At 28.9% G+C, this 72,089-nt stretch overlaps 6 protein-coding genes and 1 non-coding gene across 11 annotated transcripts; 6 read left to right on the top strand and 1 right to left on the bottom strand.

Annotated features, from left to right (window-relative positions):
- The first annotated feature begins 6,854 nt into the window (after positions 1-6,854).
- Positions 6,855-13,158, top strand: LOC129314479 (probable pectinesterase 8). The gene is made up of 5 exons (XM_054957922.1): positions 6,855-7,314; positions 8,023-8,194; positions 9,731-9,937; positions 10,792-11,051; positions 12,898-13,158. Exons 1-5 carry the CDS (start codon positions 6,923-6,925, stop codon positions 13,052-13,054), a joined length of 1,188 nt encoding a protein of 395 aa, XP_054813897.1. The 5' UTR covers positions 6,855-6,922; the 3' UTR covers positions 13,055-13,158.
- Positions 13,159-17,225: 4,067 nt separating this feature from the next.
- LOC129313621 (cytochrome c) lies at positions 17,226-19,692 on the top strand. The gene is made up of 3 exons (XM_054956888.1): positions 17,226-17,531; positions 18,857-18,990; positions 19,282-19,692. Exons 1-3 carry the CDS (start codon positions 17,420-17,422, stop codon positions 19,375-19,377), a joined length of 342 nt encoding a protein of 113 aa, XP_054812863.1. The 5' UTR covers positions 17,226-17,419; the 3' UTR covers positions 19,378-19,692.
- An 11,327-nt stretch (positions 19,693-31,019) lies between these two features.
- LOC129313912 (ethylene-responsive transcription factor ERF022-like) lies at positions 31,020-31,614 on the top strand. Its single transcript, XM_054957304.1, has one exon. The coding sequence runs from the start codon at positions 31,027-31,029 to the stop codon at positions 31,612-31,614; it is 588 nt and encodes a 195-aa protein (XP_054813279.1). The 5' UTR covers positions 31,020-31,026.
- A 3,335-nt stretch (positions 31,615-34,949) lies between these two features.
- On the top strand, positions 34,950-35,626 carry LOC129312546 (ethylene-responsive transcription factor ERF022-like). The gene has a single exon (XM_054955199.1). It carries the CDS (start codon positions 34,963-34,965, stop codon positions 35,545-35,547), a length of 585 nt encoding a protein of 194 aa, XP_054811174.1. The 5' UTR covers positions 34,950-34,962; the 3' UTR covers positions 35,548-35,626.
- A 20,575-nt stretch (positions 35,627-56,201) lies between these two features.
- Positions 56,202-56,305, bottom strand: LOC129314712 (U6 spliceosomal RNA). Its single transcript, XR_008594222.1, has one exon. It is a non-coding gene; the product is annotated as a U6 spliceosomal RNA (small nuclear RNA).
- A 1,504-nt stretch (positions 56,306-57,809) lies between these two features.
- Positions 57,810-59,097, top strand: LOC129314460 (ethylene-responsive transcription factor ERF021-like). Its single transcript, XM_054957902.1, has one exon. The coding sequence runs from the start codon at positions 57,862-57,864 to the stop codon at positions 58,387-58,389; it is 528 nt and encodes a 175-aa protein (XP_054813877.1). The 5' UTR covers positions 57,810-57,861; the 3' UTR covers positions 58,390-59,097.
- A 4,207-nt stretch (positions 59,098-63,304) lies between these two features.
- On the top strand, positions 63,305-68,191 carry LOC129312871 (uncharacterized). Of its 5 annotated transcripts, none has more exons than XM_054955643.1 (7): positions 63,305-63,756; positions 64,843-64,957; positions 65,180-65,261; positions 65,402-65,484; positions 66,947-66,998; positions 67,825-67,893; positions 67,980-68,191. In XM_054955643.1, the coding sequence occupies exons 1-6, from the start codon at positions 63,394-63,396 to the stop codon at positions 67,841-67,843; spliced, it is 714 nt and encodes a 237-aa protein (XP_054811618.1). In that variant the 5' UTR covers positions 63,305-63,393; the 3' UTR covers positions 67,844-67,893; positions 67,980-68,191. The 5 variants fall into 5 exon arrangements, with proteins under 5 accessions (XP_054811618.1, XP_054811617.1, XP_054811620.1 ...); XM_054955642.1 differs by having other exon boundaries at positions 67,976-68,191; XM_054955645.1 differs by having other exon boundaries at positions 65,402-65,574; positions 67,976-68,191.
- Positions 68,192-72,089: the final 3,898 nt, after the last annotated feature.

Genomic DNA, 72,089 nt, shown 5'->3' with positions numbered 1-72,089 from the left:
ATTACAGTGACAATAAAGTGCTTTAATCTATGAAATGAGAAATATGATGACCGTTTTTACCTCTTTGACAAAATTCATACACAAGAATCCTACATTTGAAACTTTCTAGACTTAGATTTACGAACATAAAGGACCTTAAATTACTCTTACTACTCATTTGTTAGAAACTAGAGTTGTAGCCTGATAGACTTTATGGGTCCACCATATTTGTCCATTTCCTAATTATTTTATAATAAAAAATCATGATATGTTTGGAGATTAAGGAATCTTGTTTTAGAATATCAAATTTTTTTTAATCGAAGAGGACTTTTGTGCATGACTTTATATCAAAATCTCATCTATTGTAAAATATAATCATTCACCGAGAGAATTGCAATTTATATTAGATAAAGTTACATAGATCTATTGGACCAAAACCTTATGAATATAGCCTTTACTATCATCAAAACAATTTCAAGGCACAAGGGCCTCTGAATTCATGACAATTTAAAACAAAGACACGTCCTTGGAAAACAAAAGGCACCTAATTACTTCAGCTCTTGCTAGTTATTTTGGCAACTTAGAATGATCTTCAAGAAAGAAAGGCAAAATGGAGAGAAAATACCATTTAGTGTGGAAAATTGGAAGTCATAAAACTTGGCCTTAGCTTGGAAGTCACAAACAGCACACAAGAAAAGCCATGCTTGGGCTCGAGTATCGAAGGGGTTGGACTCTCGAGCACCATCATGCTCCCCGTAAGCAATCAATAAGGGCAAGGGTAAGGAGACGGTGGATTGGGGATGCCAGAGAAGGGGTAGCTTGGGTTATGACTTATGAATGATCGTCTTCTCAAACGATGTTGCTTCATTAAGTGGGGATTGCTTTTAGCTGCAGATGAAATTAATAGCCATGATTAGAGAAGAGGATAGGAAAGAAGAGGAGAGGTTTTGTTCTCCTTTCAACCATTTTACGCATCTTAAGAAAAGTTAATTTTATATCATAAAAAAGTGACATGCATTTTCATTTTTACTCTCAACTTTAAATAATAACACAACTAAATTAAATATCTTGACACTAATCAAGAATAGAAAAAATTTTAAAAAAATGATGTAATTATTATAAGGTGTCCTACATTTTGAACTAAAAATTACTTCTAAAAAATGTCTCACAAATAGGATCAGAGGGAGTATTAATTAACCTTTTAAATAGTAGCTCGTTTTATACTAAGAAACCATATGTTTGAATACATTATTATATTGGCCAAAAAAAAGTACATTACTATAGATATTTTAAAAACAATTAAAATATTAATATTGTTTTATTTTTATTATTTTAAATCTATAGAATATTTTAAAATAATATTTAAAATATATTTTAATATTTATTTTTAAACTTGAAGTCCCATAATTGCTTTTTTTTTTTAAATTGAGTCTTCTAATTCTTTAAGTATTCCAAAATGTATATTTTATATTTTTATAATAATAAAATAATTAATTTAAACATAAACATTGCAGTTTGTTTTAAGAAAAATAAGAAATTAGCAATTTGAATATTCAAGTCAGCTTAAATAAGTTCAAAACTTAATAATGTTAGGGTCAAGTTTAATTATATCAACTTTTTTATATGTTTAGGTATTTTAATCCTAACTCAAATTAACCTTGCCCGTCGAATTACCAACTCTAGTGTATATTTGTCCAAATGTGAGGAAACTTGAGCCAATATAAAAAGCCTTGAATTGAACAAAATTAAGCTTAATCAATAATATATAATGAAGGAGAATGACCCATAAATATAAATCTTAAAATTTTAAGTTAAAATATGATATACTTCTATTGTTCGTGACCATTTGTTTTCCTTCCATTTCCAAATGATCGCTCCTCATTCCCTACACAACATAATAAAACAAAACCTCATCTCATTAACAAGGATATAACTGGAAAGGAGAAATTTTTTCAAACAGGTGAAGCAATATACTAATTTAAAAAACAACACGTGAAATATATGGCAAACACATAAATTATAAGATTGGGATTATATAATAAGAAAAATATCATTTAAGGATCTTTTTAGAGTTTTAATATAAAAGAATGACTCTAAAAATCTAAATTCTAAAATATCATTGCACCCCTAGGTCCTACCCCATCTAGTTTTATTTATAAAACACTTTCTAAAAGTAATTTTTGATCCAAAATATAGGACACTTTATAATAATTATGCCACTTTTTTTTTAATTTTGCCTCTTTTTGATTAGCGTGAAGGTATATAATGTAGGTGCATTATTATTCAAAGTCAAGGATAAAAATAAAAAAATATCTCACTTTTTTATGATATCAAGAAAAAAAACTAACTTTTTTTAATATGCGTGAAACGGTTAAAAATGTCTTATAATAAGGACCAAAAGGAGTATCTAAAAATAATATTTTGAGAGAAAAGATACAATTATCCTTGTAATGTTTTACTCCCTCTAGTTCAAAATATAAGCAGCTTTAAAGAAAAGCTCGCATACCAATAAGGTCTCTATTCCTAAAATATATATATATTGTTTTTCTTTTTTACCCCTAGTTCAAATTACCAAAGTACCTTATGATAAGTGTGAGATATACTCATACAAATATCTAGATTAATAAATAAAAGGGATAAAATGATAAAAAAATTCACATGTATTAGGTTACTTATATTTTGAACTAAAATTAGCTAAAGATGAATGTTTATATTTTGAATTGGAGAAAGTACAAGTTTGGCTCCAATATAAATAACAAAGCATTCAGTTATTGATAAGTTATCATACATAATTAACAAACAGATATTCATTCACGAACAAGTTATAAAAATGATAAGCTTGATCTAATTTTACAAGTTTTGCTCTAGCATAAATAATAAAACATTTGATTATTAACAATTATTATATATAACTAATAAGCGAACATTCATTTATGAACAAATTATAAAAACTAATATGCCTAATTAAATTTTACAAGTCTTACATCAATATAAACAACAGCCAATGTAACACTTTGTTCAATCTATCATGAACATGGACAATAGACGTTATAATGTTAATACTAGGTCGTTGCTCGTAAGTAACGCGCTGCATGGCTCGAGTACAGTGATAAGTGAGTTAGAGCCGCTGCATCGGCGCCCGAATGTAGTGTTAAATGAGCAAGGGCTACCGCATCATTTTGGACGCACGCGGCTAAAGAAGTTAGTCCATAAGAGCAAAATTAGATTTGGTACTTGGAATGTTGGGACATTAAATTGTAAATCTGTAGAGGTTGTAGGGGTTATGATTCAAAGGAAAATCAATATCCTTTGCCTACAAGAAACAAAATGGCGTGGAGAAGAAACTAAAGATATTTAAGGTTTTAAACTTTGGTATACAGGAAAAGTAAGTGCACGCAATGGAGTAGGCATCATTATAGATAAGGAGTGGAAGAAGAACGTTGTAGAAGTTAGCAGAATTGGAGACAGAATTATTTTCTTAAAAATGATAATTGGACGTGAGACTGTTAATATTGTTAGCGCTTATACGCCGCAAGTCGGGACAGAAGCCAGTCTTAAGAAATTATTTTGGGAGGATCTGGAGGGGTTGATTCGACACATATCACAGAGTGAAAAGATTTTTATTGGAGGAGACTTTAATAGGCATGTTGAGAGGGAAGCTGGTCAGTATACGAGGGTGCATGGTGGTTTTGGTTTTGGAGAGCTAAACAATGAAGGACAAACTCTTCTTGATTTCTCATTGGCGTATGATTTTAAGATTGCCAACACTTGTTCCAAGAAGAGAGATGAGCATCTCATCACTTAAAAAAGTGGAACCTCAAGGTCACAGATTGATTTTCTTTTGAATAGGAACACAGATAGAAGACTTTGTAAAAATTATAAGGTGATCCCCGGAGATGCTGTAACGACACAACATAAGGTCCTAGTCCTTGATGTGTGTATTATGAGTAAAATTCAAAAACATCGATACGTAGTAGCACCAAGGATGAGGTGGTGGCAATTAAAAGGTGAGAAGTAAGATATTTTCAAGCCAAATCTTTTGGATAAAGGAATTTAGGAATCTCAGGGAAGTGCTAACATCATATGGAAGGATATGGTTAAAAAGATATGGGAGGTTGCAAAAGTAGTTTTGGGAGAATCAAAAGGTTCTGGTCCGAGAGATAAGGAGTCTTGGTGGTAGAATAATAGTGTACAGGACAAAATCAAGTATAAGAAGAACGGTTTTAAAGCCATATATTTGTGTAACAATGAGGAAAATTAGGAGAGGTACCGTATGGCTAAGAAGAAAATTAAGAGAGCTGTGGGTGAAGCTTGTTCTAAAGCTTTTAAAGAATTTTATAAGAGCCTTGAGACGAAGAAAGGAGAGCGAAATATTTATAAGATTGCCAAGAGTAGGGAAAGAAAATCAAGAGATCTAGAACAGGTAAGGTGTATTAAGGATGAAGAGGGAAGAATTTTAGTTACAGATGATGAAATTAAAAATAGATGGGAGACTTACTTTTCTAAACTTTTCAATGATGGAGAGGATTCATCTAATAACTTGGAGGATTTAGTAACTGGTGAAGGAGAACAAAATTTGTCATTCTATCGAATAATACGTGATAAGGAGGTAAAGGAAGCTCTTAAGAAAATGGCAAATGGTAGAGCTAATGGACCTGATTGTATATCTATCGAAGCGTGGAAATATTTAGGTGAAGAAGGGGTGAGATGGTTAACTAAGTTATTTAATGTGATTTTACGGTTCAAGAAAATACCTGATGAGTGGAGGAGAAGTACATTAATTCCTATTTATAAAAATAAAGGAGATATTCAGAATTGTACTAACTATAAAGGGATTAAACTCATGAGCCACACAATGAAATTGTGGGAGAAAGTAATTGAGCACAAGTTGAGATTGGAGACAAGTATTTCTGAGAATCAATTTGGTTTTATGCCAGGTAGATCAACTACAGAGGCGATTTATCTACTAAGGGGATTAATGGAAAAATATTGTTGTAAAGATAAAGATCTACACATGGTTTTTATTGATTTGGAAAAAGCTTATGACCGTATACCAAAAGAAGTGCTTTGGAAAGCATTGGAAAAAAAGAGAGTACGGATTGCTTATATTAAAGCCATACAAGATATGTATGAGGGGGTAAAAACTAGTATAAGAACGCCTAGTGGTCAAACAAAGGATTTTCTTATAAAGATTGGACTACATCAGGGATCATCTCTGAGTCCTTATTTGTTCAACTTGATCTTAAATATTTTGACGGAACATATTCAAGAGGAAATTCCGAAATGTATGCTCTTCGTGGATGATATAGTTCTTATAGCAGAGATAAGAGAAGAAGTTAATTGCAAACTTAAGTTATGGAGGAGGACATTGGAGTCGAAAGGTTTTCATCTCAGTAAAAGTAAGACAGAATATTTATATTGTAAATTTGGTAAAGAACTATTCGACAATAATTTGGAAGTGAAATTGGGAGATCAAATTATACCTCAAGTGAAAAAGTTTAGATATTTGAGAGCCATTATTCAAAATGATGGCGAAATCAGTGGAGATATTTCACATAGAATTCAAGCTGGGTGGTTTAATTGGAGAAAAGCTAAAGGAGTTATTTGCGACCGTAAGGTGCCTAATAAACTTAAAGGAAAGTTTTATCGCACTGCTATCAGACCGGCAATGTTATATAGTAGTGAATGCTGGGCTCTAACGGGACAGCAAGAGCATAAAGTTAGAGTAGCAGAGATGAGAATGTTACGATTGATGTGCGGACATACACGTGAAGATAAAATTTGAAATGAGCAAGTACGCGAAAAAGTGAGGGTAGCACCTATTGAGGAAAAAATGGTAGAAAATCGGTTGAGATGGTTTGGGCATGTACAAAGAAGACCAAGGGAGGCACCAGTGAGAAGAGTGAAACATATAACTTTGAGTCCGATTAAGAGAGGTAGAGGAAGGTCTAAGAAAACACTCTTGGAAGTTGTTGAACGCGATCTCTTAATTAATAATATTTCTAAAAGCTTGATAAATGATAGAACATAATGGCGTCTTGCAATCCATGTAGCTGACCCCACTTAGTGAGATAAAGGCTTGTTGTTGTTGTTGTTGTTGTTGTTGTACATCAATATAAACAACAAAGCATTCAACTATTAAAAAGTTATTATTTGGCTATAAACAATAAATTATGCCTATAAATTTTTGTAACTTGTTTATGAATGAATGCTCACTATTTAATTACATATGGTAACTTGTTGATAGCCTAATGCTTTATTGTTTATATCGAAATAAGATTTCAAAAATGCTATAAGGGTAATTAGATCTTTCTTCTCAAAATCTTATGTTTAGATATGTGCTAAGGGATGCAGTGATATTTTATATTTCTAAGGTCATTCTTTGATACTAAAAAGCTACAGGGTCCTTAGGTGACATTTTCCCTCTAATATAACTCAATCAGATATATTACGCTATGGTTATGATTGTTTAGACAAATACCAACTGCTTTTTTGTAGGAAAAAGAACATATATAATATTGTTTTCTTATTGGAAATGGTCAAGTTAGATACAGATAACTTTAAAGTATGGTAACTAGCTACCAACCGCTTATTATACTATATATGATAACATTTCATAGTTTAAAACACAAGGTACATGCTAAGTACTTCATATGTAACAAACTCAGATTTTTTTTTAAATTATTTATATGTTTGTGTGTGTATATATTGGAGAAAGTAACAAAAGCAAAGGAACAAACGTATATAAATGCTTACAAGTAACAATCCTAGTCATGTCCTTTGCAAGACATGCCATCAACCCTTTCACTTCAAGTTCATCACTTGATAATCTCTCTCAGACTCGTATAAGTATGTGGACAAATATATATACACATACATAATCTTCAACTTCATTCACCATAGTCTTCATCTTCATCTTCTTCATCTATATGATACCCAGAAAATGTTTCTGCAGAGAAACTCCATAGCTTTGCTGGTGATTCCCATTATTGCAGTTCTTGCATATTTCATTGTCATTGATGATAGTAATCCAAACAAGCAGTCGTTTATGTGCGATTTATTGTCGTCGTTCTCTTCGAGTCATCGTCGTCCTCATCACCACCACCACCACCACAAGAAACGACGACCTGATGATAGCAGCAGCGGTGATATTATTAGCAATTTATGCGATGATTTCCCGCCGGGGATTCCGCCGGAGAATACCAATACGACGACGTATCTGTGTGTGGATCGACGAGGGTGCTGCAATTTCACCACCGTGCAAGCAGCCGTAAATGCTGTCCCAGACAACAGCAATAAACGAAACATCATTTGGATTAATAGTGGCCTTTATTAGTAAGTTTTTTTTTTTTTATATTGAGTTTATATATTCACGCAAGTATTTTTATATATAAAACATAAAAATTAAAACCTATATCCTACGAAATAACAAAATAAAAAAATGTAATAAGTTACAATCGACAAAAATTTCAAATGATTGACTTATCATATACTGACGGAGATTGGAGACTCATAGTTTGAAAAGATAACATTAACAATTTTTTTTAAAAAAAAGAGCATTTTACTTCTGAATAATATTGTTTCTTGTAGATTTTATATTTAAATATCGGTATTAATGTTAAAATATCATTAAATAATTTATATTACATTTTACCGAGTATGTTATATAGATGATAAAAAATTAAAATATAAAAAAATAGCAAAATTTAAACTCTCTTAAATCAAATTTGAATGATGGAAATTTGATATCGCAAAAAAATTCAGAATATGAGGTAATTATAAATATGGGGCTATCATTTAATATTTCATATAAAATATAAAATTTATAATACATTATACTGCTTACTAATAATTATCAATAGTGTGGTTTGATTTTATTTTTTTACAATGTAAAAATAACGTGTCTTAATTTGAAAAATAATGCTTAGATTAAATTTATGAGTTTGGAGTCTTCCAAAAACTATGAGGCATAATCATAAAATATATAAATTTTAGTAAGACCATGACATGATTAAAATTTCTCATGTAGTTTATTTTGAATAGTGAGAAAGTGATGGTGCCTATAACCAAACCAAACATCACATTTCAAGGGCAAGGCTACACTTCAACGGCGATTGCATGGAACGACACTGCCAAGTCAGCAAACGGCACATTCTATAGCGGCTCCGTCCAAGTCTTCGCCTCCAATTTCATTGCCAAAAACATAAGCTTTATGGTACTTTACATCGCACATCCATCCGAAGTTAATTTTCACAATTTCTGCTTTAATTAATTTTTTAACCACTAATTTTGTAGAAATTGGTATTTGGATGATTTAGTACTACTCATGTTAGGTGGTTTAATTTGAAATAGTTAAAGCTGAGTACATTTTTGCATGAATACTCTTAAAAGAGTTGTGAAGATCCTGAAAAAAATATGAATCGAATATTTAAAACTAATACAATATTATCTTTTTTAACCATTAATATTAAGTTAATTAATAATCAAAGTCAACAGGCCTTTTGACTCATGTTGACTTAATTCTCATGAATTTTTTTCAAACGAACTTTAATTTTAAGACTTTTTTGAATGCGTTTTTTTTTTTAATACAGAAAACGAAACATGCACAAAAGATTTTTTAACGAATAAACAATTTTTAACTTTCTAAATTCAGAAAAGTTGTTTTCAAAGGCTGAAAGTAAATCATTGTCCATACAATCCTATAAGATAACTTTCTCTCAATATGAATAAGATGGAGGTGGGGCATTCTATATTTGAAAAAAAAAAAAAATACTCCCTCCATTTAAAAATATAAAATATTTTTTAAAGAGTTGGGTGTTTAAAAATGTAAGGTATTTTTAATATTTTAAAGTGTAATCATTACTTTAAAAAAAAAGTATCCCTATTGATGAATAATTTTATATTTATTGTAGGGTATTTAATAAGAGTAAATATGGTAAGATAAGATTAATTTAAAAATAAATAACTACTTTATTAAAAGGTAAAATTTGATTAAAAATACCTTATATTTTTTAATGAAAGTAGTATATTCAAAAAAACTTTTTAAGAATAATTTTAAAAAGATGTATTTAAAGACAAATTTCATTACAAAAGATGATTGTTACCAAATTGATTTTAGTCAAATCAACTTTGACAAACGAACTTTTTAATAAAACTGAAAATCAAACTCATATTTAATATTAACTATTAAGAAAAGATAATATCTGCACTAAAATTCTTGTTGGAACCATCATGGTTTCCAAAACATTTCCAAATAAAAAATTACTCTTTAACAAGGGGGAAAAAGAAATTAAGCTACATGCTATACTCAACATCACGTCAATCACAATCTTAACTTCAACAACATGTACTTTACTTTGATTAATTTAATTAACCTCTAACTTTGTATGTGTAAATAGATACCTCATTATTAAAAAAATATAAAGTAATTTTTAAAAAGTTAAATTATAGATACTAAAAACTATAAGACGTTTATAATGTTTTAAAATGCAATTAATATTTTTTTCAATAGTGCCCCTTTAATAAATAAATAAATAATTTTATATTTATTTTTAAGTAAAACACCCTATTAAACAAGGATATATATGAAAAGATAGTGTTAATTGAAATATAATTAATTAATTTATTAAGGGTAAAGTTTAGTTAAAAATATCTTACATTTTTTTATGGAGAGAGTATTTTCAACTATTTAAATACCACTAATGTTAGGCAGTTCAGCAATTAATCAATGTTTGGTTGAAAAAACATGCAGAATGTGGCACCAATTCCAGGTCCAGGAGTGGAAGGAGCACAAGCAGTGGCAATAAGAGTTGGAGGAGATGAAGCTCAGTTCTGGGGATGTGGCTTTTTTGGAGCTCAAGATACTCTTCACGATGATAAAGGTCGCCATTACTTCAGAGATTGCTATATCCAGGGCTCTATTGATTTCATCTTTGGCAATGCAAGGTCTCTCTATGAGGTATTCACATTTCACCTTCAACTAATTCAATCAATCAATCTCACTTGATGATATATATATATATATATATATGATATATATATATATATATATATATATAGAGAGAGAGAGAGAGAGAGAGAGAGAGCAATGTTAAGAAAACAATACTAGTCATTAAACTCACATAAAGTATTGATTCATGATTCAATAGTTTGACTATAATTTGAACCATGATTCAACTAAGTTGTGAATGAATTAATATATTTTAAATAATACATATTTAAAATAAAAGGATATAATTACATATAATAATACAAATGAATTTTTTAATTTCAATCAAAATAATATAAAATAAAAAAATGATATCTATCATTATTTCATGATTTTAATCCAAAATATGTACGCTTATTTCATAATTTATAATTTTAAAATATATACAAATATGCATATTCAATACTTATTTCTTGCATGTTTGTTCATTTTTTTCATTTATTAATGCTTATTAGGCATAAACATGTGTAAATTGTAGTTTATAAATATAAATTAAATATTAAAAAAATAACAGGATTGGCTCAACCAGTTTATCTATCAGTTTTGACAGATTTAATTGATTTTTGATCGATTCTTTGGCTAGAAGATTTTAAGATATAACCGAACTAGATTTATCACCTGTTGAACCGACTGGTATGATTTTTATAACACTAATATTGAGTCAATTTAAATTAAACAAAAAGTCAACTTGACTTGTACGTATAAGATACAAGTGCTCAATGACTCCTCCATGACATTATCTTAATTACAAGAGTATGAAAACAACAGTATCAATTTTGAAGTTGACATGTATATTTTGATATAAATAAAATTAAAATGCACAGAATTGTCAAATAGTGTCAATGGCGAACCCAGTACCGGCAGGACAAAAGTTCATAAACGGCGCCGTTACAGCGCATGGGAGAACAACAAACGACGAAAACACGGGCTTTGCTTTTGTGAACTGTAGCATAGGAGGCTACGGAAGAATATTGTTGGGTCGGGCTTGGCGTCCTTATTCTCGTGTCGTTTTTGCTTTTACGACGATGTCTGATATCATCGCCCCCGAAGGTTGGAACGACTTCAATGACCCTGCAAGAGATCAGTAAGTTCTATTATGCCCAAAACTAGAGGAGGGAAAAAAGATTTGGACCTGTTTGATTTTTATTCTCATTTTTTTATTTTTAAAAATTATTTTATAATATAGTTTTTAAAATTATTTTTAAAACAAAATAAAATAAAAGTTTATTTGGTTATATCAATTAAAAAATAATTTTAAAATTAAAAAATAGACTGATAATGATAACTATAGGCAGTTAATGATAGTGATTAATAATAGAAATTAGTCAAGATAACTATAATTTATAATACTCAAATGTACTATATTTTAAAAATAAGAAAAATAAAATGAGAACAATTTAAAGTTATTTCTATTTTTTGTTTTTAAAAACAAAAGATTAAAATAGTTTTGGAAACAATTAAATGAAAAACAGTTATCTAAATAAAATTTTAAAATTTTTTATTTTTAAAAATAAAAAAATTTAAAAAAATAGAAAAAAACCAGCCCTTAGTATTCATCATAATGTTTACCTCTCTCATTTCTCATAATCATCTATACCATTCATATGAAAATTGGACTTTTTATATTTAATATTATTTTATGATTATATTTTTATTAAGCTTGATATATATATATATATATATATATGAAAATGAAATTGATACTATGAAGTTACGGTGAATTTTATGAAGTATGCCTTTCTAAGAATAAGAGATAAAATTTTTATTTGTTATAAAAAATAATAAAATAAACAAAAATATCATAAAAAGGTAAACCTTAAAGAAATTCATGAATATCAATTTTAGAGAATTTAAGTTCTTTTATAAAAAAAAAAAAGAGAGAACTTAAGTCCTCAAGATAATATTATGATTATTATTTTTTAAAAAAAAAAAATTTTTAAATATGGATGATCTAAATGTTATCTCTGCAATAAGTATGTAATGCTCATGAATCATGATAGTGGTTAACACTAAATTTAATTTGAAATTCATAACTGAATCATTTTATTGTATGTAGAAAGATATATTTAATCTCTAACTTTATATAAGATTTTAATTTAATCTCTTAATTTTATAAATTATTTTTTCAGTCCATTAATCTTAATATAATTAATTTTAAATACACACATCACCTACCTACCTTACACACAGAATTTTAATCTCCTTTTCGAGCTATTTGAAGTTGGAGATTGATCTCAGAGCCCCCTTGTATCAAGGGAGGCTTGATGTGAGTTGCATTCATATTTTATAAGTCGTATAATTTGTTATTGACTTTGTATTTTATATTGATTCTTTGTTACCCTTTCATTACATCCAAAAAAGAATTTTCCCGTATTAATGGATAAATTGGCTCATTGATAGAAAAAAAATCTTGTACCCAAAAAATACGAACCAAAGTTGTGAAAATTTGAGAATTTAACCGATTTGCATTAATATACAAAGAGTTTATTATTAAAAAATTTAAAATTTATAAAGATTTTTTTATTAATATGCAATAGTATATTATTGACAAATATAATAAATTGATCACAATACAAAATATAATAAATGTTGTGCTATTTTCTTGGTTTAGTCCTGTAATAGAATATATCTGCAAAAGCCTCAATATTAATTTACTTCATATTAATCATTCTATTTAATCTCTTATCATACTTTTATTTTTTATTTTCTTAAATAAGCACACCCTTAAATACAATAAATTAATTGACATTGCAATTGCAATATGGTAGCAAGCCTCAATCTTTATGCTCTTTTTTAAAGTAGAACAAGCAATAACTAGTGTAATTAGACATGTTTGATCTAATTGATGATGTATAAATTATATTATTTTGTAAAAGTCACATTTGATATAAAAGTGACATATAATGATATATAATTTAAATTTCACGCAGGACAATATTCTATGGAGAATACAACTGTACAGGAGCAGGGGCTAATATGAGTTTGAGGGCACCATATGTGCGGAGATTAAATGATACAGTTGCTTCTAATTTCCTTAACACATCCTTTATTGATGGAGACCAATGGTTGTTTTTCACTCCCAATTAATATTGATGTTGATATTAATATTAATTCTCTTCCTCTGTATAGTGCTAAATCTGTAATAGCATGTAAACATTAATAAAAAAAATTGCACATAATTATTCTTTTAATCCCTTTGTGTGCGTAAAGAGACATATACTAATGATCTTTTTTTTTTTTGCCAAAAAAATATACTAATAATATTTTTTAGGATAAAGGTGCAAATCTACCCTCAAAGCATCGCACGAGGGGCATCAATTATCCTAAAGTAATGAAAGGTATAATGTTACTCTCAATCTATTAAAAGGAGAGCAATGTTGCCCTATTTTAATAGACCTCAAATGTTGACTGTTAGTTTAATTAATTAATGCTTAGTTGGCGATCCATATGGCATTTTTTTTTTAAAAAAATACATGTTCATAGCTAAAAAGATGAGTTCTTAGCTTTTGTAGAAAATCTAGAACAAAGATGGAGAGAAGGGAAGAATGCACGCTTGAGTTCATATTTGGAATGAAGCTTGCAACATGGACACCATCAATAGATATGGGTATTTGATTTCTAGCTTTCCATAAAGGTGTTGTATGTGTGTCAAAAGTGTGTGTGTGTCAAAGTCCCACATTGACTAAAGGAAGACATCTCCTAGTGAATATATACTAAGGAATGAAATGGGCTAGTAAAATGGGCTTGAAGGAGAAGTGGCCTCGCGCACATGAGACAGGCCAACTCAGGGCAATCGCAGTTGAAATCAGCCGATTCGCCCTCCTTGCGCGCGAATTCAAGAGGCACTGGGTTCCTTTTACCGGGTTATTTTTACAAAAAATGGTTAAATAAATAATTATTTTTGCTTACCCGAAAAACCTCTGATTTAGCTGTTTTCAAATTGAACTTGAGGCGTTGGGCAGTTTTCTGGAAATCGAAATCCTGTGCGTTAATATTTTGCCTACCAAACGTCTCCAGATTGAACGCTGAACGTTTTCGGATTAATGGACGTGCACGTTTCTGCTGTTTAAGGCGTGTAACTGAAGCATTAATCCATGAACGTTTGTTGTTTAATGTGTGTATAACCGAAGCATTAACCGGTAATTATAGCCTAACGTTTGTGTCTCATTCCTCAGCCTATAAATGGACATTGGTGCGGACAGAACAGATAGAAAGGTTCTCGTCTTCTCCTCTGGTCTTCTGTTCGTCTGTTTTCCCTCGTAGCCTCCGCTGTTCTGTTTCCTTGCTCCGCCGTAGGAAGTGCTCGCTTAATCCTGAGGGACTGCCGGTCTACCATCCAGGTGTACCGGAATAGTTCTTAAGGACAGTATTCATCCGGACACGACTCGAGCAATTTAGTAGCTCACTGTTCTCCTCTGCATTTGCCGTTTTACCAATAAACCAGGTGTCGCTGTACACATCTGTCGCCGGTGTAGCCAACAAAAGGGTCAAAAATACGGTTCATTGAAAAAAAAAACCGTTGCCTCCTTCCTTCACCACCATCACCTCACTCCTTCATTTGTTCCCTTATTCCTCATTACTATTCTTAGACACATTTGAAATAACAATGAATTGAACAGATCATTATCAAAAACCATTATAAGAAAATAATCTTTGCAACTCCAAGAAGGGGACTAAAATTGGCTAAATATTCAACAAACAAATATGGTAGTGAGAAGTCACAAAGCAAATCTAGGACCAAATTGGAATCAAATCAAAAGTAGAAAAGCACAAATGGCAAGAACTCGACGATCTTGAATGATCAACAAGAAATTGACAAGGATGAGCGGCGAACTTGGATGGATCTAAACAACAACTCGGTGAGCTTGAATGTAACAAAGCTAAATAGCAAGAAATCAATGAGGTGGACAAAGGTAGCAAGAAATCAACAAGCTTAGACAGAGCTAAATGGCAAGAAATTGGTGAGGACAAGCGGCGACTTGAACGTGCAAGCGAGGACGATGGTTGGAACCCTGCTTGTTCCAATAAATGCCAATGAAGTCGATGAGGAAAACGATAAGGATGAGGAGGCCAATGACAATGACGAGGATAAGGGCGAGGAAGGTGATCAAGCTAAGGGTAGTCGTGATAATGTTGATGATAAGATTTTTCCTTGGTTAGTTTTAGAGGTTGGAATAAAGAATTAGGTAGGTGCACAGTCTTGATTTGAAGTGGTGGATGCCACATGTGTATGCCACTTTGGCATAATAAGTCAACTTAATTGTCAATGTTTAGAGTCTATTAAAATTAGGTAACATTACTATCTTTTTAATAAATTGGGACCAACATTGCACTTTTTTTTACTTTAAGATACATGATGCTTCTCACGTGATATTTCAAAGAAAGATTTATACTTTTACCTTTTTTTTTATTACCACCTTACTTTGATAATCGACTAGATCTTATAAAATTAACAATCGATAAATTTTATGAAGTTTGTCTTTTTAAAGAAGAAAGAATTCATTAACTTCAACTTTAAAAGATTGTTATGATTGAAATGAAAATAAGTATTTTTAATCACGTAAAATTAAAAAAAATATAATTACTGGTCGCTATAATTTTTGTGTGTTTTGATATTACTCTCTATATTTTTTTCATTATTCTAAATGTCTTAAGTTTTATCAATATGTAACATAAGTTCCTATATTTTTAAATATGACCATTAAGACTTGATGACACCTATCGTGTGTAGAAACTCTATTATTTATTGTGTTAACTTGTTAAAATTGTGATGGGTTGCATAAAAAATGAGTAAAAAGTAAAAAAAAATCAAAACATTAAATAAAAATATTTAAATGGGTAATCAATGAAATTTCAAAAAAAAGAAGATACAATTGCTAGGATAAACATACAAAAAGAGAGGAAAGAAAATGAAAGGAAGAGAAGATTGAGAAAAAAAAAATATTATCTTTCCTTTTATTTGGATGAGCAGGAAAAAACAAAAAGAAAAGGAAATGAGCAAATAGTATAATAATTATAATACCCTTATATCCAAATATGTCATCTTTTATATACTTATTTTTATAAAAACAAGTTAAAGGAAACATTATATTAAAATGAACTTCATAAAAAAATTAAAATTAATTTGTTTATTAAAATATATTATTGAGTATTTTAAATCAAACAATTTAATAAAAATAAATTATTATCTTATTTAAAATATTAAAAATGGATAATTTATTAAAATTAAATATAAATTATTTATACAATACAGTAAAGCACCGTACCTTTTGGCAAAGAAAAAAAAAAGAGTAGGAGAGAGAATTGACAAAGTGTAAAAAAAAACAAGAGAGAGAAAGGAACATATGGAAGAATAAATTCTTTTCCAAAATCTCTTTATATGTGGGAGAAAACTAGAGTTAGTAATTCGGGCCGAGTTTGATAGGCTAGTCTGAACCCACCCAAAAAAAGTTAGGGCCGAGCCTAAAAAAATATAAGTTTTTTATGTTCGGGCCTATTTGGACTAAAACATTCGGGCCAAGCCCGATCCCGAATAAGAGAATAAAAATATTTTATTTTTATAAAATATATTAAATATGATAAATGTTAATTAATTAATTTTTAGGTTATTTTATATTAAAATACCATATATTTGAATCTTATACATCATTTAAGTATCAAAAAATATATTTTATATTTTTTATAAAATAAAATAATTAATTTTAAAGTGAAAAAATTAATTAAAAATAATTTTAAAAATATAAATTTGGGTATTCAGGCCGCCCGAAGCAGAAAGAAATTCAGGTCAAGCTTGGCTATTCGAGCTTATTCAGGTCGAGTTTATTCAGGCTCAATCCAAATAATCCCAGCCTGTTTGAATTCCTAACTTTAGAGAAAACTTAGGAAAAAAATTTCGTAAATTTCACTTTCTATTTTTTTTTTTACTTTTGCTTCCAATACCTTTCCTTCATCAACCTAATAGAGGATAATTTATTTTCTTTTTAATTTTCTCCCATATTTTTTTTTTCCATACAAACAAAGCATTAGTGATAATCAAGACTAATGTTACATGCAAATAAAAATAAAATTTAAGAGACGTGCACGGATCAAAAAATATATGAAAACTATACTTTCCCTAAAATTAAATACTTAAGTTTTGCCAAATTAAAAAAAAAAACAAGTTTGATTTTGAATATTGATCATTTTTTGGGGGTCACTTCCATGTTTGAAGAAAGTTCTTCCTGTTCTAAGCCCAAAAAGGAGGCACGTGAATGAATGGCAGAAAATTTTAGGGCTGGCTTTGAAGGAGCGTGGCATCGTCCTCTCTAGTTCCTTCCACTCCCACCCCACCATCCCCAGATCCTCTCTCTCGCATATTCTCTCTTATTCTTCGTCCCTCCTCTTCTTTTCATTCTCCAACCTTTCGCTTCTCTCTCCAATCACCGCCAAACTCACCGCCGCACACCTCCAGCAATGGCTTCTTTCGATGAGGCACCTCCCGGCAATCCCCAGACTGGCGAGAAAATCTTCAAAACCAAGTGCGCTCAGTGCCACACCGTCGACAAAGGTGCCGGCCACAAGCAAGGTAATCAATTGTTTTTCCCTCTTCACTTGCTCTGATTGAGTCAGGTTTTGTTGCAATCTCTGGTTTATTCATATTTTTTTGGGTTTATGTATTGATTGAGACCTAGATCTAGAAATAATCCAATGCTAGATCGGTATTCTGGCTTCTGGTTCTGTTGGTGTTTGATTTGCGGACAAATCGAGGTAGAATTGAAGATCTAGTGTCCGGCTGTGACACATCTTGAAGTTAAAGAAAGGAATATAGTGGCATTTTTAGAACTACTATGTATTCTAACATTCTCTCTACGGGAAGTTGATTGTAAAATGTGTCATGGTATGTGTGAGGCCTGTCCTCTTCTTGTCTGTTGTTTGTTTCTGCAATCTGGTTCGTTATTTTGGATAACCAGATTCGCTTGTTGTCCAGATTTTTGAGGAGTTTATTCATCTTCCACTCTAAAAAATAAAGACAAAGGCAAAGAAAGTGTCATGGCATGTTAACTTGTTTTCGGTTATAATTCTATTTGGTCATGTGAGGTTGCTAAATGTTCTTGGTTGATGGGAATTTTCTGCAATTAATTTAAGTTGGTTGATTGATTTTTATGTTTATGTAATTATGATCATCGGAATATGTTCTTCTATGCATGACGCTTAAGAACCTGGTTCTTTGCCTTTCCAACGGAGAAAATTCTTCTGGTCTTCTGAAAAAGCTTTCGAAAGATGACTTTTGTTCTTTTCTTCCAATCCTTCTGGGTGTACACCGTCAAGGCATCTGTCCTTCTATTAAATGATAACTGGTTCAAATGGACAATTTAATTAACCTGTCGGGTTTAGCAGTTTTTGAGTGATTTGGTTGCTAATCTAGTTGAATTAAATGTCTGTATTGATTAGGGGCTGGATTACCGGGTTACTGGTTGAATTTAATATCATTGCTTTTTAATTCATTCTCCTGCATCGAACTTTTTTAAGCCGGATTCTCTATTCCTCACCTCTCTGCTTTTCCTCTGCATTTCAACTTCTTTATTTTCCAGATATTCAGATCTAATAAGTTTTCTTTTTGAATACTGAGTTATCGACATGTCTATTATAATTTTTCCAAGTATTAAATTTAGATCATCTAAATATGATTTAGACGGTTAAGAGCCTGATAAATAGAGAGGAGAAAAACTGGACCAAGAACTATTTCTTTATTGCCCTGAAAAAAACCTTCCAACCCCCCCCCCGGGGGCGGGTGTTCGTGTTCTTTTCTCCTTTTATGCAGACCAAAAGAGAAAACAGTATTGCTCCGTATTATATCTTCATGAACTATTGTAATGTAAAAGCTTGCTGTCTTAATCTTGATAATTTCAGGGCCCAATCTAAATGGTTTATTCGGAAGGCAATCTGGCACTACTCCTGGATATTCCTATTCTGCTGCAAACAAGAACATGGCTGTGATCTGGGAGGAAAAGGCTTTATATGATTACTTGCTTAACCCCAAAAAGGTACAAATTGAATTGGCATTTTTTTTTCTCAAAAAGAAAAAGAAAACTGAATAAATTATCAATTGCATGTCCGAGTATGAGTTCTTTTTGGGCTCTTCTCTTTTGCATAAAATTAATCATTTAAACTTTAGCCTGGAGTCTACGATTTTCATTTGTTGGATTTTGAATTTTCTAGGGTCTTGTGCTTTATCAAATCATGTGGTACCATGCAAAGGGATTACATTGGACTAATTTTGCCCCCATTGCGGCATTAAACTGATTTATCTTTTTCTCAATTCTTGAAATGTGCAGTATATTCCAGGGACAAAGATGGTGTTTCCAGGTTTAAAGAAGCCACAGGATCGTGCAGACCTTATTGCATACTTGAAACAAGCCACTTCACAATGATTTAAAAAAAAAAAAAAACTGATAACATATGCCTTGTGTTTTTGAAGTTCCAGAGATTGAATTTTCAAACGTTTAGGTCTGCGACAAGTACTATGTCTTGGCAAATAAAGTATAGATTAGATAGATTCACAATGGTATTTTGTCCGTTTAGCATAGCTGCTCATTTGTGTCCCAATGGGGTTGCCCTGTCATGGCCGATGTAATGCTGCATTGAATCAGCTATTGACTCAATTTTATCAAATATTTGAACTGCGAAGCAAGCTTCTGGTCGGTTTTTGGCTTGGTAAGGGAATTCATTTCAGTACTTGCATTATATATCTTTCTTTCAACCTTTGGTTTGTTTAAATGAATGCTGGATGGATCATGCTCTTTCGCTTTATGGCATGAATATATATTTTTGAACCTTGAAAAGCACTGGATTTTATTGTGGTTGGCTGGCAGCTTCTAGGATTCTCGGCATTAGTTGTAGAACGCATTATTAATTTTGTCTTTGAAAGATTTTTCTGACATTTATTAAATTAATTATTTTATGTTAGTTTTAATTGCTATGAATATTGAGTGGAAAGATATGTAATCAATAATTTTTTCGGCTTGATTGAAACACTATTCTCTTAAAATGAATAGCAATAAACTGTGTTATTCCACGTAGCAGTTTGTTTCTAGTTCGGAATTTTTATTAAGCCAAGTAATGTATCTTATGCGGGTAAAGTTTTTACTTATTTTAGTATTTATTTTGAAAATTTTTATAGCTTCATTTAATTAAAATTAGGTTCTTGTAATTTATTTTATTTTAATTGAGCCATTATAGTTTTAACATGTTAAATTTGTTAATTTTTGAAGGTTAAAATTTTTATTTTAAAAAATGAAATGAAAAACTTTCTACTTTTACTGAAGGTTTTATAGCTTTAAAATTAATTATATAATTTTTATGACTCGAAATTCATATTGTTAGATTATGATTTATAAATAATATATATATATATATATATGTAATTTTCAAAAAAAATTTAATAAACACTGTATTAAATAAATTTTTATTTTTTTAAGTCATACTTCCTCTATTTAAAAATTTAAAGTATTTTTAAATGAATTTTACTTTTCAATAAAGTAGTTACTTATTTTTCAACTAACTTTATATTTTTATATTTATCTCTATTAAATACCTTGTAATAAATATAAAGTTATTATCAATAGAAATATTTTTTAAAAAAAGATAATAATTATACTTCAAAAGATTAAAAATATTTTACATTGTTTAATATTTAACTTTTTAAAAAATGCCTTACATTTTTGAACGAAGGAAATAAATATTAAATCAAAGTATTTTTGTTTTGAAAATGTTAATGATTCATTAATAATTTTAAAGATACCAATATATTTAATCAATTTAATAAATTAAATTATAAGGGTTTGAGTAAACAAAATAAATTACAAGAACTTGGTTTAAAATTGAGAAAAATTATAAGAATATGTTAATTAATTTTTTTTCTTTCATTTGTTTATTTATTTGGATAGAAAGACAAATGCAGTAAAGCATGAAAGTCACATGCATACTAAGATACATATCAAAGACCGGAGGGGAAAAGAAGTCAACGAGATTTCACCCAAAAAAAATTAAAAAGGAAATCAACAAGAAATTAAAAATAAAAAAGAAATGAGAACATAAATGGGCCTCATAAGTCCACACCAAATGGTCTCTGATAGCCCAGTCACATAATGGATTGCGCCGAGGAAAGTTGAAAAATAAACTTTACCATTCAGAAGTTGCAGAACAAAACGTTGTGTTGTCCTTCACGACACGTGTATGGAGATCATTGAATTAAACTTTCATCTTATGATGAAAATTTAGATAATCTGAAATTAAAAATTTAAAATGTCTTGAAGTACCGCATGAGGAGATATGTCCCCCTCCATTCAGATGTACGAGGCAAACAAGTTTCGTCATATATAACTCATTATTATGAAAATAGGCTTTCTTAATGCCCAAGTGAACTAGTTGCCAAACATTTTTATTTGGGATAATGGAATTTTTTTTATCCCTTAAATTAGTCTCATTTATCAATTTGATAACTTAGATTTAATTTTTATTAATTTAATTTCTTTTGGCTTTCTTAAGTTATCATGTTTTTTTTTTGTCAAAATTAAGTTATCACGTTTGTCCTTTAAGTTTTGAATAATGAGTTGGCTCTCAAATTAATCTAATATATAAAATATATTGATGACTTAATATGCATGCGTGGTGGAATGAGAATAAATTGGTCCTCAAATTAATTCAGTTTTTATCAATATATAGTTCCTTGAGATGCTTTTTATTCTTTTGTTTTTTAAAATTTATTACTCTTTTCATTTTTTCCTCTTTAACTAATTAAGTTTCTTTTCATACATCTACACGGTTGTCAACTCAATATTTTGTTAACCATGTCACCGAATTTTAATATTTTACCTTCTCTTCAAACAATAAAAACTAAATCAACAACTAAAATAAATATAAGAAATCAAATCAATAAAAATTTAATATAAGAGATTAAATTGATAGCGTAAATAAATTTATAAGATTAAATATTTCATTATCTCTTTTTATTTTCATCTTTTCATTGCTACTCTTAAAACTTTTGAAAGTGTTTAAAACATGAAGAGGAGATAACATTTTAAGGTACGTATCCTTCCTCTTTATAAGTTTTTTAAGCCTTTAGATGATTTATTTGCCACGTTGTTGGAGTTGCAATTATTGTGACTTTTTATTTTGGGTGGATTTAGGTTCAGACAAAATTTTAGAATTGCCATGTAAAAAGACATACTTCTCCCCTTCTCACATGACTTGCAATGTTTGCTTAAGAAACTTATCCATACTTGAGTCTTTCTTATGGTTTCAGGTATTGTAATAGTTGATTTTGTTTTGAAATTTAATTTTATCAATAAATTCCATAAAATTTTATAATCATACACAGTTACTTTTTATAATGTTATTTTTATTTTAAACCAAAAGGATATGGTTATGAAACTTAAGGGACTTAATTAATTAAAATTAAATTTCAAGGACTAAACCGATGGCTTGGGTGTGCGTGTATATATATATATCTCTCTCTCTCTGTTTCTCACCAAAAAATCTTATGGGAATTAGTTAATAACTCATCTTCTAATGTTGAATAACCAAATAGTATATTGAGATGCGCTTGGTTTGACTGATTGAGGGAATCAAATTAGTTTATCTTAGAATTCTAAGTTTGAGTTTTGGGACATGCATTGTATTAAAAAAAAAGTTAAATTATATAAAACTCTCTTAAACTTTAGATCATGTATAAATAACCTCTTTAATGTTTAAAACTTAATAATGAATCTCCCTGAATTTTTAGGTTTATACAAACAACTGATAACCATTAATTATATACCCCCTTAAACTTTATTTTTGTGTGCATTTAATGCTCCCTAACTTTGATTGATATATGGCTAACCTCCCTAAATTTTAAGTTATGTGTAGATAATTAATGTATAAAATTAATCATGTATAGTTATTTGCATAAATATAAAAGTTGAGAAGAGTTCATCGTAAAGTTTCAAAAATTAAGGAGATTATATGTACATAATTCAAAGTTCAAGGGAAAAATGTATAACTTAGCCAATAAAAAATATCAAAGACATCTCTAAAGTAGGCATGAGGCCATCATTAATAATAACGATTTTACATAATGGGCATCCAAATTAGTCTAAATGAGTATCCTAAATTGAAAAATTTAAGGGTGTTCTTGGGACAGGATAGGATCAGGACACCCTTGTCTTATGTCCCATATCAAAAAATGATTAGGATTAAACTTTTGCCTTGTGTTTTATCCCATCCTATCCTGTTAAGAATCGAACAGCACCAGGGCAAGATCAAAACATCCTATCATCTCAATGAAGTTGATAACACAAGAAAAAATCCTGAATAACAACATTAATTAAAATGTTAAATTACAAAACTTATTAAGTTTAAAACTAAAATAACATGAGCACATAAATCACAATTATTGAATTATATCAATCACAACTATAATTGTACAACTTAAAGTCAAGTATACATAAGACATAACACATTATAATTGAAATTACAAATGATCTATAGACTATACTATAAGAGCAACGATAACAAATAAATCAGGTATAACATCAAGTCATTATTCTTCTTCTTTAGTTAAGATATATTAAGCTAGTGATTCTTCTGAAAATAAAGTAAGAAATATAATATAAATAAAAATTATTAAATAGATATATATATATATATATATATAGCAATGTCTTTAGAAACGGATTGAATATTGTACCGAAAAAGTCAGCGGTTCACAGTTTACATGATTTAATCGGGTTGAACCAACGGTCAAACCCGTAACGTAATAATTAAATTAAAAAAAATTATATATATATATAATAATAATCTAAATATAAGAAATAAATATGAAATTGTTACTTAACTTAAAAAATTAAATATTTTAAGTTTATCATGACTTAACAAGCCACATGATACAACATAACATCAAATGATTAAAAAAATTGGTCATTTCCTAAAAAAAATCAATAAAAAAGTTTTTTTAACAGTTTAATCCTTGAAAACCAGATTCAATTCTCGATCCGAAACGGCCCAATTCGATTCAATCTCCAAAACAATTTTCATGTATTGACCAAATTGGAATCTAGACAGGTTGACAGTCAGATTGATTCGACTGTTCGATTCTATCCAGTTGTAAAATCACTAATGTATAAAAATAAATTATATTAATATAATTAATATATCATAAAGAAAGAGATTACCCTATACTACTTACTTTGTATCATTAAAATTATCAATATAAAAAAATTTAATTTTAAATAAAAATTACACGTATTAAAATTATAGGGACGGGATGGGACATTTCGAGGACAATCTTGTGTGATCATTAGACAAGTAATGAGATACTAACACATAAATAATCAATTATCCATCAAATATATATATATATATATATATATATATATATGTTGGCATATAACTCAACGAGAATTTGAAGTCTCGTTTTAAGGGACTAGCCCATTATGCTATACTTAACTCTTGTATTTGTAAATGTCTTCTATAGAAAAAGTTAGAGATAATTATTCCAAAAAAAAGTTAGAGACAATGAAAAACTATGTTGTTATGTTGGTATTTGGCGCAAAAATTTAAAATTAAATTGGCAATTTTTTATGATATTTTTTAATTAAACTTGTTTTGATTTTTGGGGTTTTTCCTTCTTCAATTTGATTGTGTTAATTAATTGAATATTGTGTGTGTGTGTATGAGCTTTTTTTTTTTTTGCGTGGGGGGTGGGGATTTTGTTGTCTTCCTTTCTCATTTTCTTCTAATCATTTTGCTCCTCATGAATCCATAGTTTTTAACGCGTGAATTATACCATAACATTTATAAATAGATTAATAAACATCTTAGATCTTAAACCATTACGTGAATAGCATCTTGTATCTTGAAATCCTGAAATGGATATGGACAAAGATTAAGAAAAAGATTCTCTAGAATATCTGTTTCTAGTTTTTAAAGACACCACAAGAATTGATCCAACTTTTGATCACATCTTTATTCACTACATAATATCAAAACAAGTACTAAGGCTAACAAAAATTATAAACTCTGTCAATAAGAACAATTTTTATTATTAAAATCTAACTTTGGTTACAATGAAAGGAGGCATGCCTATATGGAAGCAAATACAAGACTCAAAACCCTAATAAGAATCCTAAATTCAAAATTAATAAGCCACATAAATCAAGGAATTGTATTTCTTAAAATTATAGGATTGCAAGAATTGAAAACACCTAATTACAAGACAATCTTTGACTTGACTAGAAATAGAAAACTAAGACTCAATCTACCTAATTAATGAAAACAAAATAGTTTTGACTCAAAAGATAAGGAAACAAATTAGATCTTGAAATAATTATGAGATCACATAAAAAGTCAAACCCTAATCAATCAAGAAAATCTTCAATTTCAACAAGGGATCATGCCATTAATGCTTCAAATCTTGTAAAAATTGTCCTCTTCATCTAACATCACATTTATCACATGGTGAATTAGAAATCTCTTTTATTTTGTTGGAGGCATGGACTTGAGTCCTCACTTGACTGGTACTCTTCAAACATATTTTGCATAACTAATGGACTTAAAATGGGTTTGGTTTTATGATCCATCATGGCTTGGAGTCGAATCAACTCATACTCCACAATCAAGCCTCTATTTGATTGTTTTTTGAATTCCTTTTCAAAGTACATGACTTATTCATTGGGTTGAGCTTGTAACACGTGGATTATCATCAAAGAACCTTCCTTAAACACCTCTATAATGGATTGGGCTATCATCACTTGGCTTCCATAGCTTGATAGTGAATCTTTAAACACAACAGGCTTGTATCCTTAGACTTTGACTCCTCAAAGCATGTTGCTTTTGCTCCTCGAGCTGTGCTCCTCATGGTCTAACTACTCTACGTTAGTTAGGTTATACAAAGTTTTCTATTCGCCCACTAGACTTTGTCTCAAGTTTGTTATTTTATTTGGGTCATTGTAAGAGTTATGTGCATTTATATGTACTATCAGATGAATGTTTTTTTTTTTTTTTTTTGCCTATCTTGTTTGTGACGGTATTTTGTATGGTACTATGTTTACGTATTAACTTTTTTCCACATAATTTAATTGGCAACTTTACCCAAAAAAATAGATGCTAACTTATTCAAATTTCAACAATAAATTAATCATGTCATTTATTGGCACTAGTTTTTTAATTTTAATAAATAAAATTGGATGCATAAATTTTAAAATATTTTAATTTTATTACAGTTAATTTGATCACAGTGACACTAGTGAATTGGTTTTTTTTTTTAAAGAAAATTTTAGGTGTTATTTTAAAAACTGGAAGATGACAAATCGAAAAAGCCAATGAGTCACAATTTCTTGTGATTAAATTGGCTAGGCTAACAATCAAATTAATAACATAATAATTAAATAAAAATAATATTTATATGTGTATATAACATTACAACTATCAACAATGTCACTTTTAGTTTAGAATTGTCTAGTCATAACATATTGAGTTTTCTTTTATTGTTATGTATTTTTCATTTATCTTATTAGTCTTCTTAAGACAAATGAGTTTTCAATTTTCTCCGCAGTTTAATTTATGTAATGTTAATAAATAAATCATGCACTTAAAATTTTACTATAAAAACTTAGAATGAAGTTGAGATTACTGGGATAAAAAGAAAAAATTGAGAATAATCTTTTTAAATTGAATAAAAAATTTTATTATTAAAGCAAGAGTGCAAATAAAAAACCTGGTTAAAATCCATCCAACCGTTTCAAATTTTGGGTCTATCCAACCCGCCCGATTCAAAACAAATCAATCCCCAAAATATATTAAGAAGTCAAACTGAACCTTTTTTTTATCCTAGTGGCAGTCCTACAAGTCCAAGCGTCTGTTGTCCATATGAGTTTTAAAATGCAAATCCCAACTCAAGGGCTCTAATTACTAATACCATGACATACTTTTATATCAAAAGAATAATTATAAACTTACTTGCAGGTTGCATATCAATACAATACTCATGTACTTGGTAATGAAATTTAATGCCATGATTTTATGAATTTTGAACTAAATTCTTAGCAAATGAATTAACATTTATGGCCAAAAACCAGTAAATTTATTTTTAAAAATGATAATAAAATCTCTTTAAATTATATAAATGACAATCTGATCTCTTAAAATGTCATAATTTCACTGAAGTTTTTAAGAACTTTTTTATTATTAATAAATTTATATAAATAACTAAATTGTCCTTGTAGCAATATTAGAATTTTGACATGTGAAGTTGTAATTTGCTGTTAAATTATTGTGAATATAAGAAGTAAAGTTGTGATTATTTAAACAAAATTTATTATCATTACTTGCTATTTTCAATACTTCTAGCAATATCAGGAATTTCACATGCGAACTAGTGATTTGTTATTGCTTTATTGCAAATATAAAAAGTAAAATTGTGATAATTTATGCAAAACTTGTAATCATTAATTTTTATTTCTAACATTTGTAGCAATATCAGCAATTTTTCATACAAGTTTGTAATTTATTGTTGCATTTTTGTTAATATAAGGAGGAAAGCTGTCATTATTTAAACAAAACTTATAATCATTTTATTCTCAATAAGACCAATTTAGTCATTTATATGAATTTATTAATGATAAAAAAGTATCTAAATACTTCAATAATATCATGGCATTTTAAAAGATCAACATTTATATAATTCAAATAGATTTTATTGTATTTTTTCCTTTATTTCAAAGCATTGCAGTAAACTTATTTATATGACATCACTATATGAAGTGGTAAATAATTTGTGATTTCATTTATTTAATTTAATTGAAGTTAACGACGTTGTGAATATTACAGCTGATCAATTTGTTATTATAGGAAACAACAGCTGGATCAAACCCTACACGCCTGCGCCTACCCCCAGCCTCACTTTTCATATTTATTTCGTACTTTCTCGTACGGTTCACGCACACACCGTCAAAATTGAAAATTTAAATTTTCATTCTTCAAAAATTAAATTTTTTTTATTTTTAGGGATATAAATAATAGATTTGTGTGCAAAATTTTTAGACTTAATTTGATTAATTTAAATTCTTTTATTTTTTAAATAAAATAATCACTTACTAGATATGAATTATGATAGTAACACATTTTATGTTTATTTTTAAATTTGACATTAAATAACCAAATGTCAAGAAGTAGTTTCACATAATATTCATGAATTAAACACTAATGCAACTTATGGGATATAATTGTTAAATTTATGAATATCAATGTCAAAATTTAGAATGCTAGTATCAAATTTTGAAACGTCAATATCAAAAAAAATGGTAAAGAATTTTTCTTATCCAAAAATCAAATTAAATTCATCTTTTGCAAAACGGGAATTTGAAAGTAAAGAATTTTTTACTCTCAAACTATTGTCATTATCCTTATCTATGATTAAAACTTAGGGATTGAAGACTTGATAGTAAAAATATTTTTTAAAAAGGACTTAAATGTCCGGCAAACGACGCAGGAAAAAAAAGGTGAATATAGGGGCTAACATACATAACATTTAAAATATGTGAAGATTAAATGTTGATGTTATCAACAAAAAGGAGAAAATGTCGATTTTTAACTAGGTCCTTTTTTGAGTAAACGAAAAAAAAAATCATTTTATGTTTCAGATTCTACATTTTTTTAGGAAAAATAATAATAAAATATTTTTAAATTATATAAATAATAATTTAATCTCTTAAAATGTTATAATTTCACTAAAGTATTTAAAAAATTTCCTGTTATTAATAAATTTATGTAAATAATCAAATTGTACTTGTTGAAAATAAAATGATCATGAGTTTTAGTTAAGTAATTATAACTTTTTTTTATATTCACAATAATATAATAGCATATCACAACTTCACATGTCAAATTTCTGATATTATTACAAGAAAAATTTGATCATTTATATAAATTTATGAAAAATAACTCAGTCCCTCAACTATGACTCGACGTGGCTCAGTCTCTCAACTATGACTCACCTATAACTCAGTCCCTTAACTTTTGAATCACTCACAAATTAGTCTTTTAACTTTTGTTAATTTTTTTATGTTAGCTTATATCTCATATTAATGAGCAAGAGGAGAGTATTTTAAAATAATATATGAACATTTTTTTATCTCTCTTATTTGATAAGAATTTTAAAAAAATTAAAAAATAAGGACCGAGTTATAGATGAATCAAAAGTTGAGGAATTGAGTCACAACGAGTTATAGTTAAAAGACTGAGTTGCAGCGAGTCATTGTTAAGGGACTCAGTTATAAGTGAGTTAAAAGTTGAAGGATTAAAAAATTAATTTTCTCTAAATTCATTAATGACAAAAAAAATTTCAAAAACTTTAATAAAATTATGACATTTAACATTTTTCCTTTTTTAAAACATAAGGAGTGGACTCGATAGAAAATTAAAGAATATCTCCCCTGAAGGTGTTAAATATCAACTAAATTGGATAAGTAACAGGAGTCTTTACTATTTACACTAATTTTGTTAGTTCATATTACATAATAAATTTCATACTCTAAACTTTTTCTTCTGTGTTATAATTTGGCTAGAGAAGTTTAGATCTTTTTTCTAACTAAATTTCTGAATGGGCCCTTTCCCCAATTTCCTAAAACTTAGTTTACTTAAATAATTTAGATTGATTAGCTGGTATAGTCCATAGTCGTAGTACTAGCTAAATGTCTATTGTTTCTCTGTTTTCTTTTTTTTTTTAATAAAAAAAAAGTGTAAGCGTTTGACAATGCCATGCATGCACGTGTATGTGTATTTTTTTATTAAATAATATAAGATATCGTTAGACTGTCTAATTTCTCACAAGTTTTCCATTTGAATTAATTAATGATTATCTCAAAGTTAACAACAACACGTTTTGAGGAAAAATTATTTTCAACAATATTGACCAACTCATTGTGAATAGATTAGTCTGAAAGTTGAGTTAAATCTTCGGACTATTCTAGAAAGAACCAATAAGTGAAATGACTTCGATGTGTTATGTGGTAGGTAAGTACAGCACCGCCCTTATTATAGCTTGTTTTTGAAAATGGTGAACATTTTGATTTACTATTTAGTATTTGCCAACAGGATTAGAGGATTAATGTAACTCATTGAATTGATCTAAAAGTTTATTATTTTTATTTCAAAATTTTCAGCAGTAACATTAACAAGTCTTATTCTATTAGGTAAGTTCAGTTATATAGATTGCATGATTTGCAAGCTTTCAAAAGAAAATTTACAAGTGAAATTAATAAAAAATATGCACCAGTTATAAATAAACGACAAAGTTTGAAAGCCCCACTTGATTCCAAATATAGGGCAAACATATGGTAGTTAAATTATTTTCAATTTTTTTTATTTAGATGGAATGGCACTTACAGTGTGAGATTTCAAGTCCATTTGCCATCTTTCACTTATAAAGGAGCTTACATGCTATTAGATTACAAAGCCATTAACAATTTTTTTACCAATTTTACCCCTCCTTTTTTACAAGTTATTAACATGCATTTTTTGCTACAAATTTGAACCCGTGAATTTAATTAACTGATCATCTGCCTTATAATTAGAATGGGAAAGTATATATATATATCACTAGATATTTTAGTATCAGATATTTTTCACTGGGAATTGTTATTCTTCCCCCTAACTGACTGGGATCATATTAAATTAAATATTAATCACGTGGCTATTTAATTGCATGGAACTATTTCAGTCTTAAAAGGTTGTTTTCAAATGCCGTCAACGTACGTACGTATCACAATTATTCAAATTAATAATAGAAAAATACAAATTTTGGCTTCCCCGTTCATTGCCAGCAGTCTTCCACTTTCGTAACTACTGCGAAGCTCACTTCTTCTTTCTCATAACGTACTCATCATTTCATGGCAAACAACACTGCCAACACAACAATATACTGTACATGGACTAACACCACATTTACCCACATTAGCGTGTGTGGGTGTGTATATATATATTGTCACTTCTACGTTCATACACCTTCACTCTTTTCTTACCGAACACTTTTTCATCTGAGCATGGAAGAAGAAACCAACACCAGCACACAAGGATGTGTCATGGATTCTCCAGCTCCGACATCGTCATCGTCTTCGTCGCCTTCTTACCGGGGAGTTCGCAAGCGAAAATGGGGCAAATGGGTGTCGGAAATTCGTGAGCCTGGCAAGAAAACTCGGATATGGTTAGGAAGCTACGAGACGCCGGAAATGGCTGCGGCGGCTTTTGATGTTGCGGCTTCACACTTCCGGGGACCGTCAGCCCGGCTTAACTTTCCGGAGTTCAGCGGGGTTTTCCCTCGGCCGGCAAGCTCCGAGGCGGAGGACGTCCGGTTCGCGGCTCAACAAGCAGCGTTGATGATCAGGAGACCGTCGAGATCAACGAGGGAGGCCGAGGGCGTTGGTGCAGCTCCGGCGACGGTGGGGCTGTCGCCGAGCCAGATTCAGGCGATCAATGAATGGCCATTGGATTCGCCGAAGATGTGGATGCAAATGGCTGAACCTCTCACGTCAGCGTTTGATGAGTCTATGGCATTACATAATAAAGATGAGGATGAATCGGAGTTTACAAGTTGGGAAGAAATACAGGATGATTCTTTATGGGACTTTTAATTGAATTAATGTTCGTGAAGATATCTAATAAAGTTGTAGGTGATGATTTATTTGGAAGCAGAAGAATTCATCAATTATGGCAAATTTTAAAGTCCTATTCATGAGTTTTCCTCTGCTTCTGTAAGTTTACATTGCTGTACCACAATGTAAGAATTTAATATAAGCAAAATTTTTGTTATGTACTTTCAAGACTATTAAAATATAGTCTTTTATTATATATATATATAGATGCACGTGATTATATATAGTCACTGTTTAAGTTCATTTATGTGCATGAGAGCTCAGAGATTGTTTAGAAAATATTAACATGTTGTTCAATGCGATAGGACTTATTCCAAATTTCCCATGACTAAAGTGACAAGTCTACACAGAGATTAATATGCAAGCATAAGTCAATTTTAAGGTTTAAGGGTCTAGAAAGTATAAATACTGTTTATAGCAGATTGATCAAAGGAAAATTAATTTGTCGGGCCAAAAGAAATTGAATTGGAAAAATTGGAATATAAAAATTTAAAAAGACCAAGCTAATATACTCGCTTTAATTAATTAAAGCTTTCAAAGAAATTAAATTCAGCGAGAATTGTCAGATATATAATTGTGTGAGAAGAGGAAAGAAAAAAATGCTTCACCAATAATAATCATTCACTTATAGTCAAAGCTTTGGTTTATTGGCCCAAAAAAAAAAAAAAACAAACTTCAGTTACAAATATTGCTCCCCTCTTCAAGTGGTTTAACAATTTTTATTTATTTTTCCTACTAAAGAGAGGGTAGTGGGAGAGAAATTTATCTATCTTTTCTCTGAGTTTTCTCAAGATTTTTCTCTTTTGATTGTTGTAATAGCTTTATCTCAGGGATTACATGAAGTCGGACAATTACTCTTGGTTAACAAGATGAATATGACAAGAAATTAAAAGAGCTCATATAATTATTCACGTTAATCTTTACCCACACCCTATTCCGAGCCAAGTTACATCCTGGACCAGCAACGTGTTGTGCAAATTTGAAGCCTAACATGGGATTAGCCTTAACTGCCGCAAGGACGTGCCACATCGTTTTGAAGTCCAAAGATTAGACTAACTCAAGAGCTTGTGGACTTATACTCAATGAGATATTGTTACTTTGTCCAAGTATAGATAAATTTTAGTTGATGTACGTAAATACCATATCAGATAAAGTTGGGTTTTATGAATAAAATATATAGAGAAAAAAGATTCAAAAACTTAAGTCATGAGATTTTAAATTAAGATATGATATTCTTTCACTACTCTTCACTCGTTTGTTGTCTCCCCCATTTTCAAACATTTTCTCTCCATTCCTAACATATCCCAAACAAGTTTCGCTTGGGACTTGAAAGCCTATATTGTGCACAGGTTCAAACCAAAAAAAAAAAAAAAAGATTAGCCTTGGATGCAGCAAGGACTTGTGTGTGCGCGCCATGTTGTTTGAGTCTTAAAAATGAGATTGGCCCTAATTGCAAGAGCAAGGACTCTTGTATGGCATTATTCAATAAGGAGAGCTTGTGCACCCACATTTAAAAGCGTAAGTGAACTTGAATTGTTGTGTAGAGTCTCACATCAAATAAAATTAAATTTAATAACTAATACTCCTTCCATCCTTATATATAAGATGTTTTAAGGTGAATCATGCAAACTAATAAAAGTTAGTTATTTAATTAAAAGCATAACAACATTTCAATTTTGCCCCTAATTATTGTAAATAAAAAATAAATTTTTTTCAAAGTAAATTAATGAGAGTATTTATATTTTTTCTTTTCAATTTAACAAGAGTATAATGGTCCATTCATTTAAAAAATATGCCAATAATCCCTTATATTTAGGGACAAAAAAAGGTTCTAGAAGGCCTCTTATATATAACAAGAGAGGGAGTATATAATAAAAGAAGAGTATCCATAAACTTGATTATTATGGTTTTGAATTAATAAGATGTGGTGTTCTTCCATCACTCTTGCCCTAGGATTATTTTGCACAATATTTACCTAACATTTCATTTGAAAAATTAACTAAACAGTTTTTGGGATTACTCTAAAACAAGTCAAAGTCCTTCTACAGACACCAAAAGGCATGTAGTAGGTATGTTTAGCACTGCACAAAAGGAAGTACGTCTTCTTTAATTTCTGTGTAATTAAATTAGATACTAAATATGTGTCCTTAATGAGAGACATCAATATCAAGAAGAATTTACTTAATGATTTAAAAATGTTAAAAAATGACCCTAAAAGATGAAAAAAAATATAAAACTTCTTTTGAAGAATCAAAATTAATATTTATATCCTCTTTAAAGTTATTAAATATAGCTATACTTTTTTAAAATTATTAAGATAATAATAAAATATTAAATTTAGGGTGTAAAGATAATAACTTAATAAAAAGATATAAAACAATTTTGAAAGGACTCGTGAAAACATTATTTTTCAAAGAAAAGATCTTACAATTTTTCAGGGGAAAATAAATATTATTATTGTGCATTGTACAAAATATGTGAAAATAGAAAATTCACCTAAATATTATTTTCCCTTAATTTTACTGAAATTACACAAATATCTATATCTATTTTAAAAACAAAAGATCAAATTGGAAGTTAGAGTTTTAATTTAATCTAGGGTGCACATGCAATTGCACTAAAAATTAACTGAGAAAGTTTTGTGGCCCTTAAAATTTACCCGACTTAACTTGTATTAGTCGAAGTTTAATGCCCTCCCTTGGGTAAAAAGAAAAAAAATAAGAAAAATTACAATTAGATCTCACATAAAAAAATTAATTATTAGTTAAGAGATTCATTGACAATTAATTATGTTATCAATAGTGTTGAGTTTAGCAATTAATAGACTTTATAGTAATTAATTTTTTTGTGTAAAATTTTAATGTAATTCTTCAAAAAAAATATGAACCAAACAAGATATCAGATATCATTTTCATGGAGTTCAATCCTAAGTAGAACTTCTCCTTCATATAATAATCCATAATATATGATAATGATGATGATTGATGAGATCACACATATCACGTGGAACTATTTTAATTATCAGTCTTCAGGTCTTTAATTTCACGCAGCACAATTTTCAATCAGTCTTCTGCTTCGATTCATTGCCAGCAATTTCCCACTTGCCTTGAGCAACTACGGCGAAGCTTACCTCTTCTTTATCAAAGCTATCATGTCATTTCATGGCCAACAATATTGCCAACACAACCTCATACTGTATCTGTGGACCCCACCACTGTGTGTGACTGTGTGTCTATATATTGGCGTATGCATATGATCGACATCGTCACTTGACCACTTCTACGTCCTTACACATTCTTGTCTCATCACTAAAACCCTATTTCTCTGATGAAGATGGAACAAGTAGCCAGCACCAACGCACAAGGATGTCTCATGGATTCTCCGGTTCCGTCGTCGTCTTACCGGGGAGCTCGCAAGCGAAAATGGGGCAAATGGGTGTCGGAAATCCGTGAGCCCGGCAAGAAAACTCGGATATGGTTAGGAAGCTATGAGACACCGGAAATGGCAGCCGCCGCATACGACGTTGCAGCTTCACACTTCCGAGGACGGTCGGCTCGACTTAACTTCCCGGACTTATCTGGAGATCTTCCACGGCCGGTGAGCTCCCGAGCAGAGGACATCCGAGTGGCAGCTCAACAAGCTGCATTAATGTTCAGGAGACCGTCGAGATGTCAATCCACGAGTGACGCCGCCAGAGGCGGCATGGTTCCGGCCACGGCAGGGCTGTCGCCGAGCCTGCAGATTCAAGCCATAAATGAGTCGCCGCCGTTGAATTCGCCGATGATGTGGATGCAAATGGCTGAAGCACTCATGTTAGGGCTTGATGATCAGTCTATAGCATTATATAACGACGACGACGACGGCTTAGAACTGAGAAGATGGGAAGAAATCCTATATGGAATTTCTAATTGAATTAAGTGAGGTTCTTAAATATTAAATAGTGATGATTATTTTTTTTTTTAAAGCAGAAGTAATTCTTCAATGGCAAATTTTAGAGTCCTATTTGTGGGTTTCGCTCTGCTTCTGTTTATATGAGTGTGCTCAATCTGGAAAATATTACTGTTATGTGTATTTTATTGTTGTGTATTTTAATAAGTTAAAGGGAGTTTTGTATATTTTAACTTTTTATTTATATGTATATGCATGAATCACTTATTAACTCTTTTTTTTTTCATAATTTATTTATATGTACCTGCATAAGATATCGTAATGTAGTTTATAATTCAGCATGTTGAACATGATGAGAGGAGAATTATCGACTATCGAGGATTTGAGTGAAAAGTCATCATGACTAAATTCAGGGACGGATGAACCAACTTAATGAAGGGCCAAATATAAAATTACATTATAGTGGGGAGACTAAAGTAAATTTTATCATTTTGACAAACAAACGAAAAGTAATTTTAACAATTTTTTTGCATCATGTGCTTGACCCCCTGAATCCATCTCTGACTAAATTGCAAGCATTTTGAAACTTTTAGGGGCAAACTTACAATGTTCGAATAGGTTCAAGGGTTAAAAGTGTAAATATGATTTTTAACTCGTCAATTTAGCCAATTGTATCTTTAGAGCATCAGTCGAGTAGTTAGTTGATCAAATGCAAAATTTTTAGGGAGGGAAAAAGGTAAGAATTTGAATTTTAAATTTTAAATTTTACATTTATAATTAAAAGATTTAAAATTATGTGTTTGGATAACGTAAAAGATTTCAAAAAATAAATAGAAACAAACTGAGACTCAGAATAAAAACGAAAAAATTACAAGAGTATAAATGGATTAATGTGAATGGGATATGTTCACAAGTAGTATTAATGTGGTTTTTTTTTCCTGATTTTTAGAGATCATTTAGATTTTCAATTCAAATGTCTTTCATTCAAGCTAAGTTCATTGTGTTGGTTAATTTTTCGATTATATAGTGTGAAAATACCTATTTTTATGAATCTTTTAGTAAAACAATACAATTTTGATCTTGCTCTAAAGTTTTCATATATATATATATATATATATATAGAGAAATTATATACGTTTAGCAAGTTTGTTTTTGAAATTTTCCGTTTATTTAGTGATATTTTAAGAATGCTTCTTGAGGAGTTTTCGCCTGAATTTCAAAGTAAGGCAAGTTCTCAATCGATAAATTTTTATGGGTATTTTCAACTAGCAGGACTGATGTTTTAAATGGAAGTCTCTAATTTTAAAATTGGAATAATAAAATTTCAGTTTTTTTAAATTTGTCTTAATTATGACTTTCAACCACGGTCCTTCTTACTTCCCTCAATTTTCTGACATAAAAAAATTCAAAATAGCCAATGTAAAAAAAATCCTTCCTTCAATAATGTGATGTATTTGGCTTTTGTATAAAAAAATAGTGTGATTTGCTCTCTCATTTTTTTTAATTATCAAGATAGTTCTTTAAATTTTAAAATACAAACTAATTCTCAAATTAACCTAATCTACAAGGCTAAAGTATATTAATGACTTGACATATATATGTAGCTAAATGAAAACCAATTAACCCTTATATCAGTTTAATTTTTATCAATATAATCACTTGTATATGCTTCACTTTGTTTTTTTTTTTTTTTGCTTTTAAAAAATTATAAGTCTGTTTTTCCTTTGACCTAAATAATTGCACTTCTTTTTATTAATGTAGCTATATGACTATCATTAATATTCTATTATCTATGAATAGTAAATTTTAACAGTATTATCTTCTCTTTAAATAATAAGAATTAAATCAATAGTTGAGACAAATTTTAGGGACTAAATCAATAAAAATTAAATTAATAATTGAGATAAATTTGAGAGATTAAAAATTTTATTATCTCTTTAAAATTTGTATCATTTAATTGAGTTATAATTTTTTGTGGATATCTCTCAAAGTGCTTTATATCTAAGCACTCTCTTTGATTGTGTTCTTTTTTTTTTTTTCCAAAGACTTATGAGAACACTTTTATAAACAAGCACTCCCATAGGGTTAAGATTTAGGAGTGCTTTGACCTTAAATCGCTCCAAAAAACTTTCACATATATATATTGCAGAGCGCTTTCTACATGAGCGCTCCGAACGATGTGCTCTCATGTGTATATTTTATAGTAGTGTAATTAGGATTTTATTAATTGAATTTCAAAGTGAGGACTATATTTGATATTTATATATGATTCCTATGGAATTAACTTGTTCCCAATGTATGTGGTTAAACCTTAAAAAGCTATGGGTATTATCTTGCAAGAAGGCTAATAAGAATTACTTAGTTTTCAATTTCATATTGTTCAGTTCAAGCCCAAAAAAAAAATTGAAATTCTTATAATATTGTTCAATTACTTGTTTGGTAAGGGTATGTGAGTGCACACGTGGATGCATTTGTATGCAAACAAAATCCATTAATTGGGACATTGTTTTTGCGACTGTGACTTGGAGTCTCTGGAAGAATTGAAATGAACATATTTTCAACAATAGGACTACCACAATTATTGCCTTTGTGGCTAAAACCTTGCTATTTGCTTGTGTCATTCAAGACTACATTGATGATGATAAGGTTGTCATTGAACGAAAAATTACTACCCATTTTAAGTGGGAACCATTGCCTGTAGAGTGGGTGAGAATGAACCTTGGTGCTGCTTGTGGCTAAGAAGCTGAGCTAAGAAACTTTGGAGTGTTTTTGTTAGAGTTCAAGTGGCTAAGAAGCTGAACTTCACCAAACTTGTGGTGGAGACCGATTCATTGACTGTGGCAAAACCTGTGGAGAGATGTGTTAGGTCAACAAACTTTCACGTTTTGGTAGCTTAAGCAGACTCTTGGTATAATCACGTCAAATTGGCAGAGATAAGAGTGAAGCATGTTTTTCATCAAGGAAACTCATGCGTCGATGCACTTATATCAGGTTCAGCCTCAATTTCGTTAAATATGAGAGGTTGGAGGATCAAACTTGGGAAGGCTCCCCTCATAATATTTATAGCAAGAAAATAATCCTACATATATTACTGTGGGTAAACCTTGTCTCCTAACACTCTCTTAGAAGGGGTCATCTAGTGTAGGGCTTAGGGGGAGATGTGTCTAGCACAGAAAAAGTCCAAGGAAAGAAGCCCTTGGTGAGCTAGGGCTGTTACACTTGCCAAGCTAGGAGTTTAACATCAATTTAAATGTGTTATCTTACAAGAGCCGGCTATGAGCATTCCACAATGAATTTGTCAAAATGTTGACTCTCGTGTTGTTTTTAATTTATGAACTTAGTTTGGATTCTGAACCATTTGTTTATCCAAAAAAAAAGTTTATATAATTAACACTTTAAAATAAGATAAAAAGTTAAAAATATTAACATTGCAATTATCAATCATTTGGAAACTCATATAACTATTAAATAATATTCATGCTAAAGAGGGGTAAATTTTGATTTCAATTAAATTTTATGTAGGTTTTAAAAATGAGAGAGATTTCTCTATAATTAAGGTAAAATAGAGGGTAATTAATGTATTTTAGTCTTATTTCCAATTGTCTCTAATTTGAGTTTTTTTTATTTCCTAGATTAATTAATTCCAGATTGTGTTTTTATGCTTATATAGGGATCTACCGTTACTAAATGAAGTTTAGAGTCAAGACATGATGTTCTCTTATATAATAATACTCATTTAAAAAATTAAAAATTAAAATGTGTTAGAGTAATATGAAAAGACAGAATAGTCATAATATTTTATGAATCAGGGCAAAATTGGAATTACAATATTATTTTTATTCTATGATGGGAAAAACATTTCTTTAGCGTGGAGGAGACAATCTCCCCTCGCATAAGGGAATCATCAATTCCTTGATGATTTAAGTAATGCTGGTAAAATCACTCATGTCTTTATTATAAGACATGTTTTAGAAGATATGGATGACGATTCATATATATGATCATTATTATAAGTTACTTAATGAGATATTAATTAATTAATATTTTATATATTATTTTTATTTAAAGTTAATAATTGTAAAGTAGAGCCTGAGCCAATGGGCGGGTCATGTGGGCTCAAACCTTAGTTATCTTAAAATTGGCTTCTTTTTCTTCTTCTTTTTTTTCCTTTCTAATCCAACACTTATTGATCAATGATTGAGCTCAAAGGGGGCATGAAAGCCTCTTTTTTTTTTACTTTTAAAAATTTAATTTTTACATTATAATATTTCTTACTCATTTTCTAAAATATAACTACTAATGTTCAAATATTAATAATAAGTCATGTACATAAAAAATTAAAATATCCCATTTTTAAGTGGTAAAAATATGTACAAGTTTAAATAAGTACCCCAATCCTTTTTGTTCATGACTTACATGGGCTGAACTTAGAAGTTAGAAGCCATTTTATGTAAAAATATCTCAATTTTCAAAGTTTCAGCCTTAAAAAATAGGTTTATACGGGTAGCTCAATAAACTTGGTTTTTATTCCCTACTCTAATTATGTGAACAAGAATGTAAGGGAAATATGAAATTTTTTATTTAAATATATGTAAAATTAAAAATTTTCTTAGTTCCGTTGAGATAGTTATATATGCTCTATATTAAAGATAGAAGTTGGTATAAATATTACGCTTAAGAATTATCTGTCAATATTCACTTGTTGACCCTTTAATTTCATTCATACAAAGCGTGACTTTAGAAGGGACCAATCATGACCAGTATCATAATTGACAATTCACATTGTGATCACAACGTTCTCACTTGTCTTGTTTCAACTTCCTTTTTATTTCCTAACTTTTTGTTCACGGCTAAGCTCACAATTTTTCCACTTCCACACAACTAATGACTAGTATATAATATAAATTTTATAATAAGTTGCCCTATTTTATAAATCATGAACCATGAATGGCGTAATTTACTTCAAAATTTAATTTGAACCACTAAAAAAATATTTCACTTGTCATATAACACATTGTGGTTTTTATTCTTCATTACTACAAAGAATATTCAATCAAAAAAAATAACTTTTTAAGGAAACCTGAGTATTCTCATGTTAAATTATTATGAAAATAATTACCAAGTGATTGGGCCTCACTCTCACTAAGAGAGGGATTATTTAGTCAAATATTAAACCCCTGCATACTAATAAGTGCTTGGTTCAATTGATAAGGAAGCTGTGTCACCTTAACTAGTGATTTTGAGTTTGAGTTTTGAGAATGCAGTATTGTTTGGTGGTAGAACTTTCACTTGATAAGATCTCAACCTAACTTAATTCAAATTAGTTAAAGCTTTGGTTTCAAACATGGATGGTTTACCATTGGGGAAAAAAATCCCCGCATTAGTCGTGCGTTACAACTCATAAGTAGGACATTTCATCTCTTAAATACCACCTAAGGTATGTTTTTTTTTTTTATTTGATGTTAGTCTAAACAATTTTGTTCTATGATGTTCTATTTATTGGTGTTGTTTTACCGATTAAATATTTATTTACATATATTTCATAAAGTATGAAAAATGAGTCATACTATTTATATTTTATAAATATAATGTGGTTTATTATTAATTTTATATTTTTTATATTAATATTGATTATTGTTTAACTTGGTTTTATATACATTTGCAAGCTCCGGAAAATTAAATTACATTAAGGATAGGGTACCCAATCTCCCTAGTTGTTTGGTAATTGTAGTAACAATTCAAAGAGTGGTCTTAATTGAGAATTGATAATCTAATTATCTGTGAATTATTGATTTTTTGATGTTATAATTATTAAACAATTTGTCAATTTTTAATTTTGGTGTGAATATTTAAGATGAAATTACGTGAAGCATGTTGCTAGTTGACATTCATAGCCGTGTTCTTCTCCATAATAAATAGTTTATTGAAGAGATTGATTAATATTTTTTCTCACACTTGTTACTTGTTTAGTAACTCATTGAAAATGCAATTTTTGTAATTTTTGAGATAAATTACTCTTAGGTAATGTTTGGAGTGACGAATTCAAATTTTAAATTTAAAATATTGTATTTCAAATTCTGCATTTGAAAGTGTTACATTTAAATTTTTTTATTTGAATAATTTAAAAATTTTTAAATGAATAAGAGAAGTGAATTAAGATTTAAAATAAAAATAAAAAATAAAAATAACAAGTTTATTCTTATTTTTTAATTAATAAAAAATGAGAAAAATTATGAGAGTCATATAAGTATGTAAAAATGTGAAAAGAAAATAAAATATTTGAAGTGATCAGAATTTTAAATAACTAAAATGTATGAAAAATTTAAAATTAAAAGGGAATTATAAAATTGAAAGGAAATTATAAATTTTTGTGTCTAAATGAGGGTTTGGTTCATATTTAAATCCTCATCAATTCAAATGCAACAAAATCAAAATGAGAAGCTAAATTTACGGATATAAAGTGTGAATGCGATGGGGGTGGTGGTTGGACTTGGAAGAAGAGAGGAAAGTGAGTGAGAATGAGTCAAAGAGGCACCGCCATTTGAAGCATCCCGGCCCCACAGGGATCTTCAGATGCACACCGTCAAGTGCTTCATTGGCCAATCAATGTCAGTCAAAAGCAAAATCATGTCTCCAATTATAAATTATTATTATTGTCACTATTTTTATTTATTTATTTAGTCATACATGTTTGATTTCATTTTTTTTCAATGATTTTGATGTTGATATATCTTTCTTTCTGTGTTGCAGCTGTCTCCCTCCCTCGATTGATCATAACTTAATTCACTAATTGATTTTTCAAGTCTTTTATAGGATCTCGAAGTCTTTCATTCTAATTATTTATAAAATTTTCAATTCTATTTTTTTCTTAGTATAAATTATTTATGGAAATGGATATGGGCTTTCTAATTAAAAGTTAAACAGCTCAAATATTCATATACTGACATCAAAATATTTAAAAAAAATATAATTTTAGATTCCTACACTTTACTTATATTTTGTTCTAAATATTTATATTTTTTTGATGTTTTAAATTCCTACACTTTTATTTTTTTAATATTTTAGATCATTAAATGAATAAAGTATAGGGATCTTGGAGGAATTAAAATACTAAAAAATAAAAGTGTGCAGACTTAAAACACTAAAAAAAAGTATGATGACCTATAATAACATTTGAGTAAAGTATAAGGATTTAAAATTATACTTTTTCAAATATTTGTTAATATAGAATATAAAATTTATATCAAATCACATTATTTGTAAAATTGTTTTGATTTTTTTTTTATCATGCTAGTTGGTTCTATCATGCCCAATTCGATTATATATTTTTTTTCTCAGTTAAAGGCAGCTTTTTAACATAATTTATTCATCTACAAAATTGGAACAGTCACATGAAAAAAGAAAAGAAAAATTCCAAACCCTCGATTTCTTTTTTTCAAAAAAAAAAATCAAGTTATTTCTACTTTAAGCTTCCGGCATATTAGGCTTTTTTTTTATTATTATTCTAAACATCTTCCTCCTTTGCAATTTGCGTCGGATTGGCACTGTATATCAAAAATTGAAATTTAAAATATATTTTATATTTTAGCTTTTTAAAATTTAAATTGTACTTCCCTGTTAAAAAATATAAAATTTTTTTAATATTTTAATGTGTAATTAATATACTTTTTTAAAAAAATATCTTATTAAATAAAGACAAATATGAAAAAATAATATTAGATTAAAAATAAATGATTACTTTATTAGAGGCAAGATTTAGTTAAAAATACCTTATATTTTTAAAATAAACTTCTAGTAATATTTTTTTGTATATTATGTGAAAATAAAATAAATTATTATTTATATTTATATATTCTAATAAAAAAATTCTAATATTATACTAGAAATAAAGAAATATAATTAATAGAAATTATTAAAGAAATAAAAAAACTATAGTTGTCTTTTTAAAAAATTAATAAAATTTAATTTTTCCTCTTTTCTTTCATTTCTTTTAAATAATATGAATTAATATTCTTAAATATTGTACGACCATAAAATCTAGTTTATTTATTTATTTTGTGAAAAGCGAAACAAGCCTACTCAGACTAGCTAATCCCCTACCTACACGCTGAAGCCTCTCTAGCAATCCCTTTTTCTCTAAACTTTGGCTGTTTCAGAATTTTTTCCTCACGGCACAAAATGAGAATCTTTAAGCATCTTTGATTGGCGACTTCGTCTAAGAATTGATGATAATACTTCCATATTGATGTTACTTCCTAAAGGAAAATTTGTCGGTGAAAAAAATTGAATTGAATTTATTGTTATTCGTTCAGTCAATAACCATTATCAATTGTTTGACTTCATTACTTTGTTATCTATATTTATATGTCTTCTCCTTCTCGTTGGCTCTGATTTTAATTTCTGATTAATTTTTATTTCTTTCCTTCACGTGTCATCATGCCAGCTAAGTTATTTTTTTTTTAATGTTTGAAGAAAAAAATGATATGACAGATGGGCATGAAGCACGATGACGTACGAGCTTTCACTAGCTATCTATTTTTCTATTTTATATTGTTTCCATAATTTAGCTATATTTCTCGAGGAAAAACTATATTATATTATTTTCTATTTTTTGTATTTTAAATAAATAGGGAGAATCTCTATTAGATTCCCGGAAAATTTTTTTTTTTAAATACAATCAAACAAATATAAATTCTTGATTCAGTGTGAGAGTTACATGTGAAACATAAATTAAGTGTCTTATCTATAGTTAAAAGTTGAATCTGCATTTGTTTAGACTAGTAGTGTTAGAACCCGATTGGTTGGCCAGTTCAACTGACAAGTGACCTGTGGTCTAGTCTAATCGGTGAAAAACTAGTAAAATGTGTGGAAAATTAGTTCAAATCACCCAATAATGGGTGGTTTTCATATATATATATATATATATTTTTTTTTTTTTTTAAAAATCTCAAGAATCCAAAAATATGTTATTTACTATTTTTATTTGTCTTATAATTGGTTTTTCTTTAGTGTCATATATATGTATTTGATTAGTTATTAATAACTTTTGTTAATAATAAAAGCTTGTGTTGGTTTTTATTAGTGGCATAGTGGATGATTCTGATTGTTTGTAATTGATAACAAATATAGTTTTATTGTTAGTGCAATTGACTATAAATTTTACATTTATAATAATAATATAGTTAAATATTATTTAAAATATTTTCATTTTTTATACATGATCTTTTGATTTTATTATTTTAATTGAGATGAATTGAATCATCATTTAATCACGGTCCGATCATGGTTCAATGTTCAATCCAGTTCTAACAATATTGGTTAAATTAATATTTTTTTACTCATTTTATAAAATTTTTATTGAAAATATAACTATTGTTAATTCAAAGTTTTCGAACTTAATTGTCATTTTCCAAATAAATACTGAAGCCAGTATTTTAATTCATGATTTGATTGAAATAATTAAATATGTTGTGAGTACTACCGTGTATTAGATTATTAGTATTTGCGTGCCTGTTAGTTAAAAAAAGAATTCTTTTTTAAATATATTATCATATATCAAATAAATTCCCACATTTTAAAAATATTCTCTCTCATTTACTTCTTTCATTAAAAAATATAAGACATTTTTAATTAAATTTTACTTCAATAAAGTAGTTATTTATCTTCAAATTAACCATATCTTTTCATATTTATCCTTATTTAATAGGACGTTTCATCTTAAAATAAATATAAAGTGATTTATTTAATAGAGATATTTTTAAAAATAAAGGTAATGATTATATTTTGAAAGACTAAAAGTACCTTATATTTTTTAATGTCTAACTCTTTTAAAAATATTTTATATTTTTTAACAGAGGGATTGCACTTGGAAAAAAAAAGTACCATATAAGATTATTTCCATAAACTACTAAAGGTAATTTTTTAAAAGAATCAGAAATGTACTTTTTTTAATTATAATTATTTTTAAAAGTTTAAACAAACATCATACAAACTCACAAAATATTTTTTTTCAAAAAAAAAAATAATTTGTTTATAAAATAAATTGAAACAAAGAGACAGCCCTATATTAGACACTATCAAATGCAAGAAGCTCTATTCAAATGAATACATTCTAGGAAAAGATCTTGCTTTTACCAGTACCTAAAATATTATAGGCGATCTCAACCTTGAAGTTAAGATATTTCAATCTTAGGACTTGCATTCCAATAACTAGAATTCTCCTCAATCTGACTGGGTGCAATTTATCAATGTGGAGTTGCTTCCTGTGGTGGACTCATCTATGATAAATATTGCATTCGGATTAGAGGCTTCAACCTCACTCTCTAATAGAAGGAAAAGTTTTTTAGAGCTAATATCTACTCTAACTTATTAAAAACTCTAAATCTCAATCAAAACAAATACTCTTGATCTCACTTGCACTCCAAGTACGTAAAGAAAATTCAAATTTTGATTATGAAAAATTGAATAGTTATTTTCGATCACATTTTATAGAAGAACTAACAAATATATTGATTAATTAGCCTATCAGGTGTTCCATGAAGCATTTGATGTCAATATTCTTAATAATTCGTGAATTAAGTTTAGGAACAGACTGAGGGTAGGGAGGAGTGCTCCCCCCCACCCCCACATTTCAATCCTCCTTTAGAAAAAAAATTAATATTTTACCCTCCCTTTACATTTTATTTTTCATTTGGCCCCCCTTAATTAGTTCTTGTGTCATCCTTGATTGCGTGCAGAGACCTTTTGAATTATGATCTAACCTAGTTGCCTCTTTTCACACAACTCTTGGAGTCGTATTTCAAAAATGAAAATAGATAAAGGAAGGAAGAAATTGTGGTTTTATGAAACTTAATCACAATCTTATAATATGGCATAGAAAGACAAGAGAATTAAAGGCAAATAGAGTTGAGAGGATAAGATGAACTTAGTGAGTGAAAAGTATTAAATGAATTGATTAAAGTGATGTAATAGTGTAATCAAGTAGTTAGAACTATTTAATTAATAGTTTGTTATTCTAATTGATTATAAGTTAAGCTGTTGAGATATTTTCATTGTATTAAGTACGTGTCTCTTCCATGTATGTGTCTGTACATGTACGTCACTTTAATCAATTCATTCAATACCTTTCACTCACTTAGTTCATCTTATCCTCTCAACTCTCTATTTGCCTTTATGGTATCAGAGCACTCTCTGATCCATGTCGATCTCCTCAAAGTCTCTGTCTACCACTATCGATTTCGGTTCTTCTATTCGAAAGGATAATCATCTAATCTCCATCAAACTTAAGGAGACAAATTTCTTGATTTGGAAACATCAAATTCTTGTTGCTATTCAAGGTCACGATTTGCAGCTCTTCATCGACTATTCAGCGAAACCTCCAATGAAGCATATCTCATCTATGAATGCTAATGGCTTCACGATGAATCCTAAGTTTTTGGATTGGCAGCACCAGGACCAACTTTTGGCATCCTAGATGTCTTACTCCATGTCCGATGTGATTCTCATACGGATTGCTGGATGTGAGACGTCATTGCAAATTCGGGAAAAAATTTAGTAGCATTTTGCTTCCCAAACTAAGGCTAAGGTCTACCAATTGAAGGCTTAACTCAAAGGCTTCGAGAAAGGTGCTCTCTCTATTAATGAGTATCCCTTAAAAATTAAAGGTATTATTAACTCTCTTACTGGTATCGACAGTTCGATCTCTGAATCGAATCACATTGAGTTCATCTCTGAAGGGCTCTCTGATGAATATTATGCTATTAAGAATCTTATAATTAAATATATTTAATTATTTACCATTTGTTTGCCATTGCCTTCTTTACAGCTTTTTGAACTTGATTTGCTATATGCCTCACTTGGCAATTATTTTTGACCTTATTTAATGGTTTTTTTTTAACCTTCAACTATGTATACAATCATCATATAAAGAAGGACTTCTTGCTTGACGGTTCAAATAAGGTTAGCTATATTTGAAGGTTATCATGAGACGAATATCAAATATGAATTACCATGTCCTACTTTCAACTTTTTTTTTTTTTGTAAAGTCATACTTGACAATTATTTCAAGATGACAATCAAATATTATTTGACTTCATATTTGATGGTTAGTGTGAAATAGTCTCAAGTAATTATCATATATTTTTACTGTCTAGAAGTTGTTTTTAATCATAGTTACTTAATAGTTATTTTAATAGTCGTCAAATATATCTCATGCTATGATACCAATTATTATTATAGAATTAAATGAAGAAGAAAGTTGAAAAAAATTTCCAATTTATATTTTATCGATTCCAAAACTCAAAAGCTCATGATTTAATTTTTTTTAAAATCAACCATTTATTGAACTAGTGAAGTTATTAGTTACTATCACTTGCTAAACAACTGCTCCTTTTGTTTTGAAATATTTGTTCTTTAATATTGCTCATAAATTTTACAAAACATAATTTACTTTATCAAATTTGCCCCTCATTTATGTGTGTGTATATATATATATATATATATCATTACTGTGCTAACAGTATACTTTAATATCTTTGAGAGTAAAATGGAAAAACTATCATTAAATAGTGTGATTTGGAAGTTAAAAAAAAAATAATATGAAGCAATTTTGTCCACAAAGACAAATATTTTTGAACGGAGGGAGTAGTAATTGCAACAGTCATTTTGTTTAATTATAAGACATTTTACTTCTTTATATTTCATCTTCAAATAATCTTCTTTAATTAATCCAATTTTCAGTGCTCAATCGCATTTTATTCTGCTTTGATTTGTATTAAGCTCTTCCAATAATTAACCTTTTCTTGTGAACCAGCTTTCTAATTAACTCATTATTATATTTCTTTCATTTGCATTAACTGAAATTGGGATTGTATTCCTAATCACGAACTAGATCTTCATTAAGGGCTCAAGTATAAAGTTAATTAATTATCACGTATATAATCATCATTATTAAACTTTTTATGGTGTGTGCTTACATTCAGTTTTTAAATATTCTAATCCTATTCACTGTTCTTCTGAGTCAACTTAAAGCAATGCCATATTAGCCCGGAAAAAAAAAAAGAAACCATTTTTAAAATAAATTGCCGTTTACATGCGCAACGAAAAATACACTAACTGAACAGCTATGCTGTCATTATTCAACAATAATTCTTCTTTACAAAATTCTTTTCAAACTAAAAAATTGTTTTATGCTATGCTGGGCAAGAAACAAAATAGTGAGGGAGGAAAAGTAGGGAAAAAATTGCATTTTCCCCTACTTAGCTAAGGAGGGAAAAGTGAGAGAAAATAATATAGAGAGATTTTGGAGAAAAAATTTTAATTTTAAATTTACCCACTAATTTTTTCATTGCTACCTCTTACTTTCTTTTATTTTTATCATGATATCTGTAGTGTAGTTACATTTTGATCATGAGCTTTTATTAAACAAGGAGTATATTTAATTTTTTGAGTAATTAAATAAATGTCAATTCTAAATTTTCAGTTAACTATCTTATATATAGTTATAGTTTCAAAATTTAAGATTATTTATATATTTAATAATTTCATAAATAAAATTTTAAATTGGATATTTTTTTTGTCAGTACTGGATAAAATAATTTTTAATTATATTTTTTTTCAGTCAATAATATATAATAAAAATTTTTTATATAATATGTTAAAGTATTAAATTTATTATCTAAATATTTTTATAAATAAATATTATTATTATTATTTATATAAAATTGACAACTTTTTTCTCCTTCCTATTTTCTTTGACTCAGCCAAGCACAATATTCATCTATTTTTTAACTGTGTGTCAAAAAAACCGGGAATCTCCTTGTCAAAAAATCCAAGCACAATATTGAAAAATATAATGCAATATTTATAAATGGTAAATAATATAATTTACTATGAATTTTATATTTTACATTAATAAAGATATTGATATTAATATCACCATTAATTAAATAAATATAATTATATAGGATCGAGACTAGGGGAAAATGTTGAAGTGATGTTAGCTATAGAAAAAAAAAATTAATGTCTATAAAGAAAAAGAAAAATAATTTAATTAATTTTTTTAAGAAAAGATAAAAAAGGAAATAGACTTGGCCAAAAGTCGTAAATTGATATTGATATTAATATTAATATTAATTAAATAAATATATTTATATACGATCGAGACTAGGGGAAAATGTTGAAGTGATGTTGGTTATAGAAAAACAAATTAATGTCGATAAAGAAAAAGAAAAAGAAATTAATTAATTAATTTTTTTTTAAGAAAAGGCAAAAGAGGAATTAGACTTGGTCAAAAGTGGTAAATTGAGTTGACAAATGAGGAACAAAAAAGAGATGGAAGACAAAAGGACATGAAAGCGATGTGTTGCCTGAAGGCCATTTTTATAGTCAAGTGTTAGTCATTCCCTACGCGGAATTCGTATATTCTTCTACTCCTTTCTGTTTCTCAATAATTTTTAATTTATTTAATTTAATAAGATTATACTCCCTTTTACTCAAATTATAAAATATTTTTTAAAAAAATTTACAGTTTTAAAATATAAGATACTTTAAAAAAATTAAAATTTTATTAATACATTTATTTCAATATTACCCTTTCTCTCTATTTAATATTAATTAAGTGTGAATTTAATGTTATTAAATGAAGGATTTTTTTAAATTTTTATATTTTTTTAAAAAATAAGGTTGTTAAATGTATTTAATGAAGATTATTGATATGTAAAATTTTATTTAAAAATATTTTATAATTTGAGACAGAGGGAGTATATGATTACAAAAGCTCAAGCGAGTTTGTTTTTAGAGAATAAAAACATGCTTAGTACTTATAGATTACTCATATATAATTATGTCCTCCTTAAGTATGAGTTGTATTCTTGATTTTTCAAGGTAATGTGATTTATTTTAATTTAATAAAAATGAAAATAAAAAATTAGAATTTACAAAACTAACAATGAGACTTTGAAAAATAAATTTCCTTCCCAAAAATTCAATCTGGGTCATCAGGGTGGACTAAACAATCCAGCTTTGAAAAATCTGTAAGTCATAGAAAGTTTTCTTTATGTTCTTACTATGCAGTATATGCTCCCTCCTCTCTACTCTATCTATCTTTAAATATAAGGAAAAAATTAATCAACTCATATAATTTAAGAAAATTAAATAAATATAATAATTGTCTATGAAATTAAAAAATCAGAATTAAATTATTTTTGTAATTAATGAAATAAATTTATCTCATAAAAATACATTTTAGTTTTATGAGATCCAATATGAAAAATATGTGATAGATATTTTTTGAAATTTATAGTTTTGCTTTTTTTTAAAAAAAAAGGAAAGCATACGACGGTTTTTCTTTTAAAGTGACACTAAAAAAAAAAAGAGGAGGTAAATTGCAAGATATTTCCAACCATATTTCATGTACAAAAAAAAAGTAATTATTTATTTACTTTCATGAAAAAAAAACAGGTCTTTCTTATTTTATTCTTAAGCCATTGTTATAAAGAGTGAAAAAAGTCGTCATTTACTTACTACTTTCATAAAAAAAAAAAATGACATGTCTTTCCAATTTTGTCCATAAACCCCTTATTATTAAGAGTGGGAATAAGTGTTTAGTTAGATTACATATTTCTTATGCCTACATTAATTAATGCAAGGGTAAATTTGAAAAAAAAATACTTTAAAAATAAAGTACTGAGTATCCTACATTTTAAACCAAGTTTTGCTAGAAAAAAATGTCTTACAATTTAAACCAAAGGAAATATATAAAAGATCTATCAAGAATGATTCATTTATTAGGGAGGGATTTGAAGCAAACTCTAAGAGTTTAAATAAACTCCAAAAATAAAGATAAAATCATATTGTAATCTTGTAATAACTTACTTTTATTTATATAAAGTTATTAAAACACTTAACTATTTTAATAAAAATATTGATATTTCATATTTTATGCATATTATATTAAATTAAGTGGTCAATGTTAATTAAAAAATTTAAAATTTAGACATATTTTTCAAGTTGAATTTATCAATATTCAATAAAAAGCATAGAATTAGAAACTCCATGGCGTTGATAAAGAATTGCACTTGAGACTATAGAAAAAGTTTTCTCACCGCAACAGCGCATCACACATCTGAATGGGAATTGATTTCGCCTTGATGAGATCTTGATCTAATAATAAAATTTTTAAATTTTTTTATAAAATTTTATTTCGGTAAATATAATCTTAAGCACTTTCAAAAAAACAGAGAAAAAATTTGCAAGGTAAATATTTTAAATTTAGACTATGCAAAGTACATCTAGATAATTAATTTATAAAAGTTTTTAAAACTTTTAATATTAGCTTAGATCATTCAAATTAAATTTATATCATCCAAATTGATTATAAAATAAATTTGTGAAATTTTTTGTAATTTTTGTTTCAATAAAAATAAAATAAAAAATAATCTTTTAAATTTAAATCATCTAGACTAAGATATGAGTGCTAAGCACCCGTGCCAATTCCCATCTAAATGATGAGTTACTCCGAGTTAACGCGGCTTGCATTTTAGAAAGCAAGTTGACAGGGTTTTCATTATTTCTCGTGGCATCGAGATACAAACTCACTGAGTTAACTCTAGTTTGGTGTAATTACCATAGCATTGAAATCTATGTAAACAAGATTAGATAATTTGGTAAATTGTTGAATCAGGGTCTTAAATAGTTTAATAGAATATTTTATTTATGACAGATATGATCACTGTTCGACTACAATTTTTAAAAATTAATTCTTGAATCAGTATCTTAACTGATTTAATAACCAGTCTAATTTTTAGAGTCACAATATTACTTATTTCTGCTATATATAATTAGAAATTTCTTTTAACTTAGATTTAAAATCTATGACATTATTGTCATTATTTTAGCTCTAGAAAGTTATTTTAATTTTATTTATTTATTATATATATCAGGCACATACTTTATATGGGAGCTACGCGCTTCAAAATAGTTTAATTATTTTGATAGGACATTTTTCCTCAATTAAAGGGTAAGTGGTGGTACGTGTTATCTCCACCTCAAATTATAAAATAATTTTAAAAATATTTTATTATTAAAAAATATAAAGTAATTTGAGAAAAATAAAGTATTATTAATTATGTTTTTATAATACTACACTTAAAGAGAGAATTGAAATGATATTGTGGTGTTATAGTTAAGTGCATAGATTTTTTTTTTCTTGAAAGTTTATAGATTTATATTGAAAAAGTAAACTTGTAAAGTGTCATTATTAAGTTTTATTGATATACATAATCATGTCTTAAATTATTTTATAATTTTTAAATTATTTTATAATTTAGGACGGAGAAAATATTTATTTGTAGTTAATTATAATTATGAACGAATAAAAGATTAAAAGGAAAAAAAAAAAAAGAAGCAATGCTATCGATGACGATTGTATAAGCTAATCACGCCAAGTGGCCACTATTTATTCTAATAAAATGGGATTATTGTTGAGGCTTTGCATGATCCAGCTGTTCTCAAACTTAGTTTACCATATCATCATTTCGTTTTCACATTCTCAAGCCAATTTTTTATATAAATTACGTTTTCGTCATGATTACTTAATCCTCTTCTTCAAAATCTTGAATTTTTGCTCTATTCAAAATATAAATAAGTACTTTTCGGTAATATCTAATGCATTCATCATTTTAATCCTGTCTTGTCCTTCCATTTTATATTCCACGATACTTTAAACAAGATTGTTTTTAATATGTTTATGATTGATTTACTCAATGAGAATATTAATTAGGAAAAAGTATTATAAATACTTAACAAATTTAATAAGTTAATCATCTTTTAACTCTGATCCTTTCCTCGAATATGTGAAGGCGCATAGTTAATTGTGATTTATATTTTGGATTGGAGCCAATATAATAAATCATGTAAATGTTCTAGATTTTTTTAAACTCTTTTTTATATATATTTTGATAAATATAATAAATCATGTAAATGTTCTAGATTTTTTTTAAACTCTTTTATATATATATATATATATATTGATAATTTTTCTAACAATTAGAAGCAGCAGTTGTGCCTGTTGGGAAAGATCATAAAATCAATTGAGATTTGACACCATCGTTTTATACAAATATACCAAAACACCTCTGTCAAATGAAAAAATCAACTATAATTTCAAAATCATGATTTTCTTAAAAATGTTTAAACACCTGTTACACATGTCAAAATAAATTATAAACCAAAATCCATATTTTTTAAATAATATTTTTTAAATTTAAAATTATGTTTGAAGCACAGTTGGATAGTACATGTAAACATTTTTGTTAGTAAGAATCCAAACCTTAGTTTGTTACAGTTGCACATTTTGCTTAATCCAACCCTTGCGATCATTAATAGATTCAATATAATATTTCTGGAAACCAATTAATGGTTTTTTTTTTTTGGGAAATGACGTTAAGGAATCAAAAGGTTAAATTAAACTTAAATAAAAACCAGGAGATTTGGAAATTCAAAATAAGGACCAAATATCTTTTGGTGAATTAACCTAAAAAATTGTTACTCTCATTCCATAACTTACAACCATTAAAACATGAATTCATGTAAAATTAGTATGATTTGTTAAGGAAATTATTTTCAGTTGATGATATATTTAACGATTCTTTTTATAAATTAACAAATCTCAATTAAAAATTTTTATGTTGAAAAGGTTGCTAATCATGAAATGAAAGTAGTAAACTTTTAAACTAAATCACTCAAAGATCTTTAGATTTTATTTCAAATTTCCAAGTCTTATAGTGTTCGTGTAAATTTAATTCAATATTTTAGTCCTTTTACATTATTCCTCTTTATTTTCGAGAGAAAGAGAGGGAGAGATGGTTATAGTTGAATACTTGAATTTCTAGCTGCACATGATTAGTCACGAATATAGTATAATTGTAATAAGTACTCAATAATCTTATGGTTAGAATTATTGATAAATGATGTGCGTGTTTGTGTGTGTAAGAATAAAGTGATGGGTTGAGAATTACGGACAAATGAAGAGGTGTAATTAACTAATTACTGCCACGTCATCTACGTGGGCCTAATTATAGTATAATTGCTTCTAAAATATTAAGAGAAAATCTAAATCCAATCTCTGAACTAGTGTACCTTTCTTTCTTGTGGTCCACTATGCATCTATATAAAAAATTGAAACTTGGAATTCAATGCACAGTTTTTCAGATAACTTTGAATTCAACCAAACATAAATTAAAATTAATTAAATTTATCATTAAATTTATCTTTTTTGAGTTGTAAATGTATGACATGAGGATCTCTAAATTAAATGAAAATGTTTTTCAAGAGAATCTCATAGCTTTGAGATTAAATTATAACATTAATATTTTTTAAAGAATTAATTAATTACATGAGACTGAATTACAAAATGTTACTTTTACATTCGAACGTTATTTATGTATTATAATTATATTGAAAAATATATAGAAGTCGTGATGCTAAAAACTCAATTACTAAACTATTTTAAGTTTTGGAATTTATACAAAAATTTCTATTGTTGATGAATTCATTAATTTATTCACATCAACAATCAACTTTCTTAAGCTTTGATTTTCTTAAAAAATATTTTTATGGACCAATTTTTTTAATTAATAAATAATTGATAAATCATCTCACTTTAGTAATGATTAGATTGATAGAAGAAACTCAACTTCCTTTGTATCATAACATTGAAACATGGGAGAATGACAGAAAGATCTCAAAATAATTAATTAATTTCATTTAGATATCAAATATTAAATTGCAAAAATTTGTAAGTTTAACTCTCAATTTTGTAAGTTCATTATAATGAATTTATAATTTATTTTTAAAATTTTAACATAGTCAAAAAATGTTAAAATTTAAAATACAAACTAAAAATTCATCACAATAAATTTGCAAAATTGAGAATTAAATTTGTAAACTTTTAGAGTCTCTTTTAAGACTTTTCTGTCATTTTCTCTTGAAACATTGCAAATAAAAAGAATAAAATTAAAAACATCTATCCCAATTAAGCTAAAAAAATATTAAATTTAATTCAATAATATTAGATATTAATAGTGGAGTTAAATTAAAAATTTGAAACCATGTAGCATTATATAAGTTTTAAAAAATTGTTTGCGTATAGGGTTCAGTTTAGCCAATTCCTGCAATTAATAATCTGACACCCAACAGGCATGGGTCACTGCTGCAAGAAGGAGAAGCCAGTGAACCTAAAATAAAAAGACAAAAAAGTCTTTATGATATAAAATAAGAAATTAATTTAAAATATCCGAATTGCTGATCCCAGTCCCAGGTTCATTTTGCTGTTAGAGTTCTATGAATTTGGATTAACTAGTGGGCCTTAACCTGGGCCACCCACTGAAAACCGCGTCTCAAACAGTGAAATAATTTTTAAATTCTCACTTATTTTATCCCAAGAAAAAGTCTCACTTGCTCCCGACATTAAATTTTTTATTTGAATAATAAATTCCAAAACTGAAAGGAACATACGAATATCCTTGACGCAATATTTTAGTACAATTGATTATGTTTTTAATACGAGAATCTCTAGTCTCTACATTTCATTTTTAAAATATTTAATATGTTTTCATCTCATGTCATTTTATCCAAATTTTAAAATAATGCAATCCTCCTAAGCAATTTATTAGAATGAAAGAAATTCAATTTTTTTTTTTAATTTGTGCTTGTCATTTTTGTGTAGAGACCATAATAATCTTCTCTCTATTGTTCCAATTTTACCGAATGTCCTCAAAGAGACAGGAATTCAATTTTTTTTTTTTCCTTTACGTGAAGTTGAGAGTTTGAACCTTGTCAATGGAAAAATCACATAAAAATTCTACCTTAAATTGAATTCAACAATAATCGAATTTGACGCAATAACATTTTAAATCCCAAATAAATGCATAAAAAAACCTTGTGATGATGACAATCAATATGAATAATAAAAAAATTTCTAACAAAATTTAATGGGCACATTCCAACGTACACTAAATCAATTATCCTATTATCATATAGAAATTTTTAGAAGTGGATTAGCTTTCTCTTTTTCTTTTTTTTCCTTATTTTACAAACCATATTTTTTGGTATTGATTATCTGTAATTAATATTGACGAGTCAAATTTGAGAGAAGCTTTTTCAATATGTATATTTTTTTTCATTCATAAATATTAAATTTGAAATCTTAATCGAGCCTCCGACGGTACGATGGACGTTGGTTACGTTATCCTTATCTAATTATATAATTAATTTTATTATATGATGCAAAAGATATTATTGTACGTATGGAAACGTAGAAGAATCAGTCAAATAGATTATGAACACGTGTGCAACTGCTAAGAAGCTCACTCTGATTAAACCATGTTAGCTGTACCCGCTTTAATCTAACACACGCCCACGTCAACCTCAAATCACCTTTTTTTTTTAATTGAACATTTAATTTAATTTTAACTTTAATTGACATTACCAATAATATCTCTTTTTCTAGACATAAGAACAAGTGAAACAGCCCCTCCCGACCACAATATCATAGAGATATTTTCTAACAGCTCTGGTTAATTGGTTCAAAATATAAAATATTAAGTAATTTTTTTTTATACCCCTACTTTATTTATTATTTTATAAATAATATATTGAAATTTCAGTTGTCATTGTTAATATATTTATGTAGAATATTTAATGAAACTATAGTTAAAAAAAGTACAATTTTTTTACCAAGAGATTCAAATTTTACGTTAAAAAATAGCTGCATATACTCTTGTATTGCGATCTAGGGTAAATGACCTACAAGAATAAAGAAAATTAATTAAGTCAGTTATTTGTTATTATTTTGTAAATGCGTTGATTTGTTCTAAAGTACCCTTGAAGAGAGAGAACATTAAAGGTGGGAGATGCAAAGAAATAGATAATAAAAAAATCATGAAATTAATTGGATAATTTAGAAGATAAATATTAAATAAGGGATATAAAGAAAATTAAGATTATGTTATTAAGATCATAACAACCCCTTGGCTTCTTAACAACAAAAGCAAAACGATACAATTAATAATTAACTAATTAATTAGTTCATTAATTAAATAAAAGAGAATTTGGGCATGCTCATGCTAATCCGGGCCCCACAATTCTATGAAACAACGAGGAAGCTCACTGAAACCCACGAGCTTTGTCCACGTTTCAACTCACAACACACTCTCTCACCCACAGAATCAACGTCTATAAATAACCTAACTTCCTCATTCACACAAACACAACATTTCTCACTCATCTTCATCAACTTCTACTCATCAATCTATCTTCTGAACACTATTGCAGACTTACATGGATATGTCTTCTGATATTTCACATGCCGCTTCGTCTTCGTCTCCATACAGAGGTGTTCGCAAGAGAAAATGGGGGAAATGGGTTTCCGAAATCAGAGAGCCTGGAAAGAAGACCAGAATTTGGTTGGGCAGCTTCAAGACGCCGGAGATGGCCGCTGCGGCCTACGATGTCGCTGCTTTGCACTTCCGGGGACGCGACGCCAGGCTCAACTTCCCCGAGCTCGCCGGCAGCCTCCCCCGACCAGCAAGTAATGACGCCGACGACATTCGCATGGCGGCACATGAGGCCGCCCTAAGGCTGATGACGACCGGGTCTGCCGCAGTTCTTGAGCAGTCGTCTGGCTCCGAGGCGGCACCGATGATGGTCCGGCTCTCGCCGATGCAGATTCAGGCGATCAATGAGATGCCGCTAGACTCGCCGAGGATGTGGATGCAAATGGCGGACTCAACGATGTTAGATGAAACGATGTCGTTTATGTATGAGTATGACGAGGATATGCAAAGTGATTCTCTGTGGGATCCATAGGGGTAATATTTAATTCAATACATTATATAATTATAGATATAGATAATTATTATAATATTGGAAATATTCACATAGGATTAGATATAATATAAATAATTAGTCAATGTTTAATTAATCAGGTTGTTGACAAATCAATTGATGAACTAGAGCTAGCTGTAGGAATTGAAATTGAAAGTTTCTTAAAAAAACAAAAAACAAAAAAAAAAAAACCAGAAGCTGTGGGTTCATTTTCTTCAAAGATGATGAAAGGAGGTGATGACTTTGATATTAAACTGTCTTATTAATTAATTGATTGAGAGAGAATTTATGGTAAATACTATATTTAATTTGTTTCTTTAACACGAGTCTTCCTAGAATTGATAGAGGGTTGGAATTTCTCGTGTAGTATTTAATTAAATTAAAATGATTATTTTCGGTAACATGATTGATCAAAGAATTTTTATGATGGAGACATAAAAAAAATTAAGAATTAGTAATAATCATAGGTAGGGATTAGGGAGTGAGATTTAAGTATGTTGTGTGATGTTCAAAATTTAGAGCCACAAACTTGCAAATTGGCTGTATTTTTGTAAGCTGTGGAAGAGTGTGGTGTGACTGAGTGTATAATTTTTTTTTTTTGGACCATGTGACTGTGATGTAAAATTTGTACTTCTGAAAAATTGATGTTTAATAATAATATTTGTTGTTCAAATGTTAACTTGTACTGTACTTATTGATGCCATTTTTTTCCCCCAACACGATAGCCTTTTTTTTTTTTAATTTTTAATTCTCTGCTTTAAACCGTTATATCTTTGGGCCTTTAATTTAATGACAATTTATTTGATCATTGGGCTTTCGTTTTAATGGGCTTCAAAGTGCAACTTATATTATGGACCTCATAAGTAGCAACACAACCTTCACCCAAAAAGAGGAGGGGAAAAAAGCAGCACAAGTAATACACCACAAAATATTTTGGGAGAATTTCATTCAGCCTCCTCTTAAAATTTTTTATCACTAAGGATTAATAATAAGTTTCATTTGAAAAAAAAAATCATGTTCTCATTTTAACAATAATCCATTTCACATTGATCCTTATCTATGATTAATTCTCTTAAATAGGAACTGAATGTGGTTTTTTCAAATACCAATAAGTTTAAAATGAGACAAGTTAAAGTTTAAATCCTCGTGATAATAGATGCCCACCACATTTAGTGCCATGTGATATTTTGAATAAAATTACTTTCAATAAAAAAATACCTAGAAGTAAATAAAAAAAAACTAACAAGTTAGTTTTAGTGAAAAGAATCCTAATCACTTAAATATGAGATTTTAAATTCGAGTTAGGATGAATGAAAAAAAAATATTTTTAAGAGAGTTATAATCAATTATCTAGGTATTCTACTCGAGCACATATATTAAAAGGGTCATATAGAAGAACATTTTACGAACTTGTTCAGAAAACGAGGGGAAAAAAAAACAATCTAACCTCATGAAAAGTAAATATTTTAAGTTTAGCAGAGACAATCGTCCTCAACTAAGCTATTGGTTATTTTAATACATGCAAACAATATTGCTGCTCGTAGTCAGTGACGAAGCTAGAACATGGAATTAGGGTTGTAAGGCAATTTAATTAACAAATTAATAATTTAAAAAATAATAATAATTACATTAGAACTAAAATTGCAATATCATAAGTATATTGACAATCATTTTCTTTTTTATAAAATTATATTAAACATGTTAGTAATCTCTTTTATGTAAATATGCTTTTCATATCTTATTTCTATCATTAGAATCTTACATATTTAATAAGCTTTTAAACTTCAGTGGTTTTATTTTGTTTAGATAGTGCAAAATATCAAAAATAGGGAGGATGTGCAAAATTATAAAATTCACATATCCCACCTGTAATTTTTCGGTAGTATATGAAAGATTAATCGTGAAGCTTTGTAGGGAAATGATTAATAAAGACTAACTTGAACTAATCATAACTTGTTTGTAATAAATTTTTAATCAGTTATATTTTTCGGTTAAATATGAAGGATACAAACTAAGTAAATCTTCATTACAACTCAACCCTGAATCATCGAGTCATGTGTGTTTATTAATTAATGCCTCCAGGTATATTTATATAAAAAAATTATGGTTAAAGTTTAACTATTTCTTATCAGCATAATTAAAATTTAACTATAAATGGATTAACAGTTTTGCTTGCAATCATAGTGTGGCAACTTAGGCATGCCCTCAGATTTATTAACAATGAGCGGGAGATTATTGTGAGACATGTTTTTAGGAAAAGTAATGGGATATGCATTCAGCATTTGTACCACATTGTCACAATTTATGTTCAAATAGAAGAGAACGTGTAATGTTATGGAGGTTTTGGACATCTAGAATAACAGAAAGAATTTTAAGATTTTTAAAAAGAATTCAACATGTTCTAGAATATTCTAGAAATGTCTAGAATAATTTAAAATTATCTAGAGAAATTTAAAATGATTCAAAAGTTTTTAAAAGGTTTTAGAAATTTATGGAGTAATGTAGAGATGTTTAGAATATTCTTAAATATTCTAAAACATTTCACACGTATCTTGAAAACTCTAAAATAAAGGAAAAGTTTATAAATACCTCATCACCCTTCATCTGTAACTACTAAAGCAAAACAATAAAGTTTTAAAGTTCATTCATTCAAACTCTTTACTTTTTATTTGTTTGACTAGCTCTCTTAATTCTCTTTGCCTTTGTTGTCGATTCGGTTGACTTAGCAAAAGATCAAGAGATTGATCATGCTAAAGCCAGTACGATTTAAGGATAGGGGAGTTCTAAGGTCGTGACAGTGTGCTCATCATTCTTAAGGCTGATTCTGGCTCTTCATTTTACTACAAAAGATCTTTGTCTGTTCATTTTTAAATTAATTTTTGAATATTTTAAAAATTATATTTATGAAAATAAAATTTTTAAAAAATTTATAAAAAAATTAATATTAGATTTAGATTGTCAAAGTACATCTAGATGGTTCATTTATAAAAAAAAATTATAATATTACACTGAACAGTTCAGACTATATTTATATTGTTAATGTATATATAGATAATCAATTTACAAAATTTATTAAAAAATAATATTAAATTGAATCTTTTAAATTACATATGTAAGGGCAAGACTAGTAATAAACAAATTTATTAAAAATATGATATTTTTTTATACAATTTTACTTTGATAAGTATAAAATAAAAAAAATTAAATCCATACTATCCCAATCTTGTTAAAGGTAATAACTTAAATCTAAATTATTCATATCCTATTAGAAGTGATGGGTTACTATAATGTTCATCCTCTAATGAGCACTGAGGCAGTCTAGATTGAATATTAAATTTTTTATAATTTTTATTTTTACAAATACAATATTTATAATATTTCAAAATTAATTTAAAATAACGGCAAGGATTTTTGAAGTAAAATGGAGGGCTAATCATTCTTGATTAGCCTCAACAATGCTGATCATATTGCGCATCCAAAAGTAATATGTGCCTGATTATCTTTCCAAGTTTGCAATTAATTTGAATTACATATATACTATTCTACCTAAGCTTCTAGAAGAGCTCTTGTAATGTTTGTGTCAAGATTAAGGGTACTGTTTATTGTTAGTTAATAAATTTGCTCTTCGCTTGGCCTCCTTTTTCATTGAAAAAAAAAATAAATATAACTTTTAGGGCTCATTTGTTTAAGCCTCTTTCATAAAAAAAAAAAAGCATTTTTTTAACAGATTATTTTATAACGTTTGTTTAAACTTTTAAAAATTATTAATTTTTTAAAAATATATTTCTGATTATTTTGATAAGCTAACTTATGTAGTTTTTAAAAATAATTTAATATGATAGGTGAGAGAAAATGTCACGAAAAGAAATGTACTATATAAAGATATAATCAAATTTTAAAATAATTAAGTAATAAATTATTTTTTATAACCGTAGATCTGTATCATAAAATTTAAAAATTATTAAATGAAAGAACTTTTTGTTATTATAAATAAACATAAAATATTTTTAACTTTTAATAAAATCTCTGCATAATAAATCCATTTTTATAAAATATTTTAAAAAATTAAAGATCACTTATTATTTTTTTTTCTTGTAATGTTGAACCAAAGGGCCTTAACCATATCTTAATTTTTAGGAGGTTTTGTGTCTTAGCTACACACCCATCCCATTTTATAGGATAATTTTGGAGATGATTTAGTCTCCTAAGACATGAGATATTTGAGGTAAAAAATAAAATTTTATTAACAATACTTATTTCAAAGATAATTTTGATAAAAGATAATTTTAAAAGCTTATATAAAAATTAAGTTGTAAAAAATATTAAATCAATATTTTATTAATATAAATATTATAATTTTTCATAGATAATTTTAAAAGCTTATATAAAAATTAAATTGTAAAAAATATTAAATCAATACTTTATTAATATAAAGATTATAATTTTTCATATACTCCTTCCACTAAAAAAATAAGATATTTTTAATAAAATCTTACCATTAATAAAGTAATTATTTATTTTTAAACTAACGCTATCTTTTTATTTTTATCTTTATTAAATATTTTATAATAAATATAAATAATTTATTTAATAGAGACATTTAAAAAAAATAATAATTATATCTTTAAGAAATAATTTATTTAGGATTCCATCAATTTTGATGAAATCAGATTCCTTCAAGAAAGCAATTCTGGTATACCAAACAAGCCAACTGAAGAATTCCATGTCTAATTTCATTTCTTTTTTCATAATTCTGATGTACCAAACATGGCCTTAAAAGATTAAAAATATTTTATATTTTTAAATATTAATTTTTAAAAAATATGTTATATTTTTAAACGAGAGAGTACTTATCTATTTGTCAAATTGTGTCTATCATGTGAAAGAAAAACATCGTCATTAATTGAAAGAAGTGTCCGCGGATGGCGCATTTTTTATCCGTCTATCAACTAACAAGAATCAACAAAATTCATTGAGCTTCGTAATATGAACTCAATCTCAGCCTTCGTTGCCTTGCCTCCTTCATCTTCGCTGCTCAATTCCTCCAAAATCCCCTCTTCTTCTAAAGTCACTCCTTTTGCTCCTCGTCATGCTTATTCGAATCTTCAAAACACAAGGAAGAAATGGACGATCCTCCAAGGAAATGGTGAGAACCAGTCGATTACAGTTGCATCACCAACGACCACCAACATTGACGACGACGATAGGACTTTGAGTTCGGCTTCGGAGGTTGTGAGGAATTTCTATGGAAGAATCAACGCCCACGATGTGGACTCTGTGGAGGACCTTATCGCTGAGAATTGTGTGTATGAGGACCTTATCTTTCCCCAACCATTTGTGGGTCGCAAGGTAACGAAGGCCATTCGTGTGAGATTATTCAAATTCGATCTTACATTGTATGTTTTGTGTGTTCAGGGAAATAAGCAGGTTAAGTTTTTTTCCATCGTCTCCTTTTTACTTTATTTCTTTCCAGTTGCATCATGTCATCTCTAAGCCGCCAGTATAGTCTGTTCAACTGCCAATGAAAAAAAAAAAAAGGCACACAAATAAGCACTGACTCACTTGCCCAGCTTGAAGGAATTTGAATATGCGGAGAAATATTCAATCTGAATCACTAGTGCAAGGGCCATATTACAAATCTAAATTTTGGGGTTGATAATCAAATTTTACAGTTGTTGGGTAAGTTCAATAAGTTGTCATGTTGAAGGGGGTTGTGTGCATTTGAGCTTGTAGACTTGAACAGTAAAGGATCAAGGATCGGGATTCGTGCTGTAATATGAAAAGGGTTAAGCGATGCAAATCTCAAGTGTAAGGAAATATTTGAACTTTGTGATAAAAGGTGGGAACGCTGACGGCCTCAGGCTACCGAACTGAACTATTATTCATTACAAACTCTTTTATGCTTACTCTAATTTATGTCACTCATAGGGTAAGCAGATAGTCACAATCATTTAAGGATCTCTAGCTAATCCCCGATTCAACTAACATTGACTACTGGCTTAATTACCAATGACATTAACCTTCTATTCTATGAAACATTTTGTTATTAAGAAATTGGAAATTGAAGTTGCAATTGGCCTAGGGATGGAGTAACAAGGGGGACGAACTATTGTAAGCAAGGAAAAATTAGTGTTCTTTTTGTATTTTTCCAGTTACTTAAAATCTGGTTACCGATTTTCCCCCTTGGTGTGTGGTCAATAGATTAGTTCCATTATTTTTGTTTTGGGCCAAAACAAATTCCCATTGTTATTGAGAATGAAATTCTCTTTTTACTGTAATTCTTCAGCAAAAAAAGTAATGGCCTTTGATGACAGAATTAGTAATCCAGAATCAGTTGTTCAAACTTCTGTAATATGACTGTTGTGGTTAGTAGTGCCATGATATGACTGTTTTCATATTTTTAGATTTAGCTTATCTTGTTCATCTTTTGTGTAGGAAATTCTGGCGTTTTTTCGAAAGTTCACCACTTCTACCAGCAAAGATCTTCAGTTTGTTATTGATGATTTGTCCACTAATGATCCCTCATCAGTAGGGGTGATATGGCACTTAGGTACATGATTCTAATATGCTTTAAAATTGATGTATAGTTGTTGTTGAGAGAGTTTTCCACTCATGTGGTCTGATCCATCTTAATGTGGAATAATTGGGGCCTAATATGGCTTTCAAAAACAAGTTGGTGTACCCAAAAAATTGATGCATCGCACTGTAGCTTCTGTTTTGGAAATTTATTTGTTATTTCTTTTTAACGTGCATCATTTGGGAATATTTGCAGAATGGAAGGGAAGACCTTTTCCCTTTAGCAAAGGATGCAGCTTTTATCGATTAGATGTCAATAATGGAAAGAGACAAATAATGTAAGCGACTTTGTTTTTTAATGGATTTATAGTGCCAGGAACATGTTACCTTCCTGATGATGGACAATCATTAAAAATTCATGTTATTCTACTTCTATGTTGAACTTACATGATAGGTGGTATGATTTATTAATTTTTAGGTTTGCTGGTTCAATAAACTTGACAGAACTTTCTGTTAAAAGACTTGGCATGTCTCAGTATGAAAAAGCTCGCAGGATTGCTTGTGAGTTGATAGCAACATTGCATATACTGCAAAGATAACAGAAATAACTCTGCATTAATGTTGAAACAGAAGAGACTCCTTGGACAGGAGGTATCGACACCCTAACTTGCACATATATCTCACTATTGCCAGGAATTCACAGTAATACACCTGCCATGGTACATGAATCACTCACATGAAAGCATATACTGCACTGAGAATATTCATAAGCGTATAGTAGAAAACAGAAATAAGATGACAGCTGCTGCCTGTCTTGAGAGGCCAGTTTTCTTCATTTTCTTTCCTGATTTCTCTCCTACCCTTTCTCTGTCACTTTCCATTAAAATAGCTGTTTCCAGCTACTCCCAACTGCCCCTCCTATTTTTACATAACTACTTCCCCCTCTTGCTTCTGTTTTTCTGAGTTTCTTTGGACCATAAACTTGGTGTTTTGTGTTTGACATTTAGTCCCTTTTGAGTTGTCATTCTGTAGCCCTGCCTTCTCTCCCCTCTCACTTCCTTTTGTGCCGTACCGTATGTCTGGCCTGCTTGCCTATTTGAGTGAGTTGAGTCCCATCACAAGTTAGTAACGAGATATACAGGTGTTGAAGCTAGAACAAAAAGATGTGCTAAGGAATGATGATGATGTGTTCTGATAGATGTTTTATTGGGGGCAAGATACTATTTAGGATACATGTCAAATCAGCTCAATTGGATGCATGGTATCTATTCTTGCCTGTTGACGTGGATACATTATTTTTTGTACTGTACATTATTGTAGGTAGTTTAATAAGTTAAGATGGACTAAGGTTTAAATATGTATCAAATTCTGAGCAGAATAAAATGGAGACTGAGACAAGGTTTCTTGGAATCACATAAATGACTTTCACACATGTCATGTGTAAATGTCAAAGTGTTTTACCTTTGATGGAATTGAATTAGTCAAGAAGCTCCTTTCAGAGCATAGCAACCTAAATTCCCATACATAAATATTTGTGTTTACTTGGCTGTTTCTACCAAAATTTCAAAATTATTGAAAACAGAGGATATGTCAACTCGCTTCAATGCAAGTGTTCAATGTTCTATATCTACTTGAAAAGAAAAATTTATACGAATGGTGGGTGATTCGTGAGATTGCTTTGTTTTTTCTTCTCCCCTCCGCCCAAAGCTTCCTATAGCACTTCAGGTGTTAGTTTCTTTTCCTACTATGTATTTGCGTTTGTTTTAATTTTTATTGCTCAATGTTTTCTCTATTCTTCCTTTTATTGAATTGCTCAGACGTTGCTAGACCCTAGTTGAGTAAGATTTTCCAACCTCTGGGACAAATAGTTTCAATCCAAATCTTTAGACGTGTTTCTGAATGGAACCCTCTTAATAGATGATACTCTTAGCGCAAATTTTATTGCCTTTCAATTTATAAATATGTATGTCACAGTAAACCCTCAGAAGTTCTCTCATAGAAGATCCTTTTCTTTTGTTAACAGATATGGGCGAGACAGTGTTGAACCAGCAATTAAACCTGGGGATGCAGCTCTGGTATGTGGGTTTTCCTTACCTCAGAAGTGCCTCATTCACTCCTTTTTGATTTATTTCCTTATTCTTACTCAACATGGTCCGTGCAAATAGGGCAAATCAAAAGCTAATAATCTAAATTTTACCTGAATGAAAATATTAATATATCATCGAATTTGTATTTTATGATATATGAAAATATTATTTATCCTTTCCATTTGGTTCTCATCGACTATGGGTTGAAGTTTTGATCAGCTCAATTTAAGTACCTCGATCGATTTGTTTTTTAAGCTTTTAGTAACAACTCTTTTGGAAATTGAACTTCAAGTAAATAGTGACATTATGGCTCATTTGATAAAATCTTCTGATGCTTATAAAAGAATTTCAAACTTAACCATAGAAATAGGAATTTTTGCCATAAAGACTGTGCCTTTCCTTGGACTCTTGGTTATTTTCTCAGAACTTTTCACGAAACTCTGAGTCCGAATTTTATGAGGTCACTTGACTAATTTTGACTGTGTCTGGCCCAATATAGGTTGAAGTGTTATTGATTTTTTTGTTAATTTACTTGCTAACTACTGATTCCCTCACGTCCAGCTGGTAAAATCTTATACTCAGTTCCAAATGGGCCACGAAATTCATAATAAATGAAATAACCGAGTTTCTTTTTCTTTATATCTTCTTCCCAGATCTTTTTTCCCCCTTTGTTAACTTGGATGTTTTATTGCATATGGAATCGTTAATTTCAGGAAAGTGTCAAATTCAATTTTTTTTTTTAAATAACAATTTCATTCAAGTAACTTGTGGAATAACTATCAGCACGGCTTACATGGTAATCATATAATATCAGGCAGCAATTAGGAGCGTGACTTGGCTTCTTAAGCAGTTTCCTCAGTTAGCAGACAAGTTATGATAAAAGGTTTATAATTTACATTATTTCAAGATGGAAATGTCCCTTTTTTCTTCATTTTATTGTTAATTTTCTACTTCCAATATTACAGCCAGATTGATAAACATATGCTTCCTCAACACATGAAAAGAAAAGAAGAGGCAAATCAAGTATGAAAAGAGTCTGTACAGGTCAGTTCCGTTATGTGTATGTGAAATGTAATTATATTAGTGTTCATTATAAATAGGTGGTTCAACTTGTCAATCAAATTGTAATCATAAATTGAATCCTTTATAGATCATTTTTATGTAATCATTATAATTTCTTCTATCGTTATTAGTTTTTTTTTTAATCTCTTAAAATGCACCAGATGCAATTATAGTTTCAACCATAGAGGATCTGAATTCAGTTAATTTATATTTTTATCATTTCTGTTACCATAGATAATTAGACACGTTTTTTCATGCTATGCTTGATGGCTGAGGAATGATCTTCATGTTTATAGCTTGAGAATGGTGTGGCTTCTTGTTTATTTTATTATATATAATATTGATAATATAAAGACCCCTTTGGACATCATTTCTTTTTTTGTTTTGGTGAATGGATATTACTTCTTATATATGCAAGCAATATAATACATTATGAGCTTCAGACGTGTTTCACGCGCATCATGTATTGCAGAAGTTTACACATCATGATCTTATATATCAAAATTAATATATTATAACAAATTTACATGAACAGGTTATATATATATATATATATTAAATAAGAGGTATTTTTATTCTATTTTTATATATGAAGAAGTTCAGGGAGTCAGGTTCTAGGGGCTTACCAATGCAGGGCATGCCTTTCTGTTCAAAAAGCACTTATAAAGGTAATTACAAATCATTTGCCATCAAGGTCCTTATAATGGCAATGAGATTTGAACCTATAATTTTATAAGTTATGAATCAGATTCTTACTAAATGGGCCAACTATTGTTGGCAAATATTAGACAGTTCTGTCTTCTATGATAAAATATATGAGATTATATCTTTTATGCAATCTTATCCAACAAACAAAATCTCTTATGCAACAAATCAAACGCTTCTAATATTGCAATCTTATCCAGTCTTATCCTATCAGGTATCATATTATTTGGTTTTATCCCATTAAACACTGTTAGGCTTTATAATATATAGGATGAAACCTTGAAATTCTTGCCCTACCTTGTTTTATGCATAATATAAAACATAAAATCTCAAGAAAAAAGGGAAAAGGACGTAGAAGAAAGACACAATCAATTATTAATGTTTAATGCTGTCCAATTCATGTTTGTCCTTTGAGCTTGGAGTGCCCTAGGTCAATCATGTTAGCAGATTGATTACGGATGAGTTCTCTAGTGGAACGATGTAAGGTCAAAACAATCTCATAGCCATCAAAATACGAGTCCATTCCTTCACCACCAATCATCCAAACCAAGCCTCCTGCAATTGTTCCTCCACTTTTTGCCAAGTTGTAGATGCTTGCATATACTTCACTCATAAATGAATCCCTCTGTTTAATACTGAACCCCGGATCTTTATTCGATTTTCCAAACTCGCCGAAAATTAATGGCTTCTTCAAGATGTTCTTCGAATCCGTCCAGTGAATCGTCAACCATCTTTGCAGGAACTCCATCTGGGCCTTCTCACTCTCTCCTGCTAGCCTGTAAGTTTACATCTATACATTAGGGTTTACTATATTTGACTAGGATATTCTCAAACTGATTTGCTTGTCTGTATTATTATTAACTAAGATTATGTCTCTCTTCCAACCAATTTTAGGTTACACTCCTCATATTTGAGAGACTAAATTATTTTTGGTTACCTTTATCAGCTTTTGAAAATTGCACTGATTAAATGACTTGTTTTTGAGTCTTGTTATTCATCACTTATGAACAGTGCAATTCCTTATAGACCATCCGTGTAACTGATCCGACTTAGTGGGATAAAACTATTTATTGTTGTTGTAGTATAATTTTAGAAGATAGACTTACCAGGTAGCCGGGTAGGCATGAATAGAAGCAAAATCAATATATGGACTAAGATTGTTGCTGATAAAATCAGTGCCATATTTTAGGGACTTGGGGTTGTAGTGAACCCTATCAGGTGTTGAATAGAATCCTTCCGTCCCCACTGTCACCAAATGCTTGTTATCTATGGATTTTACGTAGCTGGCCATCTCCTCCATCCATTTCTGCATCTCATTTTCAACATTCATCAACCATCACCAAATGCTTATTGAATTTGATTTAGATAAATAAAGTGAAATTAATGGTTAGGAAAGTTTCAAAAAAAGGGTTAAAGGAAGGGAAAATATGGGATAAGAAGAAGAGACTTACGCCAACGGTTTGGCCAGAAGTGTCAACTTCACAGCGGGGCTCATTCATGAGCTCCCACGCCATGATTGTGGGATCGTCCTTGTATGCCACTCCGTTCACCGTATTCCTCCTTGTCACTATCATCTGCCAACAAATCAACAGTGTGTTTTACCCAATAATAATAATAATAATAATAATAACAGTGTGTGTATCCTATTAATCTATTATCAATGTATTCGAGGTTATTTGTTATATTGTTTTTTTATGAGTTAAAGAGCAAAAATATTTAAGAATTTCTTTTGTTAAGAACATCCAGCATCTTTAAGTTAATAATGGCATACGGGTACCTATGAATTCTTTTTAGTAAGGTATATTTCCCTATCATGTTAGATTTCCCTAATATTTGTCAACATTAACCGTTGAAAAAAAAAAAGAGCAACTATTTGTGAACACAAGGTGCAAAAATGCCCAAACATTTTTTCTCCAAGTGCAAAAATGTCAAACACCATTGTTGACTTAGGTATTCTAGAAGTTTCTAGAGAAAATTTTTTTGAGTACATTTGCTCCTTAATGAAACATGTCGAGTTTACGTTAATGAATGTCAATCCATTTTAACAGTTTAGTGAAGGATGCTTTCATTAAAAAGAATTAATGGGTACTCATGCACTTTAATTAATTTAAAAATATTAGACATTTCTAGCAAAAAAATTCTTGAATATTTTTACCTTTTAACCTTCTTTTTATTTCATTATCCAATATTCTAAACAACCTGACCGTTGTTACCGACAACAATCATATGATATTGTGAGATGTCTTTAATATATTTATTTACTATGACTCTTAGGACTCAAATTTGAGACTCCAGTTTTAGGATAAATTGATTTAATTCCTTGGACTAGTTGAACAAAACATTCTTTTATATTTGTTGTATTTTTTAAATCAAGAATATCATCTATTGATAGTAAAATTATAAAATTTCTATTTTTAATGATAAAATCTCTAAACTATATAATCAATTTTAGAAAACACAAATTAGCCTTCATTTTTTTATCTAAATAAGTGAAACAATTATAAATATAAAATATAAAAATATTAATACTTTCTCGGTCCTATCTAGGGGGCGAACCAGCTTTAAATTTTAGGGGGGCCCTGAAAATCAGTATAAATACATGTTAAAATATCATGCAGATTCAAAAAATCAATATAAATACATATTAAAACATTACACAGCAGGCCATAATTTAGCTTTTCAAAGGATTAAGCTCCTCAAGCATTAATTGAAGGGCTGTTGAGAGTTTAAGGTTAAAAAGGACCAATTAATTAAAATAAAAGAGCTTTTGGCAGAGGGAATACTATTCATTGCCTTGTCAACAAAAACCCATAGCCATAAATCTCCCTTAATGGAGTCATGGCAAGAGATGAATGCTATATATAACTACAAGTCCATAGACAACATAGGTACGCTTCTAGTCTTATATATATTTTCTCCTTTAGAAAATATAAAATATTTTTTAAAGAATTAAATATTAAAAAATATAAGGTACTTTTAGTATTTTAAGATATAATCATTATCTTTTTTAAAGTGCCTTAATAAATAAATTATTTTATATTTATTTTAAAGTAAAACACCTTATTAAATAAGAGTAATATGAAAAGATTGTATTAGTTTAAAGATATATAACTATTTTCTTGAAGGGTGAGATTTGATTTAAACATAAAGAGTAATTCATTTCTAATTAACTCATTAAAATAAAGATAAGTTTTTTTAGCAAAAAAATAAAGATAAATTGATTAAAGTAATGAAGTTGTCTTAAAATTGAATTACTTTTCATTTTTGCCCTCACAAACCCTATCATTAAATTCTATTAGATTGGAACGGGAT

The sequence above is a fragment of the Prosopis cineraria genome, unplaced genomic scaffold (assembly GCF_029017545.1).
Source record: "Prosopis cineraria cultivar Desert tree isolate PC_DT_omini unplaced genomic scaffold, ASM2901754v1 PC6, whole genome shotgun sequence".
NCBI lineage: Eukaryota > Viridiplantae > Streptophyta > Magnoliopsida > Fabales > Fabaceae > Prosopis > Prosopis cineraria.
The sequence above is the reverse complement of the archived record's forward strand: the minus strand, read 5'-3'. Positions and strand labels throughout refer to the sequence as shown.

What these genes read in the sequence shown, in the direction of transcription:
- LOC129314479 (XM_054957922.1), top strand. Translation starts at nt 6,923, where the DNA reads ATGTTTCTGCAGAGAAACTCCATAGCTTTGCTGGTGATTCCCATTATT. An exon ending in ATTAATAGTGGCCTTTATTA is followed by an intron (nt 7,315 to 8,022) that starts GTAAGTTTTTTT and finishes TATTTTGAATAG; the next exon opens with TGAGAAAGTGATGGTGCCTA. An exon ending in ATGCAAGGTCTCTCTATGAG is followed by an intron (nt 9,938 to 10,791) that starts GTATTCACATTT and finishes TAAAATGCACAG; the next exon opens with AATTGTCAAATAGTGTCAAT.
- LOC129313621 (XM_054956888.1), top strand. Translation starts at nt 17,420, where the DNA reads ATGGCTTCTTTCGATGAGGCACCTCCCGGCAATCCCCAGACTGGCGAG. An exon ending in AGGTGCCGGCCACAAGCAAG is followed by an intron (nt 17,532 to 18,856) that starts GTAATCAATTGT and finishes TGATAATTTCAG; the next exon opens with GGCCCAATCTAAATGGTTTA. An exon ending in ACTTGCTTAACCCCAAAAAG is followed by an intron (nt 18,991 to 19,281) that starts GTACAAATTGAA and finishes TGAAATGTGCAG; the next exon opens with TATATTCCAGGGACAAAGAT.
- LOC129313912 (XM_054957304.1), top strand. Translation starts at nt 31,027, where the DNA reads ATGGAAGAAGAAACCAACACCAGCACACAAGGATGTGTCATGGATTCT.
- LOC129312546 (XM_054955199.1), top strand. Translation starts at nt 34,963, where the DNA reads ATGAAGATGGAACAAGTAGCCAGCACCAACGCACAAGGATGTCTCATG.
- LOC129314460 (XM_054957902.1), top strand. Translation starts at nt 57,862, where the DNA reads ATGGATATGTCTTCTGATATTTCACATGCCGCTTCGTCTTCGTCTCCA.
- LOC129312871 (XM_054955643.1), top strand. Translation starts at nt 63,394, where the DNA reads ATGAACTCAATCTCAGCCTTCGTTGCCTTGCCTCCTTCATCTTCGCTG. An exon ending in AACCATTTGTGGGTCGCAAG is followed by an intron (nt 63,757 to 64,842) that starts GTAACGAAGGCC and finishes TCTTTTGTGTAG; the next exon opens with GAAATTCTGGCGTTTTTTCG. An exon ending in AGGGGTGATATGGCACTTAG is followed by an intron (nt 64,958 to 65,179) that starts GTACATGATTCT and finishes GAATATTTGCAG; the next exon opens with AATGGAAGGGAAGACCTTTT.